This window comes from Salmo trutta, chromosome 31, assembly GCF_901001165.1.
Source record: "Salmo trutta chromosome 31, fSalTru1.1, whole genome shotgun sequence".
In the NCBI taxonomy this organism is placed as follows: Eukaryota; Metazoa; Chordata; class Actinopteri; order Salmoniformes; family Salmonidae; genus Salmo; species Salmo trutta.
In genome coordinates, this window is record NC_042987.1 from 42,392,967 (window position 1) to 42,455,834 (window position 62,868).

The 62,868-nt window shown below is 45.1% G+C and overlaps 2 protein-coding genes and 2 long non-coding RNA genes across 9 annotated transcripts; 3 read left to right on the forward strand and 1 right to left on the reverse strand.

The window, feature by feature from the left end:
* The first annotated feature begins 6,070 nt into the window (after window positions 1-6,070).
* LOC115170230 (ubiquitin carboxyl-terminal hydrolase 33-like) lies at window positions 6,071-23,382 on the forward strand. The gene is made up of 6 exons (XM_029726626.1): window positions 6,071-6,245; window positions 15,685-15,796; window positions 17,561-17,614; window positions 17,788-17,850; window positions 21,344-21,496; window positions 23,187-23,382. Exons 2-6 carry the CDS (start codon window positions 15,713-15,715, stop codon window positions 23,325-23,327), a joined length of 495 nt encoding a protein of 164 aa, XP_029582486.1. The 5' UTR covers window positions 6,071-6,245; window positions 15,685-15,712; the 3' UTR covers window positions 23,328-23,382.
* A 320-nt stretch (window positions 23,383-23,702) lies between these two features.
* On the reverse strand, window positions 23,703-25,424 carry LOC115170233 (uncharacterized). 6 transcript variants are annotated; one of them, XR_003871000.1, is made up of 6 exons: window positions 24,958-25,424; window positions 24,846-24,916; window positions 24,738-24,811; window positions 24,326-24,359; window positions 24,056-24,246; window positions 23,703-23,909 (listed from the first exon to the last, which is right to left on the reverse strand). It is a non-coding gene; the product is annotated as an uncharacterized LOC115170233 (long non-coding RNA). The 6 variants fall into 6 exon arrangements; XR_003871001.1 differs by lacking the exon at window positions 24,056-24,246 and having other exon boundaries at window positions 23,904-24,054; XR_003871002.1 differs by lacking the exons at window positions 23,703-23,909; window positions 24,056-24,246 and adding an exon at window positions 24,506-24,696 and having other exon boundaries at window positions 24,255-24,359.
* Window positions 25,425-53,062: 27,638 nt separating this feature from the next.
* On the forward strand, window positions 53,063-53,396 carry LOC115170235 (uncharacterized). Its single transcript, XR_003871005.1, has 2 exons — window positions 53,063-53,251; window positions 53,298-53,396. It is a non-coding gene; the product is annotated as an uncharacterized LOC115170235 (long non-coding RNA).
* Window positions 53,397-55,463: 2,067 nt separating this feature from the next.
* On the forward strand, window positions 55,464-58,429 carry LOC115169226 (ubiquitin carboxyl-terminal hydrolase 33-like). The gene is made up of 3 exons (XM_029724699.1): window positions 55,464-55,565; window positions 57,327-57,435; window positions 58,354-58,429. Exons 1-3 carry the CDS (start codon window positions 55,464-55,466, stop codon window positions 58,425-58,427), a joined length of 285 nt encoding a protein of 94 aa, XP_029580559.1. The 3' UTR covers window positions 58,428-58,429.
* Window positions 58,430-62,868: the final 4,439 nt, after the last annotated feature.

Sequence of the window (62,868 nt, forward strand, 5' to 3'; positions counted from 1 at the left end):
AGGAACTGGAACACGCTGTCGATCCAGAACATTCTCAATGGGTGACATGTCTGCTGAGTACGCAGGCCACAGAAGAACTGGGACATTTTCATCTTCCAGGAATTGTGTACAGATCATTATGACACGGGGCCGTGTATTATCATGCTGAAACATGAGGTGATGGAGGAGGATGAATGGCACGACAACGGGTTTCGGGATTTCGTCACGGTATCTCTATGCATTCAAATTGCCATCAATAAAAAGCAATTGTTCTTTGTAGTTTATGCCTGCCCAAACCATAACTCCACAGTTTGTACTGAAATTATTTGGTTGTGCAAAACCCACAGTTTCATCAACTGTCCAAGGGGCTGGTGTAAGACGATCCCGCAGGTGAAGAAGCCGGATGTGGAGGTCCTGGGCTGGCGTGGTTTCACGTGGTCTGCAGTTGTGAGGCGGGTTGGATATACTGCCAAATTCTCTAAAATGACGTTGGAGGCAGTTTATGGTAATGTAACATTTAAATATCCAGCAAAAAGGTCTGGTGGACATTCTTGCAGTCAGCATGCCTATTGCACATCCCCTCAGAACTTGAGACATCTGTGCCATTGTGACAACTGCACATTTTTTGTGGAATTTAATTGTCCCCAGTACAAGGTGCACCTGTTTTAATGATCATGCTGTTTAATCAGCTTCTTGATATGCCACAGCTGTCAGGTGGATGGGACACCTTATCTCAGCTCGCTGGTCAGGTATATTTCACTGGTCATCCCCAAAGCCAACACTTCCTTTGGCCGCCTTTCCTTCCAGTTCTCTACTGCCAACGACTGGAACGAATTGCAAAAATCACTGAAGCTGGAGTCTTATATCTCCCTCACTAACTGTAAGCATCAGCTGTCAGAGCAGCTTACCGATCACTGTACCTGTACACAGCCCATCTGTAAATAGCCCATCCAACTACCTCATCCCCATATTGTTATTTATCCTCTTGCTCTGTTGCACCCCAGTATCTCTACTTGCACATCATCATCTGCACATCTATCACTCCAGTGTTAATGCTAAATTGTAAATATTTTCACCTCTATGGCCTATTTGCCGTACCTCCCTACTCTTCTACATTTGCACACACTGTACATAGATGTTTCTATTGTGTTAATGACTTTGTTTGTTTGTTTGTAACTCTGTTTGTGTCGCACTGCTTTGCTAGATCATTTCCAGGTTGCAGTTGTAAATGAGAACTTCTCAACTGGCCTACCTGGTTAAATAAAGGTGAAATTAAAAGAATAAAAGAAATGCTCACTAACAGCTACGTAAACAAATGTTAGATATTTGTTTGTGGAAGATTTCTGGGTTCTCTTATTTCAACTCATAAAACATGGGACCAACACAGAGAGGTTCAGGCAGGTCAGAACTGTGTTGCGTTAATATTTTTGTTCAGCAGGCAAAAGAAACGTGAAAATGATAATGCAGTAAACTGATTTAAAATGCTGGAATTAAATGCACTAGTTTCGTTGCACCTGGGCTACTGTTCAGTCGTGGGGGTCAGGTACTACAGAAGGAATTGGGAACATTACAGCTGGCCCAGAACAGGGCAGCACGGCTGGCCTGTAAATGTACCCAGAAAGCCAACATTAATATGCATGTCAGTCTCAGATCAAAGTAGAGGAGATATTGACTTCATCGCTACTTGTTTTTGTAAGAAATATTGACATGTTGAATACACTGAGCTGTCTGTCTAAACTACTGGCACACAGCTCAGACACCCATCCATACCCCACAAGACATGCCACCAGAGGTCTGTTTAAACTACTGGCACACAGCTCAGACACCCATCCATACCCCACAAGACATGCCACCAGAGGTCTGTTTAAACTGACTGGCACACAGCTCAGACACCCATCCATACCCCACAAGACATGCCACCAGAGGTCTGTCTAAACTACTAGCACACAGCTCAGACACCCATACATACCCCACAAGACATGCCACCAGAGGTCTGTTTAAACTACTGGCACACAGCTCAGACACCCATGCATACCCCACAAGACATGCCACCAGAGGTCTGTTTAAACTACTGGCACACAGCTCAGACACCCATCCATACCCCACAAGACATGCCACCAGAGGTCTCTTCACAGTCCCCAAGTCCAGAACAGACTATGGGAGGTGCACAGTACTACATAGAGCCATTACTACATGGAACTCTATTCCACATCAGGTAACTGATGCAGCAGTAGAATTAGATAAAAAAAAAACAGATAAAAATACACCTTATGGAACAGCGGGGACTGGGAAGAGACACACACACACAGGTACAAACACACTATATACACACGTGTATGGTGTAGTACACCATGTATACACTTCAGGTATTGTGAAATCTTTTTGAAAATGTATTTTAATGTTTAGAAATATTATGTATATTTCTGCCTTAATTTTTACTGGACCCCAGGAAGAGTAGCTGCTGCCTTGGCAGGAACTAATGGGAATCCATAATAAACCCCAGGAAGAGTAGCTGCTGCCTTGGCAGGAACTAATGGGGATCCATAATAAACCCCAGGAAGAGTAGCTTCTACCTTGGCAGGAACTAATGGGGATCCATAATAAACCCCAGGAAGAGTAGCTGCTGCCTTGGCAGGAACTAATGGGGATCCATAATAAACCCCAGGAAGAGTAGCTGCTGCCCTGGCGGGAACTAATGGGGATCCATAATAAACCCCAGGAAGAGTAGCCGCTGCCCTGGCGGGAACTAATGGGGATCCATAATAAACCCCAGGAAGAGTAGCTGCTGCCTTGGCGGGAACTAACGGGGATCCATAATAAACCCCAGGAAGAGTAGCTGCTGCCCTGGCGGGAACTAACGGGGATCCATAATAAACCCCAGGAAGAGTAGCTGCTGCCTTGGCGGGAACTAACGGGGATCCATAATAAACCCCAGGAAGAGTAGCTGCTGCCTTGGCAGGAACTAATGGGGATCCATAATAAACCCCAGGAAGAGTAGCTGCTGCCTTGGCAAGAATAAATGGGGATCCTTAATAAATACAACAGCAGTAACCAAAATTCCAAATCGGTCATTTTCCTCTCCAGCGTTTTTCAGCAGATGGTGCAAAGAGTCAAAGTGAAAAATATTGAACAGAAACTAGAAGAAAAGACTGGAACCAACTGACTGCAAAGTAAACATTATGTATTAAACAGCTTGACTTGGGATGGAAGAAGTGCAGCAGCTGTCTTTTATTTTATCAAGTGTGGGGCGGCAGGTCGCCTAGAGGTTAGAGCGTTGGACCAGTAACCAGCAGGTAGCCTAGTGGTTAGAGCGTTGGGCCAGTAACCAGCAGGTAGCCTAGAGGTTAGAGCGTTGGGCCAGTAACCAGCAGGTAGCCTAGTGGTTAGAGCGTTGGGCCAGTAACCAGCAGGTAGCCTAGAGGTTAGAGCGTTGGGCCAGTGACCAGCAGGTAGCCTAGTGGTTAGAGCGTTGGGCCAGTGACCAGCAGGTAGCCTAGAGGTTAGAGCGTTGGGCCAGTGACCAGCAGGTAGCCTAGTGGTTAGAGCGTTGGGCCAGTAACCAGTAGGTAGCCTAGTGGTTAGAGCGTTGGGCCAGTGACCAGCAGGTAGCCTAGTGGTTAGAGTGTTGGGCCAGTGACCAGCAGGTAGCCTAGAGGTTAGAGCGTTGGGCCAGTGACCGAAAGGTTGCTGGATCAGAGCTGACAAGTCCGGTCAGTTAAGAACAAATTATTATTTACATTGAAGGCCTAAGAACAGTGGGTTAACTGCCTTGTACAGGGGCAGAACGACAGATTTGTACCTTGTCAGCTCGGGGATTCAATCTAGCAACCTTTCGGTCACGGGCCTGCCTCTCTAACCACTAGACTACCTGCCGCCCCTCTAACCACTAGGCTACCTGCCTCTAACCACTAGGCTACCTGCCTCCCCAGGAATAAAGGTTATATTAAAATCTAAGAAGTCGGTCCATTAGACTATGTTCACCGAAATTCACAAATGGCATTATGCTCTAGAGACCTGATTATTCACTCTTAATTGTTTATACACATTTTCCATGACTTTTATAATAGCTTACATGAAAAGGTGGGCATTATTGACACTGGAAAGCTGCTGTCTGATCCCATGTAGACCAACCACCACCTGCCATTGTGCCCTTGAACAAGGCTCTTAGCCCCCCCCCCCCCCCCCCACACACACACACACATAGATCTTCACTGTTAGTCACATGTTGTCAACATGTGGTCCACCCTCCATCTAGACAGCTTCTGGGCATGCAGGCTTGGCTTTTTCAACATTACAGCCAAAATACTTTTGTCTTTTATAAATTGATAAGGTAGACATGCTACTTCAAAACAAGGTATCTATATTTATATAAGGCTAAAATATTAATGTTTTTGGGGAAGAGTTATTTTTCAATTAGGATTGAACATTTTTTAATGTTGTTACAATTGCATGGCTACTGTTTAATTGAAGGGAATCCCAGTTTTCCAACGGTGAAGAGGCTCTACAGTGCCGGTGGAAAGGCGACAAGGAAATGAATGTTTAGTTGGCTATATTTAACTAGCTAGAACTGTATTTAACTAGCTAGAACTGTATTTAACTAGCTATAGCTAGAACTGTATTTAACTAGCTAGAACTGTAACAAGTTATGCTTTGAGGATCTAATTAGTCTGTCATTTATTTTATACCTACTGGTGAAATGTCGTAGTCTCTCTCCTCCAACGGCCCCTCGTACAGAGACACACGCAGCACCACAGACTGAAGGGTAATGGCTGATATGTCGTTTAAAAAAAAATTAATTGATCAAATTTGTGTGCTTTCATGATTTACATTAACAACAATTATGAAACTAATTTACATGATTTTATCATGACCTTACAAACCCTCATTTGACAACTTGGAACAAATCAAATGTATTTATAAAGCCCCCCCCTTTTTTTTATTCATCATCCGATGTCACAAAGGGATTATACAGAAACCCAGCCTAAAACCACAAACGACCTATCATGCTTCAGGCTGGCACATTTTTCAATCTGAGCAATCTGGAACAACCTACTGTCACTCACAGATTCACAGACTAGCGGCAAATTCATCTGAACAAATCAGAATCAGGAAATTAATGCCCCTGTCTTCATTCCGTGTTTTGATCAACATTTTTTTTGCCTCGGTGTGTGAATCTGGACCAGCAATAGGCAACTTTGTTTTTATAGAGGAGCCGGTAAGCGATTCCCCAAAAACTAGAAGTGCTGGTTTGTCGTTCCAGACAGCTTCTGCCCAAGTCAAGCACTGGTATTAGAAATTACTTCAGACATAGTGACTCGGATTTAACCATAGGGATTCGCGACTCGACTCGGATTTAACCATAGGGATTCGCGACTCGACTCGGATTTAACCATAGGGATTCGCGACTCGACTCGGATTTAACCATAGGGATTCGCGACTCGACTCGGATTTAACCATAGGGATTCGCGACTCGACTCGGATTTAACCATAGGGATTCGTGACTCGACTCGGGAGTTAACCATAGGCATTCGTGACTCGACTCGGACTCAAGGTTTAGTGAGTCGAATACAACACTGTCCTGAACATGTGAAAGTTGGTTTGGTGTCTCTATAAATTGAACGGTTTGAGTTACTGTTGGTTAGGGGCCTGAGAGATGAGGTCTTCAGTAGGTAGCGATATAGAGATGGGCCTGATAGATGTTTGCTGCTGGAGTCTATACCAGTAAATCTTCAGTCACTAAGGTCATGCTGCCCCAGTGTTGCAAAGGGGTTGCTTTCAAAAATAAAACCAGGTGGAGCGCTTGGGAATCTGATTCTGAAATACAAGGTGAAAATAAAATCCACCTTTTTATTATTATAATTTTTTTTTTAGCATAAAAAAAATACAAAAAATCGAAACATGATTGTGACAGATAAAAATAAAAAAATAAAAACTTGCAGATGTTAATTTGAAATGTAAGTAATGTGTTTATAGTTCAGTTTAGTTCAGTTCAGTTTATTGTTCAGTAGGGGGACCCTTGTGCTGGGATGGTACAGAATCAGATGTATGTTATTCCAGTGTTGGCCGCCAGGTGGCGCAGCGACACCCCGTTCCGGTCACAAGGCGGATCCACAAAACCTGGAAGTTTTGCGGTCCTCATTCAACTGTGACATTACGAAGGTTTACCGTTTGAAATAATGTCACAGATATACATATTTAATAACTGCCGTGTTTAGCTTTCAAAGATAACAGGATCAGTTCTTTCTGAACTGTAAATAAAGTGCAAGGTAAGAGCCAAGAGGTTATTTATTTTCCCAGTTTGTTGTATACTGCAGAGATGAGAAGAAGTAGCCGTTTGTTTTTTAACGTTTTATTACAGTGACTAGCTAGCTAATGTTAGCATGACAGCTCAATCCATCTGTCAAATCTATTCTGTTACCATCAAGAAAACTATTATTGGCTAACACGATTTGATCTGAGAAACTTTTCTTAATTCACATCGGGATTGAATTGGATCGAAAACATATTTCATATCAACCGGTTAGCCTCTTGGCTAGCTAGCTAGGTGCCATCTGCCTTTACCCGTTAGCTAGCTAACGTTAATTAGCCTCTTGGCTAGCTAGGTGCCATCTCGTTAGCTAGCTAACGTTAGCGTTAGTTAGCCTCTTGGCTAGCTAGGTGCCATCTGCCTTTACCCGTGAGCTAGCTAACGTTAGTTAGCCTCTTGGCTAGCTAGGTGCCATCTCGTTAGCTAGCTAACGTTAGTTAGCCTCTTGGCTAGCTAGGTGCCATCTCGTTAGCGTTAGCTAGCTAACGTTAGTTAGCCTCTTGACTAGCTAGGTGCCATCTGCCTTTACCCGTTAGCTAGCTAACGTTAGTTAGCCTCTTGGCTAGCTAGGTGCCATCTCGTTAGCTAGCTAACGTTAGTTAGCCTCTTGACTAGCTAGGTGCCATCTGCCTTTACCCGTTAGCTAGCTAACGTTAGTTAGCCTCTTGGCTAGCTAGGTGCCATCTCGTTAGCTAGCTAACGTTAGTTAGCCTCTTGGCTAGCTAGGTGCCATCTCGTTAGCGTTAGCTAGCTAACGTTAGTTAGCCTCTTGTCAGTGAGTGTCGCATCGACTGAACCTGATGTGATGTCCTCCCCGTGTGCCTTTTTGTTGTTGATGATTGAATAGTAGCTACCTTTATTAACTAAAATACGTTACATCACATTGTTAGTAACGGTTTTGTTGGTAGTTAACCCATTCATTAGATCAACCATCACCTGAAGACAGTACAGTAGGTTTAGAAACTCCTCAGCGCCTGTTGATGAAGGATAGTTACCTGATCTGGTTTTGTTTTTTCCATCAATACTCATTATGAAATACTAGGGGACGTGACTGAAGGCAAACAGGGGTTGTCTTAGGGGTGTCTAACAGAACAAAATTACTAATCATTTTGTAGACTTCAAGAAGCCCAAAACGGATGTTGTTTCAATATGCTTTGTGTTGTTTGTAGTCACGACAGACAAAGATAATAGTTAAGTAAACTTTCCAATGCATATGTTGTCAACCATCACATCCAGTACATGAAGACTGTCATTAACGTTTGGTTTCCGTTTCCTGTGTAGCATCAATATTGTTATCTGACTGTCCGTTACATTAATATACAGTATCTCACAAAAGTGAGTACACCCCTCACATTTTTGTAAATATTTGAGTATATCTTTTCATGTGACAACACTGAAGAAATGACACTTTGCTACAATGTAAAGTAGTGAGTGTACAGCTTGTATAACAGTGTAAATGTTCTGTCCCCTCAAAATAACACAACCCACAGCCATTAATGTCTAAACCGCTGGCAACAAAAGTGTGTTAAATTTGGTGTCATCGCTCTCACACTCCCTCATACTGACTGGTCACTGGAAGTTCAACATGGCACCTCATGGCAAAGAACTCTCTGAGGATCTGAAAAAAAGAATTGTTGCTCTACATAAAGATGGCCTGGGCTATAAGAAGATTGCAAAGACCCTGAAACTGAGCTGCAGCACGGTGGCCAAGACCATACAGCGGTTTAACAGGACAGGTTCCACTCAGAACAGGCCTCGCCATGGTCAACCAAAGAAGTTGAGTGCACGTGCTCAGCGTCATATCCAGAGGTTGTCTTTGGGAAATAGACGTATGAGTGCTGCCAGCATCGCTGCAGAGGTTGAAGGGGTGGGGGGGGGGGGGGGGGGGGTCAGCCTGTCAGTGCTCAGACCATACGCCACACACTGCATCAAATTGGTCTGCATTGCTGTCGTCCCAGAAGGAAGCCTCTTCTAAAGATGATGCACAAGAAAGCCCGCAAACAGTTTGCTGAAGACAAGCAGACTAAGGACATGGATTACTGGAACCATGTCCTGTGGTCTGATGAGACCAAGATAAACTTATTTGGTTCAGATGGTATCAAGCGTGTGTGGCGGCAACCAGGTGAGGAGTACAAAGACAAGTGTGTCTTGCCTACAGTCAAGCATGGTGGTGGGAGTGTCATGGTCTGGGGCTGCATGAGTGCTGCCGGCACTAGGGAGCGACAGTTCATTGAGGGAACCATGAACGCCAACATGTACTGTGACATACTGAAGCAGAGCATGATCCCCTCCCTTCGGAGACTGGGCCGCAGGGCAGTATTCCAACATGATAACGACCCCAAACACACCTCCAAGACGACCACTGCCTTGCTAAAGAAGCTGAGGGTAAAGGTGATGGACTGGCCAAGCATGTCTCCAGACCTAAACCCTATTGAGCATCCGTGGGGCATCCTCAAACAGAAGGTGGAGGAGTGCAAGGTCTCTAACATCCACCAGCTCCGTCATGGAGGAGTGCAAGGTCTCTAACATCCACCAGCTCCGTCATGGAGGAGTGCAAGGTCTCTAACATCCACCAGCTCCGTGATGGAGGAGTGCAAGGTCTCTAACATCCACCAGCTCCGTCATGGAGGAGTGCAAGGTCTCTAACATCCACCAGCTCCGTCATGGAGGAGTGCAAGGTCTCTAACATCCACCAGCTCCGTCATGGAGGAGTGCAAGGTCTCTAACATCCACCAGCTCCGTCATGGAGGAGTGCAAGGGCTCTAACATCCACCAGCTCCGTCATGGAGGAGTGCAAGGTCTCTAACATCCACCAGCTCCGTCATGGAGGAGTGCAAGGTCTCTAACATCCACCAGCTCCGTCATGGAGGAGTGCAAGGTCTCTAACATCCACCAGCTCCGTCATGGAGGAGTGCAAGGTCTCTAACATCCACCAGCTCCGTGATGGAGGAGTGCAAGGTCTCTAACATCCACCAGCTCCGTGATGGAGGAGTGCAAGGTCTCTAACATCCACCAGCTCCGTCATGGAGGAGTGCAAGGTCTCTAACATCCACCAGCTCCGTGGTGTCGTCATGGAGGAGTGGAAGAGGAGTCCAGTGGCAACCTGTGAAGCTCTGGTGAACTCCATGCCCAAGAGGGTTAAGGCACTGCTGGAAAATGATGGTGGCCACACACAATATTGACACTTTGGGCCCAATTTGGATATTTTCACATAGGGGTGTACTCACTTTTGTTGCCAGCGGTTTAGACATTAATGGCTGTGTGTTGTGTTATTTTGAGGGGACAGCAAATTTACACTGTTATATAAGCTGTACACTCACTACTTTACATTGTAGCAAAGTGTCATTTCTTCAGTGTTGTCACATGAAAAGATATACTCAAATATTTACAAAAATGTGAGGGGTGTACTCACTTTTGTGAGATACTGTATTTATTTATTTATTTATTAACATTTACATTCACACAAAGTCTTCCAGGTGTTTAGGTCTGCGGATGGTCCTACCAGACCTTGTGTGGGGAGGGTTTATTTCATCAGGAGGTACTTGACCTGAGACGTCTGGATCTTCTTGTTGAAGGGCAGCGTCCACCTCTAGGTTGTGTTCTGCACCCTGCTGGGTGTTAGCTGGTGCTCTGTTTGGGCAACAGTGGGGAAATCCTCTCCTATTTCTCTGCTCGTCCTCAGTTATCTCCTGTTCCTCCTGAAGACTTGTCCTTGTTCTGTCTTCACCTCGTAGGACCTTGCCTCTACAGGTCAGACTACCGTGACTCTCTGCCACCACTGTTTCTGTCCTGTGAGTGGCTGAACTCTCACCCTGTCATCTCGTTGCAGCTCTGTGAGATCCTCAGCAGAGGTGTCGTAGTACTTTGCCTGTTTCTGTTGTCTTTCTTTGAACTTCTCCAGCTGACAGTTTGTCATCCCTGGTCTCAGAAGATTTTCACTCATTATAAGTAGTGTCTTTGTACATCTTCCCATGAGCACCATTGCAGGTCTGTTCCCTGTGACGGGGTATTTCTGTGATCCAGCCATGTATGGGTCAGCACCTGCTCTCTTTGCTTTTTGCCATCAGTCTTTTGGCTGTTTTCCCTGCCGATTCCACTTTCCCAATACTTTGCAGGTATCCTGGAGACGATGTTTTGTGTGTAAAGACCTAAACCTTGCTGAAGCTTCGGAACTCGTCTGAAGAGTACTGGGGACCGTTGTCTGAGTACAGAATGTCAGGTATCCCATAGCGTGCAAAGTATGTCTTCGGTTTTTCAATGACCGTTTTCGATTGTGTGTTTATCCAAATGGTCCACTTCCCAGAAGTTTGAGAGATAATCAACTGTGACCATGTAGTCTCTGTTGTTGAACTTGGACAGGTCTGTCCCTATTGGTGCTTTGTGTGCCCTCGGTGTCTGTTTCACACCCCTATGCAGTGCAGGTGCCACATTGTGCCATGTATGTTCTCAGCTGTTCATTCATTCCAGGCCAGTAGACACTCACCATCTCTTCTCAGACATCCCTCTGTTCCTATGTGTGAGAAATAGATTCTCTGCATTATCTCTTGACCTTAGGGTGGCAGAAGCTCAAATATACTGTTTAGGATTTTCTACTGCCAAGTTTACACTATTGCAGTGAAATGTTTTGTCTAGGATGTTGTCTAGAAGGGGTGAATTTGTTGTTGTCTAATTGTTTTTTGGTAGGTTTCCACACTACTTTCCTTCCATCTATAGCGTTTTTTTTAATGCTATGCAGTTTGTTTTGGCTTTGCCTCATGATTGAGTATATCTCTGTTCAAGTTGACAGATTTTGCTGTGATCTGATAGGGGTGTCAGTGGGCTGACTGTGAACGCTCTGAGAGACTCTGGGTTGAGGTCAGTGATAAAGTAGTCTACGGTACTACTGCCAAGAGATGATCTGTAGGTGTACCTACCGTAGGAGTCTCCTCGAAGCCTACTATTGACTATGTATAGAACCAGCGTGCGACGGAGCTGACCCACTTTTGTTGGTTGTTTTGTCGTAATTGTGTCTAGGGGGGATATATGGGAGGGAATGCTGTCACCTCCAGGTAGGTGTTTGTCCCCCTGTGTGCTGAAGGTGTCAGGTTCTTGTCCAGTTCTGGCGTTTAGGTCGCCACAGACTAGTACATGTCCCTGGGCCTGGAAATTATTGATTTCCCCCTCCAGGATGGAGAAGCTGTCTTCATTAAAGTATGGGGATTCTAGTGGTGGGATATAGGTAGGATGGAGAAGCTGTCTTCATTATAGTATGGGGATTCTAGTGGGGGGTGATATAGGTAGGATGGAGAAGCTGTCTTCATTATAGTATGGGGATTCTAGTGGGGGGATATAGGTAGGATGGAGAAGCTGTCTTCATTAAAGTATGGGGATTCTAGTGGTGGGATATAGGTAGGATGGAGAAGCTGTCTTCATTATAGTATGGGGATTCTAGTGGGGGGGGATATAGGTAGGATGGAGAAGCTGTCTTCATTATAGTATGGGGATTCTAGTGGGGGGATATAGGTAGGATGGAGAAGCTGTCTTCATTAAAGTATGGGGATTCTAATGGGGGGGATATAGGTAGCACACAGGGGGACATTTTAATCTGTTGTGGTCATTTCCTTTTTAATTTCTAGCCAGTTATGATATGCTCCTGTTTTTAATTGCATTGAAAAAAAAATAAAGGCATGTAAAGCGCTGGTCCCATGCTTCACCAGAGCTGTTTCCAGATCATTTCATGTTAATTTCTCTACTATAAGCTGCCTCCCAACATCGTTTTAGACCGCAGACCATGTGTAACCACACCAGCCCAGGACCTCCACATTCAGCTTCTTCACTTGTTGAATTATCAGTGAGGGGGGTGTTTGTCTGCTCTATACCAAATTTCCCTGTTTCACACCTGATAGTTTGGTGGATGGGACTACCAGCTACAGTTGGAAGTCTGAAGTTTACATACACCTTAGCCAAATACATTTAAACTCAGTTCTTCACAATTCCTGACATTTTAATCCTAGTAAAAATTCCCTGTCTTAGGTCAGTTAGGATCACCACTTTATTTTAAGAATGTGAAATGTCAGAATAATAGTAGAGAGAATGATTTATTTCAGCTTTAATTTCTTTCATTACATTCCCAGTGGGTCAGAAGTTTACATACACTCAATTAGTATTTGGTAGCATTGTGTAACTTGGGTCAAACGTTTCAGGTAGCCTTCCACAAAAGCTTCCCACAATAAGTTGGGTGAATTTTGGCCCATTCCTCCTGACAGAGCTGGTGTAACTGAGTCAGGTTTGTAGGCTCGCACACGCTTTTTCAGTTCTGCTCTCAAATTTTCTATGGCATTGAGGTCAGCGCTTTGTGATGGCCACTCCAATACCTTGACTTTGTTGTCCTTAAGCCATTTTGCCACAACTTCGGAAGTATGCTTGGGGTCATTGTCCATTTGGAAGACCCATTTGTGACAAAGCTTTAACTTCCTGACTGATGTCTTGAGATGTTACTTCAATATATCCACATCATTTTCCCTCCTTATGATGCCATCTATTTTGGGAAGTGCACCAGTCCATCCTGCAGCAAAGCACCCCCACAACATGATGCTGCCACCCCCGTGCTTCACGGTTGGGATGGTGTTCTTCGGCTTGCAAGCCTCCCCCTTTTCCCTCCAAACATAACGATGATCATTATGGCCAAACAGTTCTATTTTTGTTTCATCAGACCAGAGGACATTTCTCCAAAAAGTACGATCTCTGTCCCCATGTGCAGTTGAAAACCGTAGTCTGGCTTTTTTATGGCGGTTTTGGAGCAGTGGCTTCTTCCTTGCTGAGCGGCCTTTCAGGTTGTCGATATAGGACTCGTTTTACTGTGGATATAGATACTTTTGTGCCTGTTTCCTCCAGCATCTTCACAAGGTCCTTTGCTGTTGTTCTGGGATTGATTTGCACTTTTTGCATCAAAGTACGTTCATCTCTAGGAGACAGAACGCGTCTCCTTCCTGAGCGGTATGACGGCTGCGTGGTCCCATGGTGTTTATACTTGCGTACTATTGTTTGTACAGATGAACGTGGTACCTTCAGGCATTTGGAAATTGCTCCCAAGGATGAACCAGACTTGTGGAGGTCTACAATTTTTTTTCTTAGGTCTTGGCTGATTTCTTTTGATTTTCCCATGATGTCAAGCAAAGAGGTCCTGAGTTTGAAGGGAGGCCTTGAAATACATCCACAGGTACACCTCCAATTGACTCAAATGATGTCAATTAGCCTATCAGAAGCTTCTAAAGCCATGACATCATTTTCTGGAATTTTCCAAGCTGTTTAAAGGCACAGTCAACTTAGTGTATGTAAACTTCTGACCCACTGGAATTGTGATACAGTGAATTATAAGTGAAATAATCTGTCTGTAAACAATTGTTGGAAAAATGACTTGTCATGCACAAAGTAGATGTCCTAACCGACTTGCCAAAACTATAGTTTGATAACAAGAAATTTGTGGAGTTTTTGAAAAACAAGTTTTAATGACTCCAACCTAAGTGTATGTAAACTTCCGACTTCAACTGTAACTGTAACCTTGAGGGCAACCAGTGGGTCCATCTCCTCTATACCATGTTTCTTGTACAATAACAATGTCTGTATTTCCATTTTCTGGGTTCCTTCTATTTAGGCCAAAGGCAGATCACCTATAAAGGGTGTGGCCAGTGTTTATTTGAGGGGGTCTAGGTTGGTAGGGGTGTGGCCTGACCCTCTTGGTGTGGACCCTCTTGGTGTGGACCCTCTTGGTGTGGATCCTCTTGGTGTGGACCCTCTTGGTGTGGATCCTTTTGTTGCAGGTCCTCCGGGAGGGGGTCTAGGTTGGTAGGGATGTGGCCTGGTCCTCTTGGTGCAGGTCCTCTTGGTGCGGGTCCTCTTGGTGCGGCTCCTCTTGGTGCGGCTCCTCTTGGTGCGGGTCCTCTTGGTGCAGGTCCTCTTGGTGCGGCTCCTCTTGGTGCAGGTCCTCTTGGTGCGGCTCCTCTTGGTGCAGGTCCTCTTGGTGCGGCTCCTCTTGGTGCAGGTCCTCCGGGAGGGGGTCTAGGTTGGTAGGGATGTGGCCTGACCCTCTTGGTGCAGGTCCTCTTGGTGCAGGCCTCTTGGTGCAGGTCCTCCGGGAGGGGACCTAGCAGTTCTAGGAGGAGTGTCTTGCTGGTCTGTCTAAGGATATGTTATACTGTAGGGATTGGTTGACCTCGATTCAGTGGAGTATTGCTTCTTCCTATATCTTGGCCTCAATCTTCTTTTTTAACTATTGAGCCAAAATGTTTTCAGCCCTTTTTCCCCTCATGATTGATGAAAACTAATTTGCTCATGCTGATATGTGTATTTTGGACTGTATCTTTAGTCCTCACAACTAGTCAGAGATTAAGGTTGTCAGGCCTCTAGCCCCATTAGTACTAACGGGAGATCATCGGGCCACGGATAATATCTCTCTGAGAGATGAGAAGAGGAAGTTTGTTTTGGGTTGATTACTCTGCGGTACGACGTACACAGAGCAGACCTGGAAAAAACAGTTATGCTGTCTGGAGCCTCCGGTTCCAACGGTGACAGGCAGACAGACGGCTTGGTGTTTGACTGGCAGGCAGGCAGGCAGACGGGCAGCTTGGTGTTTGACTGGCAGGCAGGCAGACGGGCAGCTTGGTGTTTGACTGCCAGGCAGGCAGACGGACGGCTTGGTGTTTGCTTGGTTCATTAACAGTATTACATCTGTCCCTGGGTTTCCTGTTGTCCTCCTAAACCAGCTTGTATCACATGAACAATAGTGGATTTTCTATTGTTGTCCACATTTGCACTCTTTTTCCTTGTTGATCTTACTAACATCACTGTTGCTTGAATGCCCATGACTGTGTTTTTACCCCTCTCTCTCTTTCTCTCCCCCTCTCTCTCTTTCTCTCCCCCTCTCTCTCTTTGTCCCCCTCTCTCTCTTTGTCCCCCCCTCTCTCTATGTCCACCTCTCTCTCTTTGTCCCCCTCTCTCTCTTTGTCCCCCCTCTCTCTTTGTCCCCCCTCTCTCTTTGTCCCCCCTCTCTCTTTGTCCCCCCTCTCTCTCTTTGTCCCCCCTCTCTCTCTTTGTCCCCCCTCTCTCTCTCCCCCTCTCCTCTCTCTTTCTCTCCCCCTCTCTTTCTCTCCCCCTCTCCTCTCTCTTTCTCTCCCCCTCTCTTTCTCTCCCCCTCTTTCTCCCTCTTTTTCTCTCCCCCTCTTTCTCTCCCCCTCTCTTTCTCCCTTTCTCCCCCCCTCTTTCTCCCCCCCTCTCTCTTTCTCCTCTCTCTTTCTCCCCCCCTCTCTCTTTCTTCTCTTTTTCTCCCCCCCTCTCTCTTTCTCTCTCTCTTTCTCTCTTTCTCCCTCCCGCTTTCTCTTTCTCCCTCCTCTTTCTCCCCCTCCCTCTTTCTCCCCCCTCAGACAGGTGAGGTACAGGTTCAGGTGAGTGATGCCTGTGTGTTCTAGCACTGACTGTCCCCATCTACAGTGTGTAGGCGAGATCACCAAGGAAGAACTCATCCACAAATCACATGTGAGTCCCCCTCCGTCGTCCCGAGTCCCCCTCCGTCGTCCCGAGTCCCCCTCCGTCGTCCCGAGTCCCCCTCCGTCGTCCCGTTCTGACTTTTCCATGTAATGTAATATCCACTTTGTTCACTCTGCTACTATCACACTAATAGCAGTTATCTAATAGACGTTAACTAGGCTAGCTAATTATCATTATCTAGTAGACGTTAACTAGGCTAGCTATCTTTATCATTATCTAGTAGACGTTAACTAGGCTAGCTAATTATCATTATCTACTAGACGTTAACTAGGCTAGCTAATTATCATTATCTACTAGACGTTAACTAGGCTAGCTAATTATCATTATCTACTAGACGTTAACTAGGCTAGCTAATTATCATTATCTAATAGACGTTAACTAGGCTAGCTAATTATCATTATCTAGTAGACGTTAACTAGGCTAGCTATCTTTATCATTATCTAGTAGACGTTAACTAGGCTAGCTATCTTTATCATTATCTAGTAGACGTTAACTAGGCTAGCTAATTATCATTATCTAGTAGACGTTAACTAGGCTAGCTAATTATCATTATCTACTAGACGTTAACTAGGCTAGCTAATTATCATTATCTAATAGACGTTAACTAGGCTAGCTAATTATCATTATCTAATAGACGTTAACTAGGCTAGCTAAGCTATCATTATCTAATAGACGTTAACTAGGCTAGCTAAGCTATCATTATCTAATAGACGTTAACTAGGCTAGCTAAGCTATCATTATCTAATAGACGTTAACTAGGCTAGCTATCATTATCTAATAGACGTTAACTAGGCTAGCTATCATTATCTAATAGACGTTAACTAGGCTAGCTAAGCTATCATTATCTAATAGACGTTAACTAGGCTAGCTAAGCTATCATTATCTAATAGACGTTAACTAGGCTAGCTAAGCTATCATTATCTAATAGACGTTAACTAGGCTAGCTAAGCTATCGTTATCTAATAGACGTTAACTAGGCTAGCTAAGCTATCGTTATCTAATAGACGTTAACTAGGCTAGCTAAGCTATCGTTATCTAATAGACGTTAACTAGGCTAGCTAAGCTATCATTATCTAATAGACGTTAACTAGGCTAGCTAAGCTATCATTATCTAATAGACGTTAACTAGGCTAGCTAAGCTATCATTATCTAATAGACGTTAGCTAGGCTAGCTATCTTTATCATTATCTAGTAGACGTTAACTAGGTTAGCTAGCTAAGCTATCATTATCTAATAGACGTTAGCTAGGCTAGCTAAGCTATCATTATCTAGTAGACGTTAACTAGGCTAGCTAGCTAAGCTATCATTATCTAATAGACATTAACTAGGTTAGCTATCTTTATCATTATCTAATAGACGTTAGCTAGGCTAGCTAAGCTATCATTATCTAATAGACGTTAGCTAGGCTAGCTATCTTTATCATTATCTAGTAGACGTTAACTAGGTTAGCTAGCTAAGCTATCATTATCTAATAGACATTAACTAGGTTAGCTATCTTTATCATTATCTAATAGACGTTAGCTAGGCTAGCTAAGCTATCATTATCTAATAGACGTTAGCTAGGCTGTAATAGAAACAATAATTAAATGGTCAAGGCCTGGATGTTTTACAATAAATGAGGTTGTTGTCATTGGAGAAGGCCTTGCTCTATCATGTTACCGTTTAGCTGCTGTCTGTCTGTCTGGGATTATTATGTTGTCTCACTGGTCTGGCCTGGTCACTGGAGCTAATTGCTTGTGTGTGTTTTTCAAGGGCCAGTGCCAAGACTGCAAAGTTGGAGGACCAAATCTTTGGGCGTGTCTGGAGGTGAGTGAAAAAGTCTGTATTTGGGAAAAGTTGTGTCACTAATTTAAGACTTTTATTTGTAATGTTTTGTAACTCATTGAGACTTTTATTTAGAAAGTTGTGTGGTTACCATTTGGCCTCATGCAAATTGACTGTTGACTGTTGTATAAATCCATTGTTTTCTGTGTTTGTAGAATGGCTGTGTGTATGTGGGCTGTGGAGAATCTCACACTGACCACAGCACCATCCACTCACAGGTGAGTGACCTTTGACCTCTACACCTCCCACATATACCTACAGGAGTAGAGCAGTACACAGGATGAGTGACCCCTGACCTTTACACCTCCCACACACACCTACAGGACTAGATCAATGTTCAGGATGATTCAGGAGACACCTACAGGACCAGATCAATGCTCAGGGTGGTTCAGGAGACACCTACAGGACCAGATCAATGTTCAGGATGGTTCAGGAGACGCCTACAGGACTAGATCAATGTTCAGGAGACACCTACAGGACCAGATCAATGTTCAGGATGGTTCAGGAGACACCTACAGGACCAGATCAATGTTCAGGATGGTTCAGGAGACACCTACAGGATCAGATCAATGTTCAGGATGGTTCAGGAGACACCTACAGGACTAGATCAATGTTCAGGATGGTTCAGGAGACACCTACAGGACCAGATCAATGTTCAGGAGACACTTACAGGACCAGATCAATGTTCAGGATGGTTCAGGAGACACCTACAGGACCAGATCAATGTTCAGGATGGTTCAGGAGACACCTACAGGACTAGATCAATGTTCAGGAGACACCTACAGGACTAGATCAATGTTCAGGATGGTTCAGGAGACACCTACAGGACTAGATCAATGTTCAGAATGGTTCAGGAGACACCTACAGGACCAGATCAATGTTCAGAATGGTTCAGGAGACACCTACAGGACCAGATCAATGTTCAGGATGGTTCAGGAGACACCTACAGGACTAGATCAATGTTCAGGATGGTTCAGGAGACACCTACAGGACCAGATCAATGTTCAGGATGGTTCAGGAGACACCTACAGGACCAGATCAATGTTCAGGATGGTTCAGGAGACACCTACAGGACCAGATCAATGTTCAGGATGGTTCAGGAGACACCTACAGGACCAGATCAATGTTCAGGAGACACCTACAGGACCAGATCAATGTTCAGGATGGTTCAGGAGACACCTAGAGGACTAGATCAATGTTCAGGATGGTTCAGGAGACACCTACAGGACCAGATCAATGTTCAGGATGGTTCAGGAGACACCTACAGGACCAGATCAATGTTCAGGAGACACCTACAGGACCAGATCAATGTTCAGGATGGTTCAGGAGACACCTAGAGGACTAGATCAATGTTCAGGATGGTTCAGGAGACACCTAGAGGACCAGATCAATGTTCAGGATGGTTCAGAAGACACCTACAGGACCAGATCAATGTTCAGGATGGTTCAGAAGATAATGAGAAAAGATGTGTGATGGAGGGAGGGGGGGAAGAAAGAATGAAGTGTGAAGGGGCCAAAGTGGGAAGTGTTGGAGAAAGAGTGATTAGGGAAGAAACGATGAGAGGTGAAAGGTGATGTTGAGGGGGACGAGAGTCCCAGTTCCTAGAGAGGTGAAAGGTGATGTTGAGGGGGACGAGAGTCCCAGTTCCTAGAGAGGTGAAAGGTGATGTTGAGGGGGACGAGAGTCCCAGTTCCTAGAGAGGTGAAAAGTGATGTTGGAGGAGACGAGAGTCCCCGTTCCTAGAGAGGTGAAAGGTGATGTTGATGGGGACGAGAGTCCCAGTTCCTAGAGAGGTGAAAGGTGATGTTGATGGGGACGAGAGTCCCAGTTCCTAGAGAGGTGAAAGGTGATGTTGATGGGGACGAGAGTCCCAGTTCCTAGAGAGGTGAAAGGTGATGTTGAGGGAGATGAGAGTCCCAGTTCCTAGAGAGGTGAAAGGTGATGTTGAGGGGGATGAGAGTCCCAGTTCCTAGAGAGGTGATGTTGAGGGGAGACGAGAGTCCCATTTCCTAGACAGGTGAAAGGTGATGTTGAGGGGGACGAGAGTCCCCGTTCCTATTGCATCACGAGTGTACAAAACATTATAAACATTAGGATTTTTAATCCTTGAGACATGGATTGTGTATGTGTTTCATTCAGAGGGTGAATGGGCAAGACAAAATATTTTAGAACTTTTTGAAGGGGGTATGGTAGTACGTGGCAGTTGCACCAGTTTGTGTCAAGAACTGCAACACTGCTGGGTTTTTCACGCTCAGCAGACGTGTTAGAAATGAGGATTTCCTGTCTAGTCTCTATCCTCGCAGAAGGATTTTCAGGTCTAGCCTCTACCCTCGCAGAAGGATTTTCAGGTCTAGCCTCTACCCTCGCAGAAGGATTTTCAGGTCTACCCTCACAGAAGGATTTTCCTGTCTAGTCTCTACCCTCGCAGAAGGATTTTCAGGTCTAGTCTCTACCCTCGCAGAAGGATTTTCAGGTCTAGTCTCTACCCTCGCAGAAGGATTTTCAGGTCTAGTCTCTACCCTCGCAGAAGGATTTTCAGGTCTAGTCTCTACCCTCGCAGAAGGATTTTCAGGTCTAGTCTCTACCCTCGCAGAAGGATTTTCAGGTCTAGTCTCTACCCTCGCAGAAGGATTTTCAGGTCTAGTCTCTAACCTCGCAGAAGGATTTTCAGGTCTACCCTCGCAGAAGGATTTTCCGGTCTAGTCTCTACCCTCGCAGAAGGATTTTCAGGTCTAGTCTCTACCCTCGCAGAAGGATTTTCAGGTCTAGTCTCTAACCTCGCAGAAGGATTTTCAGGTCTAGTCTCTAACCTCGCAGAAGGATTTTCAGGTCTAGTCTCTACCCTCGCAGAAGGATTTTCAGGTCTAGTCTCTACCCTCGCAGAAGGATTTTCCTGTGTAGTCTCTACCCTCGCAGAAGGATTTTCCTGTGTAGTCTCTAACCTCGCAGAAGGATTTTCCTGTGTAGTCTCTAACCTCGCAGAAGGATTTTCAGGTCTACCCTCGCAGAAGGATTTTCAGGTCTACCCTCGCAGAAGGATTTTCAGGTCTACCCTCGCAGAAGGATAGTCTCTACCCTCGCAGAAGGATAGTCTCTACCCTCGCAGAAGGATTTTCAGGTCTACCCTCGCAGAAGGATTTTCAGGTCTACCCTCGCAGAAGGATTTTCAGGTCTACCCTCGCAGAAGCCAAAGCCCCTCCCCGATCCGTGTTGTCACACACACACACGTTAGGCACTCCTGGCAAAGAACTTTAAGCACCGCCTTCTCCCAATCCTGATAGGTCCAAGTAACCAGTGAGGAAAAACCCCAAAACCTCCTCCAGGGGTGGCAGGTAGCCTAGCGGTTAGAGCGTTGGGCCAGTAACCGAAAGGTTGCTAGATCAAATCCCTGAGCTGACAAGGTAAAAATATGTCGTTCTGCCCCTGAACAAGTCAGTTAACTCACTCATCCCGTTCAGTCCTGACAGATTCTCTGTCTACGCACTGAAGCTCTGCTCCTTAAGGGTGGGTGTTGGCATCCTAGCCCCTCTCTACCAACACTAATGCAGAGACATGAATAATGTACCTGTCTGTCCTGTCTGTCCTGTCCGTCTGTCATCAACAACAATAATACACTGTATTTGTTTTTTTGCTTATACCACCTTTTATATATTTTATTACACCTTATAAACATCTAGAAACATGAACATGTTTCTAACCCCTCTATAACAGGAGACAGGCCACAACCTGACGGTGAACCTGACCACTCTGAGGGTGTGGTGTTATGCCTGTGGGAAAGAGGTGTTCCTGGAGCGTAACCTGGGCCCTCACTGCCCTGTCCCCAGCACCAAGACCCTCACATCACCTCTCACCAACAACACACAGGTAATGTTACGCTCTGAAACCAACGTTGATTGGTTGGTTGGTTGGTTGATTGGTTGGTTGGTATGCTGGTTGGTTGGTTGGTTGGTTGGTATGCTGGTTGGTTGGTTGGTTGGTATGCTGGTTGGTTGGTTGGTATGCTGGTTGGTTGGTATGCTGGTTGGTTGGTATGCTGGTTGGTTGGTTGGTTGGTATGCTGGTTGGTTGGTTGGTTGGTTGGTATGCTGGTTGGTTGGTTGGTTGGTATGCTGGTTGGTTGGTATGCTGGTTGGTTGGTATGCTGGTTGGTTGGTATGCTGGTTGGTTGGTTGGTATGCTGGTTGGTTGGTATGCTGGTTGGTTGGTTGGTTGGTTGGTATGCTGGTTGGTTGGTTGGTATGTTGGTTGGTATGCTGGTTGGTATGCTGGTTGGTTGGTATGCTGATTGGTATGCTGGTTGGTTGGTTGGTTGGTTGGTATGCTGGTTGGTTGGTTGGTATGCTGGTTGGTTGGTATGCTGGTTGGTATGCTGATTGGTTGGTTGGTATGTATGCTGATTGGTTGGTAGGTATGTATGCTGATTGGTTGGTTGGTATGCTGATTGGTTGGTTGGTATGCTGATTGGTTGGTTGGTATGCTGATTGGTTGGTTGGTATGCTGATTGGTTGGTTGGTTGGTTGGTATGCTGGTTGGTTGGTTGGTTGGTATGCTGGTTGGTATGTTGGTTGGTTGGTATGCTGGTTGGCTGGTTGGTTGGTTGGTTTGTTGGTTGGTATGTTGGTTGGTATGCTGGTTGGTATGCTGGTTGGTTGGTATGTTGGTTGGTATGCTGGTTGGTTGGTATGTTGGTTGGTATGTTGGTTGGTATGTTGGTTGGTATGTTGGTTGGTATGTTGGTTGGTATGCTGGTTGGTATGCTGGTTGGTTGGTTGGTATGTTGGTTGGTTGGTTGGTATGCTGATTGGTATGTATGTTGGTTGGTATGCTGGTTGGTTGGTTGGTTGGTATGCTGGTTGGTTGGTTGGTATGCTGGTTGGTTGGTATGCTGGTTGGTTGGTTGGTATGCTGGTTGGTTGGTTGGTTGGTATGCTGATTGATTGGTTGGTTGGTTGGTATGCTGGTTGGTTGGTTGGTAGGTATGTTGGTTGGTTGGTTGGTATGCTGGTTGGTTGGTTGGTTGGTTGGTTGGTATGCTGGTTGGTTGGTATGCTGGTTGGTTGGTATGCTGATTGGTTGGTTGGTCGATTTATTTATTGGTCGATTGATTGATTGATCCCTGAATTCATTGAGTGATTGATACCTAGAAAGATTGATTCCGAGGTTTATTTGATAACTGATTGATACCTGAATTGATTGATAGATTGACTGATACCTTGATTGGTTGATTGCTTGGTTGACTAATTAATGACTGAATCACTAATGAAGTTCCCTCATTATAAAAAAACGTTGTCTATAGCTGAAGCCACAACCCCCCCCCTGACCAAATCAACCTAGAACATGAACACTGTACAGATTCAATCATATGGTTAATGATTATTTCACATCACTTTGAGACCATGTTTTAAAGTCCATAATCATTCAGTTATGTAACGTTGTTTTCTGTCTTTATGTAAAATGCTGTCCAATCAGTTGATTCCACTGTCATCTCCTCACGTTGCTGATAGGTCACTGTGTTTAGATGCTTATGGTTTTAATTGGGTCTTCTGTCCCCCAGGAGGGTAGCAGGGTGCTGGGCCGCTCCACCTCTCTGAGACTGCCCCCTACTGGTGGCTGTGAAGACCTGGGCATGGAGACAGAGGAGGAGGAGGAGCTCCGCCCCAGAGGTAGTAGCATTATCCGTAGAGCATCATGTTAGGGGCCCTGTGTTTACGCATGTGACATGCCTGGATTTTTACCTTTAAAAAAAAAAATATATATATATATATATTTAAAGCTGCAATATGTCAATTTTTAGGCGACCCTGACCAAATTAACATAGAAATGTGTGTTATAGATCTGTCATTCTCATTGAAAGCAAGTCTAAGAAGCGGTAGATCTGTTCTGTGTGCTATTTCTATGCTTCCCGTTCTTAAGTTTCATTTTCGAGTCTTATCTTTATCTTTTTTTTACACCAGCTTCAAACAGCTAAAAATACATTTTCCAGAATCAAAAATATTGTATTTCTCAACGGTTTAGATGATACAATGATTCTTTACACTATACTTGCTTCTTTTTTTTGTCACATAAACTGAAATTAGTTAAACTATATAACAAACCCCAGTGACTGAGCACAACTGCTGTGACCTATATAACAAACCCCAGTGACTGAGCACTACTGCTGTGACCTATATAACAAACCCCAGTGACTGAGCACTACTGCTGTGACTATATAACACCCCAGTGACTGAGCACTACTGCTGTGACCTATATAACAGTGACTGAGCACTACTGCTGTGACCTGTATAACACCCCAGAGACTGAGCACTACTGCTGTGACCTATATAATAAACCCCAGTGACTGAGCACTACTGCTGTGACTATATAACAGTGACTGAGCACTACTGCTGTGACTATATAACAGTGACTGAGCACTACTGCTGTGACTATATAACACCCCAGAGACTGAGCACTACTGCTGTGACCTATATAACACCCCAGAGACTGAGCACTACTGCTGTGACTATATAACACCCCAGAGACTGAGCACTACTGCTGTGACTATATAACACCCCAGAGACTGAGCACTACTGCTGTGACTATATAACACCCCAGTGACTGAGCACTACTGCTGTGACCTATATAACAACCCTCAGTGACTGAGCACTACTGCTGTGACTATATAACACCCCAGTGACTGAGCACTACTGCTGTGACCTATATAACAGTGACTGAGCACTACTGCTGTGACCTGTATAACACCCCAGAGACTGAGCACTACTGCTGTGACCTATATAATAAACCCCAGTGACTGAGCACTACTGCTGTGACTATATAACAGTGACTGAGCACTACTGCTGTGACTATATAACAGTGACTGAGCACTACTGCTGTGACTATATAACACCCCAGAGACTGAGCACTACTGCTGTGACCTATATAACACCCCAGAGACTGAGCACTACTGCTGTGACTATATAACACCCCAGAGACTGAGCACTACTGCTGTGACTATATAACACCCCAGAGACTGAGCACTACTGCTGTGACTATATAACACCCCAGTGACTGAGCACTACTGCTGTGACCTATATAACAACCCTCAGTGACTGAGCACTACTGCTGTGACCTATATAACAGTGACTGAGCACTACTGCTGTGACTATATAACAACCCCCAGTGCCTGAGCACTACTGCTGTGACCTATATAACAGTGACTGAGCACTACTGCTGTGACTATATAACACCCCAGTGACTGAGCACTACTGCTGTGACCTATATAACAGTGACTGAGCACTACTGCTGTGACTATATAACAGCCCCCAGTGACTGAGCACTACTGCTGTGACCTATATAACAGTGACTGAGCACTACTGCTGTGACCTGTATAACAGTGACTGAGCACTACTGCTGTGACCTATATAACCGTGACTGAGCACTACTGCTGTGACCTATATAACAAACCCAGTGACTGAGCACTACTGCCGTGACCTATATAACAAACCCAGTGACTGAGCACTACTGCCGTGACTATATAACAGTGACTGAGCACTACTGCTGTGACCTATAACACCCCAGTGACTGAGCACTACTGCTGTGACTATATAACAGTGACTGAGCACTACTGCTGTGACCTATATAACAAAACCAGTTATTGTCTTGCTGTCAATGTATTTCTTTGACTGATTGCGAAACATACAAAACTGTTGTGTTTCTGTCAAATTGCAAATGTTTTCCTTAAATACTGGGTAAGTATCAAGTTCTGGTAGAGAAAGTACAGTACTTTGGAGTTTTGTCCTTCCTGAACTAAAGTTGCAAATTTTTTTGTTGAGTATTTGGACTGGTTTGTGTCTCCCCTCCCCCCTTCAATAACTCCATGACTGCATTTAGAGTATATTGAATTGTAGCTTGTGTTCTATCTGTTCTCCACGTAGGAACCTGTTTATATCATAATACCAGTCAGACTGTTCTGTTTTTGAACTCTGAACTGAAGCGGAAGCGTCGTTTCCTGTCAGCTTTAGTACATGTACTATTGACTGACTCCTTTGTGCAGATCTTCGTGTAGGAATTTGAGAATTCTTTGGTTATATAACAAGTTTTTTTTTTGTTTAGTCAGAATATAGAGATGGTAATTATTGATGCATTATTTGAAGAAAAATGGGAGAAAAAAATCCTATTTAATTGTCCAAAATGTAATTTGCTATTAGAAATGCCATATTTTCTCTGAAATGTTCTCGTCCCATTTTTAAGTAGCATGTCGAAGTTGTTTCAATGCTGTTTATTGATGTCTGCTATCATCAGCATGTGGGTTATTGGTTCAGTACAATGTTCTACAAGTGACGCAGATATTCCATTGATTTTATATCTCTGATGTGACATGCTGTTCTGTTAAATATTCAGCACTGTATCCGAACTGAACTAAGGCTGGTATTTGAACTGGAGTGAGTGCGTACAGTTGCAATATCATCTGTGTGATCGTTGCAGTGTCACTGTCACCCCAGACCTTGACCCTTAGGTTCTGCTGCTGGCAGTGAGTCACACAGGTAAGGAAAACATTCTGTATACATCCAGATACGATCCATTTAAAAAATATATTTTTGCTCACCTGAAAGTACCTGATAAAAAAAAAAAAATACTTGAACTGCCTTGCATACCATGTTTAATCTAGTTATGCTGAGGATCTTAATTAGCTAGCTAGGATTTGTAGTGATATCAACAGTCGTTTTTGTTCATTTTATATAAAGATGTGATGGTAATGAATGACTTGCATGGAACATGTTGTGTGATTTGTTTAGGAGCAGCACCATTTCCCCCCCCCCCCCTCTTAAGCCCAATGCAATGTGCTTTATGAGGGCTTTTCCCACTTGACTTGACTTTAGTACAATTTCCAATTTCTTCCTATATGTTGCGTTTAGTTGTAGTATTTCTCAGATTTTTATTTAATTAGTTGTTTTATTGAAAGTGTGTTACATAGCGTAGTGTCCCCATGGTAAGCCCTACTAATAATACATTACTGTCCCGGTAAGTCCTGCAGTGTGACTGAAGCATAGCTCTCTGGTCTACTTTTAACATTTTAGCCTGGGTACCAGTCTGTTTTAGCTATCGTTCCTCTCATTGCCGCTCCCTGGTAGGACTTAGGGGTGGCCAGGAGTGGAATGTTAGCACGAAATGTCCCAACTTTTTTAACGTGACTGTAATATAACAGACTGGATGTAGTGCTACTGTTGTCAGAAAGCGGAGACTTAATGTGCATGTTTACAAGTTTTATAAAAGTACATGATGCTGTAATCTTATGATGCTCATGCTGTTAAACTGACTGATCATTGGTGTGATGCAAAGCTTTCATTATCTATAATATAATGCTCCACAATGCAATGATGCAGTGTTGTTTAAAAATATATATATTTATATATAAACCCCCTGCTGCCTTGCCTGCCTCCCTCCCACCTCTCACTCAGATGCTGTTGGAAGCCTGAGGTTCCACATTCTAGATCTGGTTCTTCATCTAGTAATGTTCTAGATTCAGGAAAAGGAACAGGCCCCTAGTTGTCCTGTAGAGGGGACTACTGAGAGAGGCGTCACACCTTTTTGAGTCTGTCCGATGATCGAGGTGTAGGTGACCATTTGAGAGCGAGCTCCAGATAAGGTAAACTAAACTAAAACAAAGCAATGCAATGAAATGGGGGAGGTGGGGGAGAATTCTGTGATTTGATAAATTGACCATGATGCTATTTGTTAGGGATGTCTTATTTTCTTTGTAAACCATCTCCTTTGTCTAAAACGTAAACGTTTAAAAACAAGAAAATGACATGTCATTGCATTTCTGCTACTTTTCTGATGACCGGACCTGGTGACGTATTTTTCCTCATGATGATTCTCTGCCACTTCCTTCCTGCATCCCAAATGGCACCCAATTCCCTATGTGTTACTTCTGCCCTGGGCAATAGTGCATTTATATAGGGAATAGGGTGCTATTTAGGATGCTGCTATTGTCATGAGCTAGGGCGTGTTGTTTAGTTGTGCTGAAACCACCAATGCTTTAGAGAGTTGGATGAGGTATAACCAGGAAGTGCTGTTGTGTTTTTGACTTTCATATGTCAGGCTCGTTCAAACCCTTTTGGCAGTAAATTGGAGAGTTTCCTTCTAGTTCTGTTTTTGTCTTCTTCATTCATTAGAACTCTTATGTCCTCTTGCTAGTTATTTTGCTCCTAGCATATTCTCCTAAATTGCTGTGTATTTAATTCTCTGCTCAGAAAACATCTCACACGTATAAAGTTTGAGGGCAGGTTGGGGGGGGTGTAGAAGACTCAGAAGGAGGGAGAAATATGGAAGCACGCCTTATAGGTAAACAAATGAAAGGTTTTAATGTGATGTTGATCGAATGAAACTTTATTTTGTTTATTTATTTATTTTTCTGGCTGAATGTTCTGGATCTTTGTTGCCCTGTCTAGTAATAAAGGTGGAACACAATTTAGCTGTGGTGTTTTTATCTGTTCCTTTTTTTTTGAGTTTCTTCCAATGCCTCACTGTCTAGATCTGAGAAGGAGAAAAGCAGTCTTTCTCTACAATATACCTCTAGTTAACAACTATAACCAGATACTCATTGACTGTTTAGCAATGTTTTGCTTGCTGGGGGGGGGTTTGAGGGATTCAGGCTGGATTGGGGGGGGGGGGGGGGGGGTTGAGGGATTCAGGCTGGATTGGGGGGGGGGGGGTTGAGGGATTCAGGCTGGATTGGGGGGGGGGGGGGTCACCTGGTTAGAGGGAAGAAAGTAAAACCGTCAGATGGTGAGGCCCTTGGCATCGACACGTTGGAAGTGATGTGTGTTTCTCACCCCTCTCGTGGTCAGCTCCAACTCTGTGTTCCAGGAAGGACTAATCTCTTCAAACGTTTTTTGGGCTCAGTCGGCTTATCACATACCTCCATAAAAATTAAAAATATTAGCCAATCACACACCTCCGTTACACTAACTCCTTATCAACAGTCAACTTGTCTATTTACGTAACCCCAGGTCTCATTTTATGGCTGATACGGAAACATCCTGTAAACTCTGAAGAATTAAATCACAAATGTCTGTCGGAGAGACCAGTTAATATTTACTGATCTTCCTTTCCTCTTACGAGGAGGGGGATTTGAGGTGTTGTCGTCTCACCAATATCAGAGAACCAGGGTTACGTTCTTCTTCAATTACTCGTTTTAACGATTCACATGTGTATGAAACTCCTGTATCGCAGGCACACTCCAAAACAATAGTCTCCAGACTACGCCTCAGAGGCCCCTGACAGAACAGTATGAGCCTGGGAAGGTGCTGTGTGAGCCTGGGAAGGTGCTGTGTGAGCCTGGGAAGGTGCTGTGTGAGCCTGGGAAGGTGCTGTGTGAGCCTGGGAAGGTGCTGTGTGAGCCTGGGAAGGTGCTGTGTGAGCCTGGGAAGGTGCTGTGTGAGCGTGGGAAGGCGCTGTGTGAGCGTGGGAAGGTGCTGTGTGAGCGTGGGAAGGTGCTGTGTGAGCGTGGGAAGGTGCTGTGTGAGCGTGGGAAGGTGCTGTGCTGTGTGAGCCTGGGAAGGTGCTGTGTGAGCCTGGGAAGGTGCTGTGTGAGCCTGGGAAGGTGCTGTGTGAGCCTGGAAGGTGCTGTGTGAGCCTGGGAAGGTGCTGTGTGAGCCTGGGAAGGTGCTGTGTGAGCCTGGGAAGGTGCTGTGTGAGCCTGGGAAGGTGCTGTGTGAGCGTGGGAAGGCGCTGTGTGAGCGTGGGAAGGTGCTGTGTGAGCGTGGGAAGGTGCTGTGTGAGCGTGGGAAGGTGCTGTGTGAGCGTGGGAAGGTGCTGTGTGAGCCTGGGAAGGTGCTGTGTGAGCCTGGGAAGGTGCTGTGTGAGCCTGGGAAGGTGCTGTGTGAGCCTGGGAAGGTGCTGTGACGTCCAGTCACCTCATGAAAGTGTGAGGGGATGCTTGTTGCCGTGTTACAAATCTCCTGCAAGGAGAGGTGCCCAAGAGGGTAGCCATATCTCTGGTGGAGTGAGCCCTCGTGCCCTTCAGAGGCTGTAACCCCTTGGTATTAGAAGATAGTATAATAGCGTCCACTATCCAATGTGACAACCGTTGACGAGAGAGAGGTGCCTGGTCGCTCTTGTAAATCTCTCGTTCTATCCATGTAGTCGTGGGAAGCTGTTGGCTGTACCTGCCCTAGTCCTACTGACCTTAGGTATAAAGGTGGGGTTAGGCAATAGGGTTAACTTGGTTAAAAATCCGCCCTAGGAGAGCATAACCTGATATTGCAAAGAATTGTGGTCGTTGTATGTTTTTTTTGCTATGAGAAAAGATCTACTATGGATGCCTATCTGTAAAAAATCTCCCAGACTCCCTTCACTACTAGGAGGTGGAGTTTCCAGCTGGACAACAAGACAAAGCCGACATTTAGCATGCCCGTGGCAGAATGATAGCTTTAGCTAGGCTGTCGGCTAGGCTGTCGAGTTTAAAGGAGTGGTTGGCCACCCGTCTGTCTGTCCTGACAAGGATGTGTTTCAGAGAGATAATGTCAGTATTTTGACGTAGTTGCTATGGGTAAGGCGGAGTTGTGGTTAGGGCTGTTGTCATGACCACAGTAAAATTCCACGTGACCGTTGAGTCAAGGTAACACTCGGGTCAACACTTTGATCCAATCTTTCTCTGTCCAGTGTCTGTTTTTTTTCTTCTCTTTTGCCCATCTTAATCTATTTTTATTGGCCAGTCTGAGATATTACATTTTCTTTGCAACTGAAGCTGCCAGTTGAAGACTGGTGAGGCGTCTGTTTCTCAAACTTGACACTCTAATGTACTTGTCCTCTTGCTCAGTTGTGCACCGGGGCCTCCCACTCTTTCTATTCTGGTTAGAGCCAGTTTGCGCTGTTCTGTGAAGGGAGTAGTACACCGCATTGTACCAGATCTTCAGTTTCTTGGCAATTTCTCACATGGAATAGCCTTCATTTCTCAGAACAAGAATAGACTGACGAGTTTCAGAAGAAAGGTCTTTGTTTCTGGACATTTTGAGCCTGTAATCGAACCCACAAATGCTGATGCTCCAGATACTAAACTAGTCCAGTTTTAATGCTAATTTAATCAGAACAACAGTTGTCAGCTGTGCTAACATTGCAAAGGGTTTTCTAATGATCAATTAGCCTTTTAATAATGATAAACCTGGATTAGCTAACACAACGTGCCTTTGGAACACAGGAGTGATGGTTGCTGATAATGGGCCTCTGTACACCTATGTAGATATTCCATTAAAAATCAGCCGTTTCCAGCTACAATAGTAATTTATAACATTAACAATGTCTACACTGTATTTCTGATTAATTTGGTTATTTTAATGGACGAAAAATGTGCTTTTCTTTCAAAAACAAGGACATTTCTAAGTGACCTCAGAATTTTGAACAGTGGTGTGTGTGTGTGTGTGTGTGTGTGTGTGTGTGTGTGTGTGTGTGTGTATATTATTCAATCAATGCACCCGTGTGCCAACGAGCGTCTGCGTTGCCAGGTGCTAAAATAGAAGTTGCTTCTATTTGTGGCGTGCTGCATGTCCTCCCATCTCCTCATTAGCTTTTAGAAGTTGGAGATGCTGAAGATACAGATATAGACCCAGACATAACAGAGATGCTGATGGAAGATACAGATATAGACCCAGACATAACAGAGATGCTGAAGGAGGATACAGATATAGAACCAGACATAACACAGATGCTGAAGATACAGATATAGTACCAGACATAACAGAGATGCTGAAGATACCTACTTGCCATCTCATTGGTTATACCCACGTGGGTGATTGAAAGATGAACTGAGGTCGGTTGTGGTAATAAACCTTATTATGAAAGTTAGTTGCCAATCGCCATATAAAGTCCAAAGAAGAAAAACCTGGAAGGAGGAGAGATGACTAGAAACGATTCGGTTGACCGTTTTATGTGTTATGTTATGTTGAAGTGGGAAGTTTACATACACCTTAGCCAAATACATTTAAACTCAGTTATTCACAGTTCTTGACATTGAATCCTAGTAAAGATTCCCTGTCTTAGGCCAGTTAGGATCCCAACTTTCTTTAAGAATGTGAAATGTCAAAATAATAGTAGAGAGTGATTTATTTCAGCTTTTATTTCTTTCATCACATTCCCAGTGGGTCAGAAGTTTACATACTAATTGAGTGTATTTGGTAGCATTGCCTTTAAATTGTGTAACTTGGGTCAAACGTTTCGGGTAGACTTCCACAAGCTTCCCACAATAAGTTGGGTGAATTTTGGCCCATTCCTCCTGACAGAGCTGGTGTAACTGAGTCAGGTTTGTAGGCCTCCTTGCTTGCACACATATTTTTTCAGTTCTGCCCACACATTTTCTATAGGATTGAGGTCAGGGCTTTGTGATGGCCACTCCAATACCTTGACTTTGTTGTCCTTAAGCCATTTTGCCACAACTTTGGAGGTATGCTTGGGGTCATTGTCCATTTGGAAGACCAATTTGCGACCAAGCTTTAACTTGGTTCTTCAGCTTGCAAGCCTCCCCCTTTTTCCTCCAAACATAACGATGGTCATTATGGCCAAACGGTTATTTTTGTTTCATCAGACCAGAGGACATTTCTCCAAAAAGTACGATCTTTGCCCCCATGTGCAGTTGCAAACTGTAGTCTGGCTTTTTTATGGCAGTTTTGGAGCAGCGGCTTCTTCCTTGCTGAGCAGCCTTTCAGGTTATGTCGATATAGGACTCGTTTTACTGTGGATATAGATACTTTTGTACCTGTTTCCTCCAGCATCTTCACAAGGTCCTTTGCTGTTGTTCTGGGATTGATTTGCACTTTTCGCATCAAAGTACGTTCATCTCTAGGAGACAGAACGCGTCTCCTTCCTGAGCGGTATGACGGCTGCGTGGTCCCATGGTGTTTATACTTGCATACTATGGTTGGTACAGATGAACGTGGTACCGTCAGGCTTTTGGAAATTCATCCCAAGGATGAACCAGATGTGTGAAGGTCTACAATTTTTTTCTTAGGTCTTGGCTGATTTCTTTTGATTTTCCCATGATGTCAAGCAAAGAGGTACTGAGTTTGAAGGTAGGCCTTGAAATACATCCACAGGTACACCTCCAATTGACTCAAATTATGTCAATTAGCCTATCAGAAGCTTCTAAAGCCATGACATCATTTTCTGGAATTTTCCAAGCTGTTTAAAGGCACAGTCAACTTAGTGTATGTAAACTTCTGACCCACTGGAATTGTGATACAGTGAATTATAAGTGAAATAATCTGTCTGTAAACAATTGTTGAAAAAATGACTTGTGTCATGCACAAAGTAGATGTCTTAACCGACTTGCCAAAACTATAGTTTGTTAACAAGAAATTTGTGGAGTGGATGAACACTTAGGTTGGAGTCATTAAAACTCGTTTATGTACATTTCCGACTTTAAACTGCATGTATATGCGCTCAAGCCTGAAATAGCCTGATTTTTAAAAGGATTGTGCTCTTATACAGCTATGGCTTATTACGCACGCGTATTTGATGTCTTTGGTACATCATTCGTCTAGCCTATATGCCAAAAATTAAGAAATTCAGTTGGTCTACAATTAGTTCATTTTATTTGATTTTGTATTAGCCTAGTGATGGGATTATTTGTTTTATATTAATGGATAGGCAAACATGACGTTTTTAGCGACAGAATCTCTCATCACTGCGTTTGTCTCCAGCCCCTCTCCTTAATTCCTTTCACGAGTGCGCAGAGAGGAGCTGTCAACAGTTAAATAAAATGTTTCATTGTAAATAACATGTTTCTCTCGATGTTCCCGAACATATTTCACTTTGTTTACATTTACATTTTAGTCATTTAGCAGATGCTCTTATCCAGAGCGACTTACAGTAGTGAATACATACATTTCATACATTTATTTTTTTCTTTCTTCGTACTGGTCCCTCGTGTTTCCCTAATGCAAGAACAACGTTGGAGAGCCCACAACGTTTTGGGCGTAATATCACCTGTTGCGCAGCAGAAGGCGGCATGCTCGGTAAACGGTGGTTAACGTGTGGAGTGAAAACTACCCTGCATGAAGGAAAAACTAACCGGCAGGTAAGTGGCCTCCCTTCGCTGTTGGAGTGCATACGGATTAAATCATCTCTTTCACCTGAACATCTGAACATCGGCCATTCTATATCTAAACTAATTTGACATATTGGTAAATAATTAAATTGAGAATAGTCTGATGTGACAACAGGATGATTTTTGTGGGACCTTGTACATGATTTTAAAAACAGTTAGCAGCATTTGCATACCCATTTATAGATCTGGATTGACTGTTGTGAGCAGATGGTGTTAAACTACACTGAGCCAAAAATATAAAAGCAACAATTAACTTTTTTTATGGAGTTACACATGATAAAATAATCAGTCAATTGAAAAATATTAGGCCCTAGTCTGGATTAAACAGGACTGAGAATAGTAATGCATCTGTTGGTCGCAGATTAATGTAGGGGCCTCGATAAAGACTGTCTGGTGTGACCATTTGCCTCATGTAGCGCGACACCTCCTTTTTGAATAGAGTTGATCAGGCGGATTTGCTGAATATTTTCAGGAACTGGAACACGCTGTCGATCCAGAACATTCTCAATGGGTGACATGTCTGCTGAGTACGCAGGCCACAGAAGAACTGGGACATTTTCATCTTCCAGGAATTGTGTACAGATCATTATGACACGGGGCTGTGTATTATCATGCTGAAACATGAGGTGATGGAGGAGGATGAATGGCACGACAACGGGTTTCGGGATTTCGTCACGGTATCTCTATGCATTCAAATTGCCATCAATAAAAAGCAATTGTTCTTTGTAGTTTATGCCTGCCCAAACCATAACTCCACAGTTTGTACTGAAATTATTTGGTTGTGCAAAACCCACAGTTTCATCAACTGTCCAAGGGGCTGGTGTAAGACGATCCCGCAGGTGAAGAAGCCGGATGTGGAGGTCCTGGGCTGGCGTGGTTTCACGTGGTCTGCAGTTGTGAGGCGGGTTGGATATACTGCCAAATTCTCTAAAATGACGTTGGAGGCAGTTTATGGTAATGTAACATTTAAATATCCAGCAAAAAGGTCTGGTGGACATTCTTGCAGTCAGCATGCCTATTGCACATCCCCTCAGAACTTGAGACATCTGTGCCATTGTGACAACTGCACATTTTTTGTGGAATTTAATTGTCCCCAGTACAAGGTGCACCTGTTTTAATGATCATGCTGTTTAATCAGCTTCTTGATATGCCACAGCTGTCAGGTGGATGGGACACCTTATCTCAGCTCGCTGGTCAGGTATATTTCACTGGTCATCCCCAAAGCCAACACTTCCTTTGGCCGCCTTTCCTTCCAGTTCTCTACTGCCAACGACTGGAACGAATTGCAAAAATCACTGAAGCTGGAGTCTTATATCTCCCTCACTAACTGTAAGCATCAGCTGTCAGAGCAGCTTACCGATCACTGTACCTGTACACAGCCCATCTGTAAATAGCCCATCCAACTACCTCATCCCCATATTGTTATTTATCCTCTTGCTCTGTTGCACCCCAGTATCTCTACTTGCACATCATCATCTGCACATCTATCACTCCAGTGTTAATGCTAAATTGTAAATATTTTCACCTCTATGGCCTATTTGCCGTACCTCCCTACTCTTCTACATTTGCACACACTGTACATAGATGTTTCTATTGTGTTAATGACTTTGTTTGTTTGTTTGTAACTCTGTTTGTGTCGCACTGCTTTGCTAGATCATTTCCAGGTTGCAGTTGTAAATGAGAACTTCTCAACTGGCCTACCTGGTTAAATAAAGGTGAAATTAAAAGAATAAAAGAAATGCTCACTAACAGCTACGTAAACAAATGTTAGATATTTGTTTGTGGAAGATTTCTGGGTTCTCTTATTTCAACTCATAAAACATGGGACCAACACAGAGAGGTTCAGGCAGGTCAGAACTGTGTTGCGTTAATATTTTTGTTCAGCAGGCAAAAGAAACGTGAAAATGATAATGCAGTAAACTGATTTAAAATGCTGGAATTAAATGCACTAGTTTCGTTGCACCTGGGCTACTGTTCAGTCGTGGGGGTCAGGTACTACAGAAGGAATTGGGAACATTACAGCTGGCCCAGAACAGGGCAGCACGGCTGGCCTGTAAATGTACCCAGAAAGCCAACATTAATATGCATGTCAGTCTCAGATCAAAGTAGAGGAGATATTGACTTCATCGCTACTTGTTTTTGTAAGAAATATTGACATGTTGAATACACTGAGCTGTCTGTCTAAACTACTGGCACACAGCTCAGACACCCATCCATACCCCACAAGACATGCCACCAGAGGTCTGTTTAAACTACTGGCACACAGCTCAGACACCCATCCATACCCCACAAGACATGCCACCAGAGGTCTGTTTAAACTGACTGGCACACAGCTCAGACACCCATCCATACCCCACAAGACATGCCACCAGAGGTCTGTCTAAACTACTAGCACACAGCTCAGACACCCATACATACCCCACAAGACATGCCACCAGAGGTCTGTTTAAACTACTGGCACACAGCTCAGACACCCATGCATACCCCACAAGACATGCCACCAGAGGTCTGTTTAAACTACTGGCACACAGCTCAGACACCCATCCATACCCCACAAGACATGCCACCAGAGGTCTCTTCACAGTCCCCAAGTCCAGAACAGACTATGGGAGGTGCACAGTACTACATAGAGCCATTACTACATGGAACTCTATTCCACATCAGGTAACTGATGCAGCAGTAGAATTAGATAAAAAAAAAACAGATAAAAATACACCTTATGGAACAGCGGGGACTGGGAAGAGACACACACACACAGGTACAAACACACTATATACACACGTGTATGGTGTAGTACACCATGTATACACTTCAGGTATTGTGAAATCTTTTTGAAAATGTATTTTAATGTTTAGAAATATTATGTATATTTCTGCCTTAATTTTTACTGGACCCCAGGAAGAGTAGCTGCTGCCTTGGCAGGAACTAATGGGAATCCATAATAAACCCCAGGAAGAGTAGCTGCTGCCTTGGCAGGAACTAATGGGGATCCATAATAAACCCCAGGAAGAGTAGCTTCTACCTTGGCAGGAACTAATGGGGATCCATAATAAACCCCAGGAAGAGTAGCTGCTGCCTTGGCAGGAACTAATGGGGATCCATAATAAACCCCAGGAAGAGTAGCTGCTGCCCTGGCGGGAACTAATGGGGATCCATAATAAACCCCAGGAAGAGTAGCCGCTGCCCTGGCGGGAACTAATGGGGATCCATAATAAACCCCAGGAAGAGTAGCTGCTGCCTTGGCGGGAACTAACGGGGATCCATAATAAACCCCAGGAAGAGTAGCTGCTGCCCTGGCGGGAACTAACGGGGATCCATAATAAACCCCAGGAAGAGTAGCTGCTGCCTTGGCGGGAACTAACGGGGATCCATAATAAACCCCAGGAAGAGTAGCTGCTGCCTTGGCAGGAACTAATGGGGATCCATAATAAACCCCAGGAAGAGTAGCTGCTGCCTTGGCAAGAATAAATGGGGATCCTTAATAAATACAACAGCAGTAACCAAAATTCCAAATCGGTCATTTTCCTCTCCAGCGTTTTTCAGCAGATGGTGCAAAGAGTCAAAGTGAAAAATATTGAACAGAAACTAGAAGAAAAGACTGGAACCAACTGACTGCAAAGTAAACATTATGTATTAAACAGCTTGACTTGGGATGGAAGAAGTGCAGCAGCTGTCTTTTATTTTATCAAGTGTGGGGCGGCAGGTCGCCTAGAGGTTAGAGCGTTGGACCAGTAACCAGCAGGTAGCCTAGTGGTTAGAGCGTTGGGCCAGTAACCAGCAGGTAGCCTAGAGGTTAGAGCGTTGGGCCAGTAACCAGCAGGTAGCCTAGTGGTTAGAGCGTTGGGCCAGTAACCAGCAGGTAGCCTAGAGGTTAGAGCGTTGGGCCAGTGACCAGCAGGTAGCCTAGTGGTTAGAGCGTTGGGCCAGTGACCAGCAGGTAGCCTAGAGGTTAGAGCGTTGGGCCAGTGACCAGCAGGTAGCCTAGTGGTTAGAGCGTTGGGCCAGTAACCAGTAGGTAGCCTAGTGGTTAGAGCGTTGGGCCAGTGACCAGCAGGTAGCCTAGTGGTTAGAGTGTTGGGCCAGTGACCAGCAGGTAGCCTAGAGGTTAGAGCGTTGGGCCAGTGACCGAAAGGTTGCTGGATCAGAGCTGACAAGTCCGGTCAGTTAAGAACAAATTATTATTTACATTGAAGGCCTAAGAACAGTGGGTTAACTGCCTTGTACAGGGGCAGAACGACAGATTTGTACCTTGTCAGCTCGGGGATTCAATCTAGCAACCTTTCGGTCACGGGCCTGCCTCTCTAACCACTAGACTACCTGCCGCCCCTCTAACCACTAGGCTACCTGCCTCTAACCACTAGGCTACCTGCCTCCCCAGGAATAAAGGTTATATTAAAATCTAAGAAGTCGGTCCATTAGACTATGTTCACCGAAATTCACAAATGGCATTATGCTCTAGAGACCTGATTATTCACTCTTAATTGTTTATACACATTTTCCATGACTTTTATAATAGCTTACATGAAAAGGTGGGCATTATTGACACTGGAAAGCTGCTGTCTGATCCCATGTAGACCAACCACCACCTGCCATTGTGCCCTTGAACAAGGCTCTTAGCCCCCCCCCCCCCCCCCCACACACACACACACATAGATCTTCACTGTTAGTCACATGTTGTCAACATGTGGTCCACCCTCCATCTAGACAGCTTCTGGGCATGCAGGCTTGGCTTTTTCAACATTACAGCCAAAATACTTTTGTCTTTTATAAATTGATAAGGTAGACATGCTACTTCAAAACAAGGTATCTATATTTATATAAGGCTAAAATATTAATGTTTTTGGGGAAGAGTTATTTTTCAATTAGGATTGAACATTTTTTAATGTTGTTACAATTGCATGGCTACTGTTTAATTGAAGGGAATCCCAGTTTTCCAACGGTGAAGAGGCTCTACAGTGCCGGTGGAAAGGCGACAAGGAAATGAATGTTTAGTTGGCTATATTTAACTAGCTAGAACTGTATTTAACTAGCTAGAACTGTATTTAACTAGCTATAGCTAGAACTGTATTTAACTAGCTAGAACTGTAACAAGTTATGCTTTGAGGATCTAATTAGTCTGTCATTTATTTTATACCTACTGGTGAAATGTCGTAGTCTCTCTCCTCCAACGGCCCCTCGTACAGAGACACACGCAGCACCACAGACTGAAGGGTAATGGCTGATATGTCGTTTAAAAAAAAATTAATTGATCAAATTTGTGTGCTTTCATGATTTACATTAACAACAATTATGAAACTAATTTACATGATTTTATCATGACCTTACAAACCCTCATTTGACAACTTGGAACAAATCAAATGTATTTATAAAGCCCCCCCCTTTTTTTTATTCATCATCCGATGTCACAAAGGGATTATACAGAAACCCAGCCTAAAACCACAAACGACCTATCATGCTTCAGGCTGGCACATTTTTCAATCTGAGCAATCTGGAACAACCTACTGTCACTCACAGATTCACAGACTAGCGGCAAATTCATCTGAACAAATCAGAATCAGGAAATTAATGCCCCTGTCTTCATTCCGTGTTTTGATCAACATTTTTTTTGCCTCGGTGTGTGAATCTGGACCAGCAATAGGCAACTTTGTTTTTATAGAGGAGCCGGTAAGCGATTCCCCAAAAACTAGAAGTGCTGGTTTGTCGTTCCAGACAGCTTCTGCCCAAGTCAAGCACTGGTATTAGAAATTACTTCAGACATAGTGACTCGGATTTAACCATAGGGATTCGCGACTCGACTCGGATTAACCATAGGGATTCGCGACTCGACTCGGATTTAACCATAGGGATTCGCGACTCGACTCGGATTTAACCATAGGGATTCGCGACTCGACTCGGATTTAACCATAGGGATTCGCGACTCGACTCGGATTTAACCATAGGGATTCGTGACTCGACTCGGGAGTTAACCATAGGCATTCGTGACTCGACTCGGACTCAAGGTTTAGTGAGTCGAATACAACACTGTCCTGAACATGTGAAAGTTGGTTTGGTGTCTCTATAAATTGAACGGTTTGAGTTACTGTTGGTTAGGGGCCTGAGAGATGAGGTCTTCAGTAGGTAGCGATATAGAGATGGGCCTGATAGATGTTTGCTGCTGGAGTCTATACCAGTAAATCTTCAGTCACTAAGGTCATGCTGCCCCAGTGTTGCAAAGGGGTTGCTTTCAAAAATAAAACCAGGTGGAGCGCTTGGGAATCTGATTCTGAAATACAAGGTGAAAATAAAATCCACCTTTTTATTATTATAATTTTTTTTTTAGCATAAAAAAAATACAAAAAATCGAAACATGATTGTGACAGATAAAAATAAAAAAATAAAAACTTGCAGATGTTAATTTGAAATGTAAGTAATGTGTTTATAGTTCAGTTTAGTTCAGTTCAGTTTATTGTTCAGTAGGGGGACCCTTGTGCTGGGATGGTACAGAATCAGATGTATGTTATTCCAGTGTTGGCCGCCAGGTGGCGCAGCGACACCCCGTTCCGGTCACAAGGCGGATCCACAAAACCTGGAAGTTTTGCGGTCCTCATTCAACTGTGACATTACGAAGGTTTACCGTTTGAAATAATGTCACAGATATACATATTTAATAACTGCCGTGTTTAGCTTTCAAAGATAACAGGATCAGTTCTTTCTGAACTGTAAATAAAGTGCAAGGTAAGAGCCAAGAGGTTATTTATTTTCCCAGTTTGTTGTATACTGCAGAGATGAGAAGAAGTAGCCGTTTGTTTTTTAACGTTTTATTACAGTGACTAGCTAGCTAATGTTAGCATGACAGCTCAATCCATCTGTCAAATCTATTCTGTTACCATCAAGAAAACTATTATTGGCTAACACGATTTGATCTGAGAAACTTTTCTTAATTCACATCGGGATTGAATTGGATCGAAAACATATTTCATATCAACCGGTTAGCCTCTTGGCTAGCTAGCTAGGTGCCATCTGCCTTTACCCGTTAGCTAGCTAACGTTAATTAGCCTCTTGGCTAGCTAGGTGCCATCTCGTTAGCTAGCTAACGTTAGCGTTAGTTAGCCTCTTGGCTAGCTAGGTGCCATCTGCCTTTACCCGTGAGCTAGCTAACGTTAGTTAGCCTCTTGGCTAGCTAGGTGCCATCTCGTTAGCTAGCTAACGTTAGTTAGCCTCTTGGCTAGCTAGGTGCCATCTCGTTAGCGTTAGCTAGCTAACGTTAGTTAGCCTCTTGACTAGCTAGGTGCCATCTGCCTTTACCCGTTAGCTAGCTAACGTTAGTTAGCCTCTTGGCTAGCTAGGTGCCATCTCGTTAGCTAGCTAACGTTAGTTAGCCTCTTGACTAGCTAGGTGCCATCTCCCTTACCCGTTAGCTAGCTAACGTTAGTTAGCCTCTTGGCTAGCTAGGTGCCATCTCGTTAGCTAGCTAACGTTAGTTAGCCTCTTGGCTAGCTAGGTGCCATCTCGTTAGCGTTAGCTAGCTAACGTTAGTTAGCCTCTTGTCAGTGAGTGTCGCATCGACTGAACCTGATGTGATGTCCTCCCCGTGTGCCTTTTTGTTGTTGATGATTGAATAGTAGCTACCTTTATTAACTAAAATACGTTACATCACATTGTTAGTAACGGTTTTGTTGGTAGTTAACCCATTCATTAGATCAACCATCACCTGAAGACAGTACAGTAGGTTTAGAAACTCCTCAGCGCCTGTTGATGAAGGATAGTTACCTGATCTGGTTTTGTTTTTTTCCATCAATACTCATTATGAAATACTAGGGGACGTGACTGAAGGCAAACAGGGGTTGTCTTAGGGGTGTCTAACAGAACAAAATTACTAATCATTTTGTAGACTTCAAGAAGCCCAAAACGGATGTTGTTTCAATATGCTTTGTGTTGTTTGTAGTCACGACAGACAAAGATAATAGTTAAGTAAACTTTCCAATGCATATGTTGTCAACCATCACATCCAGTACATGAAGACTGTCATTAACGTTTGGTTTCCGTTTCCTGTGTAGCATCAATATTGTTATCTGACTGTCCGTTACATTAATATACAGTATCTCACAAAAGTGAGTACACCCCTCACATTTTTGTAAATATTTGAGTATATCTTTTCATGTGACAACACTGAAGAAATGACACTTTGCTACAATGTAAAGTAGTGAGTGTACAGCTTGTATAACAGTGTAAATGTTCTGTCCCCTCAAAATAACACAACCCACAGCCATTAATGTCTAAACCGCTGGCAACAAAAGTGTGTTAAATTTGGTGTCATCGCTCTCCACACTCACTCATACTGACTGGTCACTGGAAGTTCAACATGGCACCTCATGGCAAAGAACTCTCTGAGGATCTGAAAAAAAGAATTGTTGCTCTACATAAAGATGGCCTGGGCTATAAGAAGATTGCAAAGACCCTGAAACTGAGCTGCAGCACGGTGGCCAAGACCATACAGCGGTTTAACAGGACAGGTTCCACTCAGAACAGGCCTCGCCATGGTCAACCAAAGAAGTTGAGTGCACGTGCTCAGCGTCATATCCAGAGGTTGTCTTTGGGAAATAGACGTATGAGTGCTGCCAGCATCGCTGCAGAGGTTGAAGGGGTGGGGGGGGGGGGGGGGGGGGTCAGCCTGTCAGTGCTCAGACCATACGCCACACACTGCATCAAATTGGTCTGCATTGCTGTCGTCCCAGAAGGAAGCCTCTTCTAAAGATGATGCACAAGAAAGCCCGCAAACAGTTTGCTGAAGACAAGCAGACTAAGGACATGGATTACTGGAACCATGTCCTGTGGTCTGATGAGACCAAGATAAACTTATTTGGTTCAGATGGTATCAAGCGTGTGTGGCGGCAACCAGGTGAGGAGTACAAAGACAAGTGTGTCTTGCCTACAGTCAAGCATGGTGGTGGGAGTGTCATGGTCTGGGGCTGCATGAGTGCTGCCGGCACTAGGGAGCGACAGTTCATTGAGGGAACCATGAACGCCAACATGTACTGTGACATACTGAAGCAGAGCATGATCCCCTCCCTTCGGAGACTGGGCCGCAGGGCAGTATTCCAACATGATAACGACCCCAAACACACCTCCAAGACGACCACTGCCTTGCTAAAGAAGCTGAGGGTAAAGGTGATGGACTGGCCCAAGCATGTCTCCAGACCTAAACCCTATTGAGCATCCGTGGGGCAATCCTCAAACAGAAGGTGGAGGAGTGCAAGGTCCTCTAACATCCACACTCCGTCATGGAGGAGTGCAAGGTCTCTACATCCCCCGTCATGGAGGAGTGCAAGGTCTCTAACATCCACCAGCTCCGTGATGGAGGAGTGCAAGGTCTCTAAACATCCACCAGCTCCGTCGATGGAGGAGTGCAAGGTCTCTAACATCCACCAGCTCCGTCATGGAGGAGTGCAAGGTCTCTAACATCCCACCAGCTCCGTCATGGAGGAGTGCAAGGTCTCTAACATCCACCAGCTCCGTCATGGAGGAGTGCAAGGGCTCTAACATCCACCAGCTCCGTCATGGAGGAGTGCAAAGGTCTCTAACATCCACCAGCTCCGTCATGGAGGGAGTGCAAGGTCTCTAACATCCACCAGCTCCGTCATGGAGGAGTGCAAGGTCCTACATAACCAGTCCACGGGGAGTGCAAGGCTCCGTCATGAGGAGTGGCAAGGTCTCTAACATCCACCAGCTCCGTGATGGAGGAGTGCAAGGTCTCTAACATCCACCAGCTCCGTGATGGAGGAGTGCAAGGTCTCTAACATCCACCAGCTCCGTCATGGAGGAGTGCAAGGTCCTCTAACATCCACCAGCTCCGTGGTGTCGTCATGGAGGAGTGGAAGAGGAGTCCAGTGGCAACCTGTGAAGCTCTGGTGAACTCCATGCCCAAGAGGGTTAAGGCACTGCTGGAAAATGATGGTGGCCACACACAATATTGACACTTTGGGCCCAATTTGGATATTTTCACATAGGGGTGTACTCACTTTTGTTTGCCAGCGGTTTAGACATTAATGGCTGTGTGTTGTGTTATTTTGAGGGGACAGCAAATTTACACTGTTATATAAGCTGTACACTCACTACTTTACATTGTAGCAAAGTGTCATTTCTTCAGTGTTGTCACATGAAAAGATATACTCAAATATTTACAAAAATGTGAGGGGTGTACTCACTTTTGTGAGATACTGTATTTATTTATTTATTTATTAACATTTACATTCACACAAAGTCTTCCAGGTGTTTAGGTCTGCGGATGGTCCTACCAGACCTTGTGTGGGGAGGGTTTATTTCATCAGGAGGTACTTGACCTGAGACGTCTGGATCTTCTTGTTGAAGGGCAGCGTCCACCTCTAGGTTGTGTTCTGCACCCTGCTGGGTGTTAGCTGGTGCTCTGTTTGGGCAACAGTGGGGAAATCCTCTCCTATTTCTCTGCTCGTCCTCAGTTTATCTCCTGTTCCTCCTGAAGACTTGTCCTTGTTCTGTCTTCACCTCGTAGGACCTTGCCTCTACAGGTCAGACTACCGTGACTCTCTGCCAACCACTGTTTCTGTCCTGTGAGTGGCTGAACTCTCACCCTGTCATCTCGTTGCAGCTCTGTGAGATCCTCAGCAGAGGTGTCGTAGTACTTTGCCTGTTTCTGTTGTCTTTCTTTGAACTTCTCCAGCTGACAGTTTGTCATCCCTGGTCTCAGAAGATTTCACTCATTATAAGTAGTGTCTTTGTACATCTTCCCATGAGCACCATTGCAGGTCTGTTCCCTGTGACGGGGTATTTCTGTGATCCAGCCATGTATGGGTCAGCACCTGCCTCTCTTGCTTTTTGCCATCAGTCTTTTGGCTGTTTTCCCTGCCGATTCCACTTTCCCAATACTTTGCAGGTATCCTGGAGACGATGTTTTGTGTGTAAAGACCTAAACCTTGCTGAAGCTTCGGAACTCGTCTGAAGAGTACTGGGGACCGTTGTCTGAGTACAGAATGTCAGGTATCCCATAGCGTGCAAAGTATGTCTTCGGTTTTTCAATGACCGTTTTCGATTGTGTGTTTATCCAAATGGTCCACTTCCCAGAAGTTTGAGAGATAATCAACTGTGACCATGTAGTCTCTGTTGTTGAACTTGGACAGGTCTGTCCCTATTGGTGCTTTGTGTGCCCTCGGTGTCTGTTTCACACCCCTATGCAGTGCAGGTGCCACATTGTGCCATGTATGTTCTCAGCTGTTCATTCATTCCAGGCCAGTAGACACTCACCATCTCTTCTCAGACATCCCTCTGTTCCTATGTGTGAGAAATAGATTCTCTGCATTATCTCTTGACCTTAGGGTGGCAGAAGCTCAAATATACTGTTTAGGATTTTCTACTGCCAAGTTTACACTATTGCAGTGAAATGTTTTGTCTAGGATGTTGTCTAGAAGGGGTGAATTTGTTGTTGTCTAATTGTTTTTTGGTAGGTTTCCACACTACTTTCCTTCCATCTATAGCGTTTTTTTTAATGCTATGCAGTTTGTTTTGGCTTTGCCTCATGATTGAGTATATCTCTGTTCAAGTTGACAGATTTTGCTGTGATCTGATAGGGGTGTCAGTGGGCTGACTGTGAACGCTCTGAGAGACTCTGGGTTGAGGTCAGTGATAAAGTAGTCTACGGTACTACTGCCAAGAGATGATCTGTAGGTGTACCTACCGTAGGAGTCTCCTCGAAGCCTACTATTGGACTATGTATAGAACCAGCGTGCGACGGAGCTGACCCACTTTTGTTGGTTGTTTTGTCGTAATTGTGTCTAGGGGGGATATATGGGAGGGAATGCTGTCACCTCCAGGTAGGTGTTTGTCCCCCTGTGTGCTGAAGGTGTCAGGTTCTTGTCCAGTTCTGGCGTTTAGGTCGCCACAGACTAGTACATGTCCCTGGGCCTGGAAATTATTGATTTCCCCCTCCAGGATGGAGAAGCTGTCTTCATTAAAGTATGGGGATTCTAGTGGTGGGATATAGGTAGGATGGAGAAGCTGTCTTCATTATAGTATGGGGATTCTAGTGGGGGGTGATATAGGTAGGATGGAGAAGCTGTCTTCATTATAGTATGGGGATTCTAGTGGGGGGATATAGGTAGGATGGAGAAGCTGTCTTCATTAAAGTATGGGGATTCTAGTGGTGGGATATAGGTAGGATGGAGAAGCTGTCTTCATTATAGTATGGGGATTCTAGTGGGGGGGGATATAGGTAGGATGGAGAAGCTGTCTTCATTATAGTATGGGGGATTCTAGTGGGGGGATATAGGTAGGATGGAGAAGCTGTCTTCATTAAAGTATGGGGATTCTAATGGGGGGGGATATAGGTAGCACACAGGGGGACATTTTAATCTGTTGTGGTCATTTCCTTTTAATTTCTAGCCAGTTATGATATGCTCCTGTTTTTAATTGCATTGAAAAAAAAATAAAGGCATGTAAAGCGCTGGTCCCATGCTTCACCAGAGCTGTTTCCAGATCATTTCATGTTAATTTCTCTACTATAAGCTGCCTCCCAACATCGTTTTAGACCGCAGACCATGTGTAACCACACCAGCCCAGGACCTCCACATTCAGCTTCTTCACTTGTTGAATTATCAGTGAGGGGGGTGTTTGTCTGCTCTATACCAAATTTCCCTGTTTCACACCTGATAGTTTGGTGGATGGGACTACCAGCTACAGTTGGAAGTCTGAAGTTTACATACACCTTAGCCAAATACATTTAAACTCAGTTCTTCACAATTCCTGACATTTTAATCCTAGTAAAAATTCCCTGTCTTAGGTCAGTTAGGATCACCACTTTATTTTAAGAATGTGAAATGTCAGAATAATAGTAGAGAGAATGATTTATTTCAGCTTTAATTTTCTTTCATTACATTCCCAGTGGGTCAGAAGTTTACATACACTCAATTAGTATTTGGTAGCATTGTGTAACTTGGGTCAAACGTTTCAGGGTAGCCTTCCACAAAAGCTTCCCACAATAAGTTGGGTGAATTTTGGCCCATTCCTCCTGACAGAGCTGGTGTAACTGAGTCAGGTTTGTAGGCTCGCACACGCTTTTTCAGTTCTGCTCTCAAATTTTCTATGGCATTGAGGTCAGCGCTTTGTGATGGCCACTCCAATACCTTGACTTTGTTGTCCTTAAGCCATTTTGCCACAACTTCGGAAGTATGCTTGGGGTCATTGTCCATTTGGAAGACCCATTTGTGACAAAGCTTTAACTTCCTGACTGATGTCTTGAGATGTTACTTCATATATCCACATCATTTTCCCTCCTTATGATGCCATCTATTTTGGGAAGTGCACCAGTCCATCCTGCAGCAAAGCACCCCCACAACATGATGCTGCCACCCCCCCGTGCTTCACGGTTGGATGGTGTTTCTTCGGCTTGCAAGCCTCCCCCTTTTCCCTCCAAACATAACGATGATCATTATGGCCAAACAGTTCTATTTTTGTTTCATCAGACCAGAGGACATTTCTCCAAAAAGTACGATCTCTGTCCCCATGTGCAGTTGAAAACCGTAGTCTGGCTTTTTATGGCGGTTTTGGAGCAGTGGCTTCTTCCTTGCTGAGCGGCCTTTCAGGTTGTCGATATAGGACTCGTTTACTGTGGATATAGATACTTTTGTGCCTGTTTCCTCAAGCATCTTCACAAGGTCCTTTGCTGTTGTTCTGGGATTGATTTGCACTTTTTGCATCAAAGTACGTTCATCTCTAGGAGACAGAACGCGTCTCCTTCCTGAGCGGTATGACGGCTGCGTGGTCCCATGGTGTTTATACTTGCGTACTATTGTTTGTACAGATGAACGTGGTACCTTCAGGCATTTGGAAATTGCTCCCAAGGATGAACCAGACTTGTGGAGGTCTACAATTTTTTTCTTAGGTCTTGGCTGATTTCTTTTGATTTTCCCATGATGTCAAGCAAAGAGGTCCTGAGTTTGAAGGGAGGGCCTTGAAATACATCCACAGGTACACCTCCAATTGACTCAAATGATGTCAATTAGCCTATCAGAAGCTTCTAAAGCCATGACATCATTTTCTGGAATTTTCCAAGCTGTTTAAAGGCACAGTCAACTTAGTGTATGTAAACTTCTGACCCACTGGAATTGTGATACAGTGAATTATAAGTGAAATAATCTGTCTGTAAACAATTGTTGGAAAAATGACTTGTCATGCACAAAGTAGATGTCCTAACCGACTTGCCAAAACTATAGTTTGATAACAAGAAATTTGTGGAGTTTTTGAAAAACAAGTTTTAATGACTCCAACCTAAGTGTATGTAAACTTCCGACTTCAACTGTAACTGTAACCTTGAGGGCAACCAGTGGGTCCATCTCCTCTATACCATGTTTCTTGTACAATAACAATGTCTGTATTTCCATTTTCTGGGTTCCTTCTATTTAGGCCAAAGGCAGATCACCTATAAAGGGTGTGGCCAGTGTTTATTTGAGGGGGTCTAGGTTGGTAGGGGTGTGGCCTGACCCTCTTGGTGTGGACCCTCTTGGTGTGGACCCTCTTGGTGTGGATCCTCTTGGTGTGGACCCTCTTGGTGTGGATCCTTTTGTTGCAGGTCCTCCGGGAGGGGGTCTAGGTTGGTAGGGATGTGGCCTGGTCCTCTTGGTGCAGGTCCTCTTGGTGCGGGTCCTCTTGGTGCGGCTCTTCTTGGTGCGGCTCCTCTTGGTGCGGGTCCTCTTGGTGCAGGTCCTCTTGGTGCAGGTCCTCTTGGTGCGGCTCCTCTTGGTGCGGCTCCTCTTGGTGCGGCTCCTCTTGGTGCGGCTCCTCTTGGTGCAGGTCCTCTTGGTGCGGCTCCTCTTGGTGCAGGTCCTCCGGGAGGGGGTCTAGGTTGGTAGGGATGTGGCCTGACCCTCTTGGTGCAGGTCCTCCTGGTGCAGGCCTCTTGGTGCAGGTCCTTCGGGAGGGGACCTAGCAGTTCTAGGAGGAGTGTCTTGCTGGTCTGTCTAAGGATATGTTATACTGTAGGGATTGGTTGACCTCGATTCAGTGGAGTATTGCTTCTTCCTATATCTTGGCCTCAATCTTCTTTTTTAACTATTGAGCCAAAATGTTTTCAGCCCTTTTTCCCCTCATGATTGATGAAAACTAATTTGCTCATGCTGATATGTGTATTTTGGACTGTATCTTTAGTCCTCACAACTAGTCAGAGATTAAGGTTGTCAGGCCTCTAGCCCCATTAGTACTAACGGGAGATCATCGGGCCACGGATAATATCTCTCTGAGAGATGAGAAGAGGAAGTTTGTTTTGGGTTGATTACTCTGCGGTACGACGTACACAGAGCAGACCTGGAAAAAACAGTTATGCTGTCTGGAGCCTCCGGTTCCAACGGTGACAGGCAGACAGACGGCTTGGTGTTTGACTGGCAGGCAGGCAGGCAGACGGGCAGCTTGGGTGTTTGACTGGCAGGCAGGCAGACGGGCAGCTTGGTGTTTGACTGCCAGGCAGGCAGACCGGACGGCTTGGGTGTTTGCTTGGTTCATTAACAGTATTACATCTGTCCCTGGGTTTCCTGTTGTCCTCCTAAACCAGCTTGTATCACATGAACATAGTGGATTTTCTATTGTTGTCCACATTTGCACCTTTTCCTTGTTGATCTTACTAACATCACTGTTGCTTGAATGCCCATGACTGTGTTTTTACCCCTCTCATCTCTTTCTCTCCCCCTCTCTCTCTTTCCTTCCCCCTCTCTCCTCTTTCTCTCCCCCTCTCTCTCTTTGTCCCCCTCTGCTCTCTTTGTCCCCCCCTCTCTCTATGTCCACCTCTCTCTCTTTGTCCCCCTCTCTCTCTTTGTCCCCCTCTCTCTCGTTTGTCCTCCTCTCTCTCTTTGTCCCCCCTCTCTCTTTGTCCCCCCTCTCTCTTTGTCCCCTCCTCTCTCTCTTGTGTCCCCCCTCTCTCTCTTTGTCCCCCCTCTCTCTCTCCCCCTCTCCTCTCTCTTTTCTCTCCCCCCTCTCTTTCTCTCCCCCTCTCCTCTCTCTTTCTCTCCCCCTCTCTTTCTCTCCCCCTGTCTTTCTCTCCCTCTTTTCTCTCCCCTCTTTCTCATCCCCCTCTTTTCTTTCTCCCCCTCTCTTGTCTCTTTCTCCTCCCCCCCTCTTTCTCCCCCCCTCTTTCTCCCCCCCTCTTTCTCCCCCCCTCTCTCTTTCTCCTCTCTCTTTCTCCCCCCCTCTCTCTTTGCCTTCTTCTCTTTTCTCCCCCCCTCTTCTCTTTCTCTCTCTCTTTCTCTCTTTCTCCCTCCCCGCTTTCCTCTTTCTCCCGCCTCTTTCTCACCCCTCACCTCTTTCTCCCCCCTCAGACAGGTGAGGTACAGGTTCAGGTGAGTGATGCCTGTGTGTTCTAGCACTGACTGTCCCCATCTACAGTGTGTAGGCGAGATCACCAAGGAAGAACTCATCCACAAATCACATGTGAGTCCCCCTCCGTCGTCCCGAGTCCCCCCCTCCGTCGTCCCGAGTCCCCCTCCCGTCGTCCCGTTCTGACTTTTCCATGTAATGTAATATCCACTTTGTTCACTCTGCTACTATCACACTAATAGCAGTTATCTAATAGACGTTAACTAGGCTAGCTAATTATCATTATCTAGTAGACGTTAACTAGGCTAGCTATCTTTATCATTATCTAGTAGACGTTAACTAGGCTAGCTAATTATCATTATCTACTAGACGTTAACTAGGCTAGCTAATTATCATAATCTACTAGACGTTAACTAGGCTAGCTAATTATCATTATCTACTAGACGTTAACTAGGCTAGCTAATTATCATTATCTAATAGACGTTAACTAGGCTAGCTAATTATCATTATCTAGTAGACGTTAACTAGGCTAGCTATCTTTATCATTATCTAGTAGACGTTAACTAGGCTAGCTATCTTTATCATTATCTAGTAGACGTTAACTAGGCTAGCTAATTATCATTATCTAGTAGACGTTAACTAGGCTAGCTAATTATCATTATCTACTAGACGTTAACTAGGCTAGCTAATTATCATTATCTACTAGACGTTAACTAGGCTAGCTAATTATCATTATCTAATAGACGTTAACTAGGCTAGCTAAGCTATCATTATCTAATAGACGTTAACTAGGCTAGCTAAGCTATCATTATCTAATAGACGTTAACTAGGCTAGCTAAGCTATCATTATCTAATAGACGTTAACTAGGCTAGCTATCATTATCTAATAGACGTTAACTAGGCTAGCTATCATTATCTAATAGACGTTAACTAGGCTAGCTAAGCTATCATTATCTAATAGACGTTAACTAGGCTAGCTAAGCTATCATTATCTAATAGACGTTAGCTAGGCTAGCTATCTTTATCATTATCTAGTAGACGTTAACTAGGTTAGCTAGCTAAGCTATCATTATCTAATAGACGTTAGCTAGGCTAGCTAAGCTATCATTATCTAGTAGACGTTAACTAGGCTAGCTAGCTAAGCTATCATTATCTAATAGACATTAACTAGGTTAGCTATCTTTATCATTATCTAATAGACGTTAGCTAGGCTAGCTAAGCTATCATTATCTAATAGACGTTAGCTAGGCTAGCTATCTTTATCATTATCTAGTAGACGTTAACTAGGTTAGCTAGCTAAGCTATCATTATCTAATAGACATTAACTAGGTTAGCTATCTTTATCATTATCTAATAGACGTTAGCTAGGCTAGCTAAGCTATCATTATCTAATAGACGTTAGCTAGGCTGTAATAGAAACAATAATTAAATGGTCAAGGCCTGGATGTTTTACAATAAATGAGGTTGTTGTCATTGGAGAAGGCCTTGCTCTATCATGTTACCGTTTAGCTGCTGTCTGTCTGTCTGGGATTATTATGTTGTCTCACTGGTCTGGCCTGGTCACTGGAGCTAATTGCTTGTGTGTGTTTTTCAAGGGCCAGTGCCAAGACTGCAAAGTTGGAGGACCAAATCTTTGGGCGTGTCTGGAGGTGAGTGAAAAAGTCTGTATTTGGGGAAAAGGTGTGTCACTAATTTAAGACTTTTATTTGTAATGTTTTGTAACTCATTGAGACTTTTATTTAGAAAGTTGTGTGGTTACCATTTGGCCTCATGCAAATTGACTGTTGACTGTTGTATAAATCCATTGTTTTCTGTGTTTGTAGAATGGCTGTGTGTATGTGGGCTGTGGAGAATCTCACACTGACCACAGCACCATCCACTCACAGGTGAGTGACCTTTGACCTCTACACCTCCCACATATACCTACAGGAGTAGAGCAGTACACAGGATGAGTGACCCCTGACCTTTACACCTCCCACACACACCTACAGGACTAGATCAATGTTCAGGATGATTCAGGAGACACCTACAGGACCAGATCAATGCTCAGGGTGGTTCAGGAGACACCTACAGGACCAGATCAATGTTCAGGATGGTTCAGGAGACGCCTACAGGACTAGATCAATGTTCAGGAGACACCTACAGGACCAGATCAATGTTCAGGATGGTTCAGGAGACACCTACAGGACCAGATCAATGTTCAGGATGGTTCAGGAGACACCTACAGGATCAGATCAATGTTCAGGATGGTTCAGGAGACACCTACAGGACTAGATCAATGTTCAGGATGGTTCAGGAGACACCTACAGGACCAGATCAATGTTCAGGAGACACTTACAGGACCAGATCAATGTTCAGGATGGTTCAGGAGACACCTACAGGACCAGATCAATGTTCAGGATGGTTCAGGAGACACCTACAGGACTAGATCAATGTTCAGGAGACACCTACAGGACTAGATCAATGTTCAGGATGGTTCAGGAGACACCTACAGGACTAGATCAATGTTCAGAATGGTTCAGGAGACACCTACAGGACCAGATCAATGTTCAGAATGGTTCAGGAGACACCTACAGGACCAGATCAATGTTCAGGATGGTTCAGGAGACACCTACAGGACTAGATCAATGTTCAGGATGGTTCAGGAGACACCTACAGGACCAGATCAATGTTCAGGATGGTTCAGGAGACACCTACAGGACCAGATCAATGTTCAGGATGGTTCAGGAGACACCTACAGGACCAGAATCAATGTTCAGGATGGTTCAGGAGACACCTACAGGACCAGATCAATGTTCAGGAGACACCTACAGGACCAGATCAATGTTCAGGATGGTTCAGGAGACACCTAGAGGACTAGATCAATGTTCAGGATGGTTCAGGAGACACCTACAGGACCAGATCAATGTTCAGGATGGTTCAGGAGACACCTACAGGACCAGATCAATGTTCAGGAGACACCTACAGGACCAGATCAATGTTCAGGATGGTTCAGGAGACACCTAGAGGACTAGATCAATGTTCAGGATGGTTCAGGGAGACACCTAGAGGACCAGATCAATGTTCAGGATGGTTCAGAAGACACCTACAGGACCAGATCAATGTTCAGGATGGTTCAGAAGATAATGAGAAAAGATGTGTGATGGAGGGAGGGGGGGAAGAAAGAATGAAGTGTGAAGGGGCCAAAGTGGGAAGTGTTGGAGAAAGAGTGATTAGGGAAGAAACGATGAGAGGTGAAAGGTGATGTTGAGGGGGACGAGAGTCCCAGTTCCTAGAGAGGTGAAAGGTGATGTTGAGGGGGACGAGAGTCCCAGTTCCTAGAGAGGTGAAAGGTGATGTTGAGGGGGACGAGAGTCCCAGTTCCTAGAGAGGTGAAAAGTGATGTTGGAGGAGACGAGAGTCCCCGTTCCCTAGAGAGGTGAAAGGTGATGTTGATGGGGACGAGAGTCCCAGTTCCTAGAGAGGTGAAAGGTGATGTTGATGGGGACGAGAGTCCCAGTTCCTAGAGAGGTGAAAGGTGATGTTGATGGGGACGAGAGTCCCAGTTCCTAGAGAGGTGAAAGGGTGATGTTGAGGGAGATGAGAGTCCCAGTTCCTAGAGAGGTGAAAGGTGATGTTGAGGGGGATGAGAGTCCCAGTTCCTAGAGAGGTGATGTTGAGGGGAGACGAGAGTCCCATTTCCTAGACAGGTGAAAGGTGATGTTGAGGGGGACGAGAGTCCCAGTTCCTAGAGAGGTGAAAGGTGATGTTGAGGGGGACGAGAGTCCCCGTTCCTATTGCATCACGAGTGTACAAAACATTATAAACATTAGGATTTTTAATCCTTGAGACATGGATTGTGTATGTGTTTCATTCAGAGGGTGAATGGGCAAGACAAAATATTTTAGAACTTTTTGAAGGGGGTATGGTAGTACGTGGCAGTTGCACCAGTTTGTGTCAAGAACTGCAACACTGCTGGGTTTTTCACGCTCAGCAGACGTGTTAGAAATGAGGATTTCCTGTCTAGTCTCTATCCTCGCAGAAGGATTTTCAGGTCTAGCCTCTACCCTCGCAGAAGGATTTTCAGGTCTAGCCTCTACCCTCGCAGAAGGATTTTCAGGTCTACCCTCACAGAAGGATTTTCCTGTCTAGTCTCTACCCTCGCAGAAGGATTTTCAGGTCTAGTCTCTACCCTCGCAGAAGGATTTTCAGGTCTAGTCTCTACCCTCGCAGAAGGATTTTCAGGTCTAGTCTCTACCCTCGCAGAAGGATTTTCAGGTCTAGTCTCTACCCTCGCAGAAGGATTTTCAGGTCTAGTCTCTACCCTCGCAGAAGGATTTTCAGGTCTAGTCTCTACCCTCGCAGAAGGATTTTCAGGTCTAGTCTCTAACCTCGCAGAAGGATTTTCAGGTCTACCCTCGCAGAAGGATTTTCCGGTCTAGTCTCTACCCTCGCAGAAGGATTTTCAGGTCTAGTCTCTACCCTCGCAGAAGGATTTTCAGGTCTAGTCTCTAACCTCGCAGAAGGATTTTCAGGTCTAGTCTCTACCCTCGCAGAAGGATTTTCAGGTCTAGTCTCTACCCTCGCAGAAGGATTTTCCTGTGTAGTCTCTACCCTCGCAGAAGGATTTTCCTGTGTAGTCTCTAACCTCGCAGAAGGATTTTCCTGTGTAGTCTCTAACCTCGCAGAGGATTTTCAGGTCCTACCCTCGCAGAAGGATTTTCAGGTCTACCCTCGCAGAAGGATTTTCAGGTCTACCCACGCAGAAGGATAGTCTCTACCCTCGCAGAAGGATAGTCTCTACCCTCGCAGAAGGATTTTCAGGTCTACCCTCGCAGAAGGATTTTCAGGTCTACCCTCGCAGAAGGATTTTCAGGTCTACCCTCGCAGAAGCCAAAGCCCCTCCCCGATCCGTGTTGTCACACACACACACGTTAGGCACTCCTGGCAAAGAACTTTAAGCACCGCCTTCTCCAATCCTGATAGGTCCAAGTAACCAGTGAGGAAAAAACCCAAAACCTCCTCCAGGGGTGGCAGGTAGCCTAGCGGTTAGAGCGTTGGGCCAGTAACCGAAAGGTTGCTAGATCAAATCCCTGAGCTGACAAGGTAAAAATATGTCGTTCTGCCCCTGAACAAGTCAGTTAACTCACTCATCCCGTTCAGTCCTGACAGATTCTCTGTCTACGCACTGAAGCTCTGCTCCTTAGGGTGGTGTTGGCATCCTAGCCCCTCTCTACCAACACTAATGCAGAGACATGAATAATGTACCTGTCTGGTCCTGTCTGTCCTGTCCGTGCTGTCATCAACAACATAATAACACTGTATTTGTTTTTTTGCTTATACCACTTTTATATATTTTATTACACCTTATAAACATCTAGAAACATGAACATGTTTCTAACCCCTCTATAACAGGAGACAGGCCACAACCTGACGTGAACCTGACCACTCTGAGGGTGTGGTGTTATGCCTGTGGGAAAGAGGTGTTCCTGGAGCGTAACCTGGGCCCTCACCTGCCCTGTCCCCAGCACCAAGACCCTCACATCACCTCTCACCAACAACACACAGGTATGTTACGCTCTGAAACCAACGTTGATTGGTTGGTTGGTTGGTTGATTGGTTGTTGGTATGCTGGTTGGTTGGTATGCTGGTTGGTATGCTGGTTGGTTGGTTGGTTGGTATGCTGGTTGGTTGGTTGGTATGCTGGTTGGTTGGTTGGTATGCTGGTTGGTTGGTATGCTGGTTGGTTGGTTGGTTGGTATGCTGGTTGGTTGGTTGGTTGGTTGGTATGCTGGTTGGTTGGTTGGTTGGTATGCTGGTTGGTTGGTATGCTGGTTGGTTGGTATGCTGGTTGGTTGGTATGCTGGTTGGTTGGTATGCTGGTTGGTTGGTTGGTATGCTGGTTGGTTGGTATGCTGGTTGGTTGGTTGGTTGGTTGGTATGCTGGTTGGTTGGTATGTTGGTTGGTATGCTGGTTGGTATGCTGGTTGGTTGGTATGCTGATTGGTATGCTGGTTGGTATGCTGGTTGGTTGGTATGCTGATTGGTATGCTGGTTGGTTGGTTGGTTGGTTGGTTGGTATGCTGGTTGGTTGGTTGGTATGCTGGTTGGTTGGTATGCTGGTTGGTATGCTGATTGGTTGGTTGGTATGTATGCTGATTGGTTGGTAGGTATGTATGCTGATTGGTTGGTTGGTATGCTGATTGGTTGGTTGGTATGCTGATTGGTTGGTTGGTATGCTGATTGGTTGGTTGGTATGCTGATTGGTTGGTTGGTATGCTGATTGGTTGGTTGGTATGCTGGTTGGTTGGTTGGTTGGTATGCTGGTTGGTATGTTGGTTGGTTGGTATGCTGGTTGGTATGTTGGTTGGTTGGTTTGTTGGTTGGTATTTTGGTTGGTATGTTGGTTGGTATGCTGGTTGGTATGCTGGTTGGTTGGTATGTTGGTTGGTATGCTGGTTGGTTGGTATGTTGGTTGGTATGTTGGTTGGTATGTTGGTTGGTATGTTGGTTGGTATGTTGGTTGGTATGTTGGTTGGTATGTTGGTTGGTATGCTGGTTGGTATGCTGGTTGGTTGGTTGGTATGTTGGTTGGTTGGTTGGTATGCTGATTGGTATGTATGTTGGTTGGTATGCTGGTTGGTTGGTTGGTTGGTATGCTGGTTGGTTGGTTGGTATGCTGGTTGGTTGGTTGGTTGGTATGCTGATTGATTGGTTGGTTGGTTGGTATGCTGGTTGGTTGGTTGGTAGGTATGTTGGTTGGTTGGTTGGTATGCTGGTTGGTTGGTTTGTTGGTTGGTTGGTATGCTGGTTGGTTGGTATGCTGGTTGGTTGGTATGCTGATTGGTTGGTTGGTCGATTTATTTATTGGTCGATTGATTGATTGATCCCTGAATTCATTGAGTGATTGATACCTAGAAAGATTGATTCCGAGGTTTATTTGATAACTGATTGATACCTGAATTGATTGATAGATTGACTGATACCTTGATTGGTTGATTGCTTGGTTGACTAATTAATGACTGAATCACTAATGAAGTTCCCTCATTATAAAAAAACGTTGTCTATAGCTGAAGCCACAACCCCCCCCCCTGACCAAATCAACCTAGAACATGAACACTGTACAGATTCAATCATATGGTTAATGATTATTTCACATCACTTTGAGACCATGTTTTAAAGTCCATAATCATTCAGTTATGTAACGTTGTTTTCTGTCTTTATGTAAAATGCTGTCCAATCAGTTGATTCCACTGTCATCTCCTCACGTTGCTGATAGGTCACTGTGTTTAGATGCTTATGGTTTTAATTGGGTCTTCTGTCCCCCAGGAGGGTAGCAGGGTGCTGGGCCGCTCCACCTCTCTGAGACTGCCCCCTACTGGTGGCTGTGAAGACCTGGGCATGGAGACAGAGGAGGAGGAGGAGCTCCGCCCCAGAGGTAGTAGCATTATCCGTAGAGCATCATGTTAGGGGCCCTGTGTTTACGCATGTGACATGCCTGGATTTTTACCTTTAAAAAAAAAATATATATATATATATTTAAAGCTGCAATATGTCAATTTTAGGCGACCCTGACCAAATTAACATAGAAATGTGTGTTATAGATCTGTCATTCTCATTGAAAGCAAGTCTAAGAAGCGGTAGATCTGTTCTGTGTGCTATTTCTATGCTTCCCGTTCTTAAGTTTCATTTCGAGTCTTATCTTTATCTTTTTTTTACACCAGCTTCAAACAGCTAAAAATACATTTTCCAGAATCAAAAATATTGTATTTCTCAACGGTTTAGATGATACAATGATTCTTTACACTATACTTGCTTCTTTTTTTTGTCACATAAACTGAAATTAGTTAAACTATTAGAATTTTAACCAGGAATGATGTCTGCATGTGCAGCTTTAAAGCGTTTTCATTAAACTGTCCAGCAGCATCTTTATTTCAATCAATCAAATGTATTTATAAAGCCCTTTTTTTACATCAGCTGATGTCACAAAGTGCTGTATAGACACCCAGCCTAAAAAAATAAACAAACAGCAAGCAATGCAGGTATAGAAGCACATTTCTGACCAGGGCTTAAAATACAGGATCACTGTTAAACTGACTGAGCGCCTCTGGACCATAGTTCCCAAGTCTCTCAGCTGATCTCCTCCACCTAGTGCCAAATCAAACTCCTACTAGTTGAACATTGACTATAATGAATCGGGGCTAGTAGCTGTCAAGGTGACGGGTGGCATTCAGGATAGGTGTGTGTGTGTGTGTCTCAGGATAGATGTGTGTGTGTGTGTGTGTGTGTGTGTGTGTGTGTGTCAGGATAGATGTGTGTGTGTCTCAGGATAGATGTGTGTATCTCTCTCCACTAGGTCTGACGGGACTGAAGAACATAGGAAACACCTGCTTTATGAACGCAGCCCTGCAGGCCCTCTCTAACTGGTGAGAACCTATACCTAACCCATATCTGACCTTTCACCCTGACCCCAGCCCTCTCTAACTGGTGAGAACCTATACCAAACCCATATCTGACCTTTCACCCTGACCCCAGCCCTACAGGCCCTCTCTAACTGGTGAGAACCTATACCAAACCCATATCTAACCTTTCACCCTGACCCCAGCCCTGCAGGCCCTCTCTAACTGGTGAGAATCTATACCAAACCCGTATCTAACCTTTCACCCTGACCCCAGCCCTGCAGGCCCTCTCTAACTGGTGAGAACCGATACCAAACCCGTATCTAACCTTTCACCCTGACCCCAGCCCTGCAGGCCCTCTCTAACTGGTGAGAACCGATACCAAACCCATATCTAACCTTTCACCCTGACCCCAGCCCTGCAGGCCCTCTCTAACTGGTGAGAACCTATACCAAACCCATATCTGACCTTTCACCCTGACCCCAGTCCTGCAGGCCCTCTCTAACTGGTGAGAACCTATACCAAACCCGTATCTAACCTTTCACCCTGACCCCAGTCCTGCAGGCCCTCTCTAACTGGTGAGAACCTATACCAAACCCATATCTGACCTTTCACCCTGACCCCAGCCCTGCAGGCCCTCTCTAACTGGTGAGAACCTATACCAAACCCGTATCTAACCTTTCACCCTGACCCCAGCCCTGCAGGCCCTCTCTAACTGGTGAGAACCTATACCAAACCCATATCTAACCTTTCACCCTGACCCCAGCCCTGCAGGCCCTCTCTAACTGGTGAGAACCTATAGCAAACCCATATCTGACCTTTCACCCTGACCCCAGCCCTCTCGAACTGGTGAGAACCTATACCAAACCCGTATCTAACCTTTCACCCTGACCCCAGCCCTGCAGGCCCTCTCTAACTGGTGAGAACCTATACCAAACCCATATCTAACCTTTCACCCTGACCCCAGCCCTGCAGGCCCTCTCTAACTGGTGAGAACCTATACCAAACCCATATCTAACCTTTCACCCTGACCCCAGCCCTGCAGGCCCTCTCTAACTGGTGAGAACCTATACCAAACCCATATCTAACCTTTCACCCTGACCCCAGCCCTGCAGGCCCTCTCTAACTGGTGAGAACCTATACCAAACCCATATCTGACCTTTCACCCTGACCCCAGCCCTCTCTAACTGGTGAGAACCTATACCAAACCCATATCTGACCTTTCACCCTGACCCCAGCCCTACAGGCCCTCTCTAACTGGTGAGAACCTATACCAAACCCATATCTAACCTTTCACCCTGACCCCAGCCCTGCAGGCCCTCTCTAACTGGTGAGAATCTATACCAAACCCGTATATAACCTTTCACCCTGACCCCAGCCCTGCAGGCCCTCTCTAACTGGTGAGAACCGATACCAAACCCGTATCTAACCTTTCACCCTGACCCCAGCCCTGCAGGCCCTCTCTAACTGGTGAGAACCGATACCAAACCCATATCTAACCTTTCACCCTGACCCCAGCCCTGCAGGCCCTCTCTAACTGGTGAGAACCTATACCAAACCCATATCTGACCTTTCACCCTGACCCCAGTCCTGCAGGCCCTCTCTAACTGGTGAGAACCTATACCAAACCCGTATCTAACCTTTCACCCTGACCCCAGTCCTGCAGGCCCTCTCTAACTGGTGAGAACCTATACCAAACCCATATCTGACCTTTCACCCTGACCCCAGCCCTGCAGGCCCTCTCTACACTGGTGAGAACCTATACCAAACCCGTATCTAACCTTTCACCCTGACCCCAGCCCTGCAGGCCCTCTCTAACTGGTGAGAACCTATACCAAACCCATATCTGACCTTCACCCTGACCCCAGCCCTGCAGGCCCTCTCTAACTGGTGAGAACCTATAGCAAACCCATATCTGACCTTTCACCCTGACCCCAGCCCTCTCGAACTGGTGAGAACCTATACCAAACCCGTATCTAACCTTTCACCCTGACCCCAGCCCTGCAGGCCCTCTCTAACTGGTGAGAACCTATACCAAACCCATATCTAACCTTTCACCCTGACCCCCAGCCCTGCAGGCCCTCTCTAACTGGTGAGAACCTATACCAAACCCATATCTAACCTTTCACCCTGACCCCAGCCCTGCAGGCCCTCTCTAACTGGTGAGAACCTATACCAAACCCATATCTAACCTTTCAACCCTGACCCCCAGCCCTGCAGGCCCTCTCTAACTGGTGAGAACCTATACCAAACCCGTATCTAACCTTTCACCCTGACCCCAGCCCTGCAGGCCCTCTCTAACTGGTGAGAACCTATACCAAACCCGTATCTGACCTTTCACCCTGACCCCAGCCCTCTCTAACTGGTGAGAACCTATACCAAACCCATATCTAACCTTTCAACCCTGACCCCAGCCCTGCAGGCCCCTCTCTAACTGGTGAGAACCTATACCAAACCCATATCTGACCTTTCACCCTGACCCCAGCCCTGCAGGCCCTCTCTAAACTGGTGAGAACCTATACCAAACCCATATCTAACCTTTCACCCTGACCCCAGCCCCTGCAGGCCCTCTCTAACTGGTGAGAACCTATACCAAAACCCATATCTAACCTTTCACCCTGACCCCAGCCCTGCAGGCCCTCTCTAACTGGTGAGAACCTATACCAAACCCATATCTAAACCTTTCACCCTGACCCCAGCCTGCAGGCACTCTCTAACTGGTGAGAACCTATACCAACCCATATCTAACCTTTCACCCTGACCCCAGCCCTGCAGGCCCTCTCTAACTGGTGAGAACCTATACCAAACCCATATCTAACCTTTCACCCTGACCCCAGCCCTGCAGGCCCTCCTCTAACTGGTGAGAACCTATACCAAACCCATATCTAACCTTTCAACCCTGACCCCAGCCCTGCAGGCCCTCTCTAACTGGTGAGAACCTATACCAAACCCATATCTAACCTTTCACCCTGACCCCAGCCCCGCAGGCCCTCTAACTGGTGAGAACCTATACCAAACCCATATCTAACCTTTCACCCTGACCCCAGCCCTGCAGGCCCTCTCTAACTGGTGAGAACCTATACCAAACCCTATCTAACCTTTATCACCCTGACCCAGCCCTGCAGGCCCTCTCTAACTGGTGAGAAACCTATCCCAAACCCATATCCTAACCTTCACCCTGACCCCCAGCCCTGCAGGCCCTCTCCTAACTGGTGAGAAACCTATACCAAACCCGTATCTGACCTTTCACCCTGCCCCAGCCCTCTCTAACGGTGAGAACCGATCCCAAACCCATATCTGACCTTCATCACCCTGACCCCAGCCCTCTCTAACTGGTGAGAACCGATACCAAACCCATATCTTACCTTTCACCCTGACCCCAGCCCTGCAGGCCCTCTCTAACTGGTGAGAACCTATACCAAACCCATATCTAACCTTTCACCCTGACCCCAGCCCTGCAGGCCCTCTCTAACTGGTGAGAACCTATACCAAACCCGTATCTGACCTTTCACCCTGACCCCAGCCCTCTCTAACTGGTGAGAACCGATCCCAAACCCATATCTGACCTTTCACCCTGACCCCAGCCCTCTCTAACTGGTGAGAACCGATACCAAACCCATATCTTACCTTTCACCCTGACCCCAGCCCTGCAGGCCCTCTCTAACTGGTGAGAACCTATACCAAACCCTGACCCCAGTCCTGCAGGCCCTCTCTAACTGGTGAGACCTGGTTAGAGGCCCTCCAGCCCATTAAATGGAGAGGGAGAGACAAACAAAGAAAGAGGTGAAATGGGTTCACACTCATGGAATGTTGCATAAAGCTTTTACTTCATTATTCAGTGTTTTACTGCATCAGGGATCGTGTACACAGACGTATCGGGCTTTACCAGCCTTCAGAGTGTAGGTACAATTTACTTTAATTCAAAACAGCATTTATAAAGAACAACAGACGAGCAGCAGGTGCTTCTAATCAGGGTTAGAAGCAACCCGACACCTGTCCTGATGAAGCCCCAAAATTTGAACAGAGGCCAGTTGCTTAACGAATCCCAGCAATACCAATAAACTGTTTTCTGTAAACTATTTAGTTACTTTCAATGATGGCCGTAATAGCATCAAATCTATTGGCTGTTATATTTAGTGTTTTTGCTGCCAAACAAATATGTTGTGTTTTGGCAGAGTTGCAAAGAAAAAGCCATATCTCAGACTGGCCAATAAAAAGAAAAGATTAATATGGGCAAAAGAACACAGACACAGAACAGAGGAACTCTGCCTAGAAGGCCAGCATCCCGGAGTCGCCTCTTCACTGTTGACGTTGAGACTGGTGTTTTGCGGGTATTATTTAATGAAGCTGCCAGTTGAGGACTTGTGAGGCATCTGTTTCTCAAACTAGACACTCTAATGTACTTGTCCTCTTGCTCAGTTGTGCACCGGGGCCTCCCACTCCTCTTTCTATTCTGGTTAGAGCCAGTTTGC

Excerpts from the sequence above, each read along its gene's own strand:
- LOC115170230 (XM_029726626.1), top strand. The coding sequence starts at position 15,713 with ATGCCTGTGTGTTCTAGCACTGACTGTCCCCATCTACAGTGTGTAGGC. Across the intron at positions 15,797-17,560 it reads AACTCATCCACAAATCACAT|GGCCAGTGCCAAGACTGCAA; the intron begins GTGAGTCCCCCT and ends GTGTTTTTCAAG. Across the intron at positions 17,615-17,787 it reads ATCTTTGGGCGTGTCTGGAG|AATGGCTGTGTGTATGTGGG; the intron begins GTGAGTGAAAAA and ends CTGTGTTTGTAG.
- LOC115169226 (XM_029724699.1), top strand. The coding sequence starts at position 55,464 with ATGCCTGTGGGAAAGAGGTGTTCCTGGAGCGTAACCTGGGCCCTCACC. Across the intron at positions 55,566-57,326 it reads CTCTCACCAACAACACACAG|GAGGGTAGCAGGGTGCTGGG; the intron begins GTATGTTACGCT and ends TCTGTCCCCCAG. Across the intron at positions 57,436-58,353 it reads GGAGGAGCTCCGCCCCAGAG|GTCTGACGGGACTGAAGAAC; the intron begins GTAGTAGCATTA and ends TCTCTCCACTAG.